We start from the raw sequence: 72,089 nt of genomic DNA on the forward strand, positions 1-72,089 counted from the left end.
ATGTTTTGGGCACAAAAATTCATCGAGACAGGTCTATGAAGACCCTAGGATCATCCCAAAAAGGATATATCGATAAAATTCTTGATTGTTTAAAATTGAGGATTATAAACTAAGTGTGGCACCAATTATAAAATGTGACAAACTTAGTCTTGAACAATGCCCGATTGATTTGGAGTTAAAAGAAATGGAGAAAATCCATTATGCATCTGCGGTGGTAGTTTGATGTATGCTCATACTGGGCATGATATTGCTTTTGCAGTGGGAGTCTTGGAAGATTCCAAAAGAATCTAGTTATGTCACACTGGACAACGGAAAGTACCTAAAATGCTTAGAGATCACATGCTAACCTATAGGCATGTGATGAATTGGAACTAACTGGATACACAGATTCAGATTAATCTAGATGTGAAAATACAAGGAGACCTACATCAGAATACATATCTTTACTGGTTGGAGGAGCAATATCCTGGAGAAGCATAAAGCAACCAAAGACCGCTTCATCTACTATGGAAGCTGAAATTGTGGCATGCTATGAGGCTATCTCTCAAGCATCATTTGTTAAGGCAATTTATCACAGATATTAAAACAATAACCTTTGTTGCAAATCTGATTTGTGTTTACTGTGATAATACAACAGCAGTTAGATTTTCTAACAATACTTGTTCAGTTAGTCGATGCAAACAAAATGAGATCAAGTATTTTTTCATAAAGAAAGATGTTAGATATCACAAGTTTTCGATTGAACATGTAGGTACCAATGGTAACATTGGTGATCCTTTTACCAAAGGGCTTGCACCTAAGGTTTTTGTAGATCATGTAAAGAACATGGGCTTAATAAAATTATTGTGTATTTAATTATAATTTTCAGATATTAAAATATAAAGTTTGATTCCAATTAAAGTATTAATAAAGTTGCTGCCAATTTGATTTTTTTGTTATTCATTATACTAATGCACATTTATTAAGAATAACAGATGCCTATAAAGTCATTAGGAAATAAATTTTGGACTAAAGTTGACCATTGAGTCAATTTAGAATTAATCATGGAATCAATTCTATAAAGTTTAAACTTCGTCACATAATGGTTCAAGTTGAGAAGGTTGACTTATCACGATACATGGAAAGAAGAAGTTAAGTATTGAGAACTTGGACCGCCATGATTTGTTGAGTTAAAATTTTCATCTTGAATGTAGGATTCTCCATCAGATTGAGTTCAGTATGGCCATACAACAAGCTTGGAACTTAATCATTTGTTTGGCATGTGCCAATTTAGGCTAAGTGGGGGAATATTGACTGATGTGGCCTTATATTGCCATATAAGTTATAATTTAAGATATTTAATTCAAATATTAAATTAAGGTGATGTAGTTGGATATAGCTACCTATTTACCATAATTAGTGGTGATAGTGTATATAAGATCCATAAGGACTCTAGTCCCTCTTTGTATTTAAATGAATTTTGTCTCGTCTCATTGAGAATACAAGATTTGAGATAAGAAATAGGAAAAAAATTGACTTAGAGTCTGAGACAATAGATTAGTATTGGCTTTGGCTTCTATATTTCTCTACAATAGTTAAAAACATTATTGCTGATACCAAATTCTTAGAAAGAGGTGTAAAACTACAAAATGATCACCATTATCCAGTAATGGCAGCCTACTACGGTCCAAGAAGAGGTAAGCCAAAATATTTAATTTCTGCATTCGATTTTGGTCATTAGGTTCTTCCCATATTCCTACAACACATTCCTGTCTAGATCCAGAATACAAATTAATCCTAAGGTTGTCTATATGAGTGTTGAATTATCTAATTCCCTTTGTTCTTTTACACAGAAATTACACGAACAATAATAAAATTCAATCTTCATACTATTCTATGACATGTGGAATATTGGGTTTCCCATTGTCTCCCTACCCAATCTAGTGGATAATAGGTGATAACATCTAACCCTTTACCCATCAGTAGGGGTGTCAATTCTAAGCCTGCACCAGTAGGCCCGACCGAGCTTGGCATGTTTACAGCCCAACCTGGACTAGCCCGATTAATAAAAGTGTCGGCTTGAGCCCGACATGTTTATTAAATGGGCGTTCACAATGCAAGTAGTTAGCCTGTCGGGCGCTCGACCGAACCGACACATTTATATGCCCGGCTTGAACCGACTTGTTGTAGCCTGACCCAGCCCGACCCTTTTAATACTACATAAATTTTCTATTTTACCACTATTAGTAAGAAACAAATTAAGCGCTTACCCTTTGTTTTTCTTTGTAAGAAAAATCATATTCTCATTTCATTTCTTTTTTTATTAAAGATTTGTCTCACATATTTCCAGACATTCAACCAACTTAAGAAGAGAATTTTAGGGTAGGCACGTTTAGAGCCCGTTTAGACTTAAATATGTCCGTAGCCCGGCTAGGACCCGTTTAAAGAAGCCCAATTAAAGCCCAACACTGATCGACCCGATTATAAACCGTACCATACCCCCCAAAGCTAGGCCCGTTTACTTAAACGGGCATTCACTGTGCAAGACTTCCAAGTGGTTCAGTCCAACTAAGGCCGATAGAGACCTACCCAGCCCAACCGGTTGACACCCCTACCCATCAGCATACCAAAGATCCCTTCTTTTTGTCACAAGGTTTTGATATCTATTGGGGTCATCGATAATGTTAATAATATTTTTGACTTAGGCTACTTCTTTTATATCCAAAGGAAAATGTCTTACTTTTTGCCAACCATACGATGACAGGAAATAATACTGAAGCATAAACTAAGGGCGAATCGTGGAGTGACGCATGGATTGACGCTGAGCAGCTATAAAATCCTCTACCAGATGATAGTGCCGAATCGTGGCCTTAGAGCGCCTTCCCCTTTTTTTGGACGTTGCTAATTTTTTATCTCAAGGGTAATAATGAATTGATATTATTTTATAAGGAATATAGCCTACATGGCTATGAACAAAAAAACTTGAGATTAGGAACAATAACCTCAATATGTCAAACTCTTATTTTTAATATATATACTTTTCTTTTTCCATAAAAAAACAATAAAAATCAATTTTACTCAAGGGTGGCATCCAAAAAACAATTTAAAAGATTCCAAGTTGGCCAACACATCCGAGATTGTGGGTGGCACCATGAAAAATCTTTCATACAACATCAAAACCATTCTCATGTATTTCTAATATTGAATCCAACAGACATTGTCTCTATGCAAGTTCTAGAATAAACTAAAGCACACCTCATTGCTCATGATGTAGCAACTTAGGTGTTGATGTATCTAGCTTCACTTAGGTGTGAATGATACTGCAAACTGCATTCATAAAGTACAGCACCATCTGTTTTGCTTCAGAAACAGAAACTAGAAAAGGTAAACCTCAGATCATGGCTGCTTTCATTTCTCGGATCATGAAACTAGAAATAAGATAAAATTGCTCACAGATCAGCGATTCACACATGGGTTTTTACGTATATATGCTCACATGAGGTTGGTCTAATCTAAAGATGATCATGGAACCAACAGTATTTTCCCAACATGGTTGCTGCTTTCCATTAGCTGATGAGCCTCTGCTGCTTCAGACAATGGAAAGGACTTGTAAACCACAGGCTTTACTTTGCCTGCAGCAATTGCTGGCCAAACATTCTTCTCCACCTCACTCACAATTATTGCTTTGTTTTCAATGCTTCTGCCCCTCAAGCCCGCAGCTGCATGAATATGACTTCCATTAGCACGTGTGCAATATACTATCTAAACACAGCTCAAAATATTTCAAATGAACTGGATACAAGGTCACACTAATGTTCATGCGCAAACAGGGAAGATGCACATATTTATTTATGGGGAAAAAGGTTCTTTGAGCAAACGGAGGATCGAATCTCCCACGCCACTCTATGCCTCCACCTTGTTGACCATTTGATCCCTATCATTACTTCCCAACCTTTCAATCTATGTGCTACAGTTAACCACTCTCTCCCCTACTATTGCACGCACACACTCTCTCCGCCTTGCACACCGCTGCAATCTCGCCGTTCTCCCCCCTTTCTGAATCTTTCTAGGCCTCTCCCTCCCTCCCTCCCCGTCTCTTCCTCAGGGTGGCTTTCTTCGCTCTGTGGTTCTGGTTGGTTTTTTGGTTCATCAACCATGTCTGCTCTCCTGCTTTGGCTTCAACCATAAGAACGCTCTCTTTGTCCCGCAGAAATACTGTTTTTGTTTTATGTTCTTTTTTTTTTTTTCCTGGCAAGAAATGGGAATACTGTTGTTGTGGTTGTTATTGGACTTAGAAGCCAGAGAAGAGTAGTACCCAAGAGAGAGAAGAGACTCATCTCTTTCGCTATCTTCCTTTTCTCGGTTTTGTTTGTCAAACCAATCTTCTCCTGGCAGTCCCAGCCTTGACTGCAACTTCTTATCCTCTAAAACCCCAAAGCTGGCTTCATCTCTTCTATCAATCCACTCTCTTTCATTAGGGATCAAATCGAGCAACTGAGAATACAGTTGTCAGTTCCTAGAAGAGCCCTCCATTTCTATTCCTGGGAAAGGAAACAAAGTGGAAGAAACCCAGATGGGAAAACCAAAATTTCACTTCCAATATTTTACACAGAGGAACTGAGTTGGACAAACAGAGCACCCTGAGAGAGAGAGAGAGAGGATGGATAATGATTCAGAAAGGGAAGACAAGATGAGAAAAATCAGGGAGAGAGGGAGAGATGCAGCGGCGTGAGTTACAGAGGCATGCATGGGGAGAGAAAGGGGGGAAAGTGTGTGCAACGGCAGGGGAGAAAGTGGTTTACTGTAGTGCATAGATTGGAAGGCTGGTAGGTAATGAAAGAGACCGAACGGTCAGTAAAGTGGTGGCATTGGATATTCCATCCTCCCCCGCTTGATCAGAGAACCTTTTTCCCTTATTTATGTGTAATGATATGGAGTAGATAGGTCGTTACTTGCCCAAAATGAGTCAGGTTTGATTGATTTAGATATACGCTACCACCAAACCACATTTAACAAGGAACAAACCCAGAAAAGTAAGATCTGAAATACCTTGCACTGTCAGGCGTCTTGCAAGCATGCCTGCAAGATTCGCTTCCGTAGCTGCTCCACCCTGAAAGCCAATGATAAAAAGTCTGCCATCAACATTTAAGCTGTTGAGGTTTCTCTGGAAATAGGGACCTCCAACATTGTCAAGAATAACATCAACACCTGCCATTAAACGTTTTGAGGCCTAAGTTCCAGTACCAGCAAGCAAGAAGACAGAAAAGACGGTCCCGAATCTTGTAATTATCCAGAAATTGCAAGGTTCTGAAGAAAAATAACTAGCAGTAACAAAAGTTTCAATTACCCTGTAACTGAAATTGAACTATGCATATAGATATCAGGCAAGAGATGGACCTTTTCCTCCTGTTTCTTCCTTCACCCTTGCAACAAAGTCTTCAGTCTTATAATTGATGCAGACATCAGCTCCAAGATCCTTGCAAAAAGCCAATTTCTCCTCACTCCCTAATAGACAGAAACACTTAACAATATGAGAATCAAGGATAATGAAAATATTCTAAACATGAGTTCCAGGGTTCAGTGCCATTAGACCTGCAGTGACAAATACCCTCACTCCCAGGTGTTTAGCTATCTGAATTGCAAATGTGCCAATTCCACTAGACCCACCGTGAACCTGAAATTTTTTTAATTGTCCTCAGGAAACATAATTTTTACTGGGTAAAATGGTTTTCATTACATGCATCAAGAATTTAATATGAAGGGGATCTTAAAGAGGTTTCATCAGAGGCATATACACATGCATTGGTAAAAATATTCTCAACTCAAACTACTTTAGTACTATTACTTCATTTACTCAATGGGGACCCTCCTTTTCAGTTTATCCTTCTGTTTAAAGGAAGAGCGGGGGGGGGAGGGGGAGGGGGAGAGATCACAAACAGGTCTTCTTAATAGCAATGCATTTATTGAAGCAGATGCTACAAGAAACAAATGAAAGTACATGTCCCTTGATACAGTGGAGTAGCAGAAATGTGCTTGAGTTTTTATATACCTCCCAATAGTTGTCTGGCGAATGTATGCTTATGCATAGGTAATACATGAGTATCTTAAAAATTCTGGCCATTTTCTGAAAACTTGGTAGCCTTCCTCAAAAAATTTTCCATCAATGTATTGGAACAAATATCACAAATATTTAACCTAGGGTCTTACACATCTGCTCTCCAGAGAGCTGCCTCACTCTCTGTGATAGTGTGATACATACAGTGCTGATATGCCACAACAGATGCATCTAATGTGTCGCCACAAGTGCATCTAATGTGTCGCTTCATGTCCTTTTTAGTTTCTATAACTGAAGAAGCAGGGGAGGTGGGGTACAAAATCTAGAATGGAATCTAAAAATACAATGAAGTGCTGGAACCACACTGGCTCCATTTGGTTGCAAAGGGAATCAAAAGGGAAGTGGAATTTCAAACTTAAAAAAGAAATTATTGTCATCATTACCCCATGTGACCATATCAGTAACTCCAAATCATTCCACATTTTTTATTAAATTTCACTTTGCTTTTCATCTAAAACCCTTCGCTATAAAATGGAAAATAAGTTTACATGTAAAATGTATCATTACTAAATATGGTAAAAACTTTTAGTTTATACAATCACTTGAGATCACATGGGTAATGACTACAATTTTTTTTTTTTTTCATTTTTTTTTTTTTTTAACTTAGAAAATTTCTCTTCCCTTGCAACCAAACATAGCCACTATGTAATTTTCGGAAACTAGAAGAGGAAGAGAACATCAAACATGGACTAGAAAAGATGGCTGTAACCTCACAAAGCAAGTCAACAGAGCTGAAACTTGGAGATTGGAATGGCACAGCTCTAGTGATTGTTCTAAAACCAAAAAATAATATTTTAAAAGGAACTTTAAATGGTGTGATAGTTCTTCTGTAGGGAATTCCTAGAAACAGAGGATAGTTTTGAACTTGCAATCTATAGAAGATCAACCTCAGTCTGAAACCGGAATTCAGTATATCTTAACAACAGAAGTTTTAGTGGCCACCCTGTGGAGTCCATAATATCCAATGGTGCCTGGTCCCCTCCCCCGTCCCCTTCAACCATTTCCATCCTCTTCTTGTCCTCCATCCCCCACCTCCTCCCCTGTTAGTGTTGACAGGGTCATCTGGTCTCATCCCCACTCTGGCTGTTTTAGCTCCTCTGCTTGGGACCTGATCCTCTCTGGAGGCCCCTATGTCCGTCCCTTGGCACAAGATTATCTGGTTTAATGGTCACATTCTGATGCAGATAAGGGGATCAATCGAACCAGCTATAGGGTCCCCTTTCAAACCTGGTTATTTGGGGCAGGCCAGCATTCGAACCAGGCCATTCCTGGCTCAGATCTGGCCCTGATTTTCCCCATCGAGCAGCAACTCTCTCAGCCCAGATTTGGGCAAATATTTGGTTACCATTTTGGCTCAGGGTCCACAGCACAACAGCAGCTTATCTTCCCATCGAGCAGCAATAATTTGGTCTCCAGTTTTGTCTTCAAAAGGAGCTTCTAGAAGTCCCTCCAGCTGTCCCTCATTGTGAAGAAAGAAGCTTCAAGAGAGTTAGTGTTTGTCGAAGCCGTAACAAGGACCAAGACAACCAGATTCTACCTCCTTCTCAACCCCTCCATTGATTCTCTTTCTTCCTTCTGTTTTTTGTTATTTAGTTGAAGATCGTAGAGTTTGTTGAAGCTGTTACAAGGACCAAGACAACCAGAAGGACTGAGGCTCCAGACAAGGCTTGCACCAACCTTACGTGAAGGATTTCTGGTTTAGTTTGACAACTGCAGAACTTCCAGGTTGTTGAGCCATTGAAGACCATATTTTGAAGGATCAAGGACCCTTTGAACTTGATCTCTTGGCCAACAGAGGTGGTTAAAACTCATTCTTGAAAGAGACTCAGAAGTTTCCTAATTTAAGACTCCCAACAAGAATCTTCAGATCTCCATATTCAACCAGCCAATCAGGCTCATATTTGGAGGGTACCTAGGGGCATTAGGAGTCTTCGATCACCAGCCTGCCCCTTTTCTCGTCCTGAATCTCTATATTGGGACTATCTCCAGCAGTTTCCTATTTTGGATCTAAATCAAGATTCATTAGATCTTCCAGCCCTGCCAGCCAAATCTCAAGCCCTTTGGAGGGTTAAGGATCATAAGAAGGCCACTCGATCCAGTACTCAAGGCCATCAGAGGCCTGGTTTGATTGCTACAGGTTTTCTCCCATTCAGTCAAAAAAACCCTAATTTCTTCCTAGGGTTTGATCTCCCTCACCTGCAGACACATAAGGCCATAAGTTTGGGGTTCTATTGAGGCCTATACTGGACATACTCAACCAACATATCAAGCTCTTTGAGCCTTGGATTGTGAGTAATTAAATTCTCTCTAGCTGAACATCCTTTTTTGGATTTGGGCTGATATGACTTTCGTTGGCAACTTTATTTGTGACATTGCGGGGAAGGCTGCCTTCGGCGCTACCATCAAACACATCTGGATAGAGCCTAACCTTCATAGATGGACTTCCAACTCCAGATCCTTTGACTCGATTTAGAATGCCATCTTCTTCAATGTTAGCTCTAAGATGGCCTTGTATCCCTTTTGCCACCGCCCTGTTATCCTGAGGTCTCCCACCCCCTAATTAGGGGTTTCGCTACTTATGCTCTTGTATTGGTTGCTTCCCCTTCGGGGCTTTTATATTCCTGCCCCCTTTTTCTTCCCTCTTTGGTAACAAATTTATTATTCACCAAAAAAAACCTTTAACCAGTGATTTTTGAGTGAGATATGAGAGTATATAATGAACTGAAAGTCGGTTCAAAGGGGTACCACCCGATTGGAAAAAAAAAAAGAAGAAGAAGAAATAAGAAGGGAAAAGGACGCCTTCCAATGGCTTGACAATTGGCACCTAGGAGGCGTCCTTCTCTTGCATGTTGGCCCTAGAGCAATTTACTCTTCTGACCTCCCTAAAGACTCTTTGGTTTCTTCAATCATCTCTAATGGCTCTTGGTCCCCTCCTATTACTTCCACCCCTATTTCAACTTTTTGGTCCTCTCTTCCTGCCATGCCCCCCATTCATAGAGAGGATAGAATCGTTTGGTCCCCTTCTCCCTCCGGAAAATTTTCTTCCTCTACTTGAGCCTTGTGTGCGCTCCTTATCCCCTTGGCACAAGGTTATCTGGTTCAAATCTCACATCCCTCGTCACAACTTCACCGTTTGACGAGCCATCTCCAATTGCCTTCCTACTCAAGCATTCCTCATCCACAACCACATCTTTGTCCCCCCCCCCACCCGCCTGTTGCCTTTTTTTCTGGTAGCCCCATATGCCCATGGTTTAACGTATCGTACCGTATCAGCCGATATGTATCGATATCAGCACGATACATGTCAATATGCTACAGGGAAATAAACTAAGTTCATATAATTTTGTAAGTATCTTATCGTATCGATACGCACGATACATGCCGATATGTACATTTGACATCTTTATTAAAAATTTTTAATCGGGTACGTATCAAAGTGTATCGGTGTGTATCGTATCGATACGTATTGATACAGCATGACACACTTTAAATGGGCATTTGGGCCTTGTGTCTTGGTTTTTTTTTTTTTTTTAAGTTTTCTTTGAAACAGAGTTTCTTTTGGCACTACCATTTCTTCTTCCAAGTGGTGTTGCCTATTAAGGAACTTTGGATATTATTGCCTTTATTTTTTCAGATTGGGACAACAATATTTCGCCTCCACTCATTAGGCATCTCTCTCCTACTCATTATCTCTTTAAACAACTTGGTTAACCAAACAACCCCACATGGTCCCAAACTCTTCCACACTTCAATTGGGACTTCATCCAAACCTGGTGTCTTTCCTACCTTTATATTTCTTAGAGCTTCCTTAACCTTGATCACTCCTATCTTACGTACATATGATGCATGTGGTCAAGCAGGATATTTGAACCTCTCTCACTAGGGCTATATCCATTAAGTCACAAAAATACCCATCCCATCTCCTCTTTATGTCATCATCCTTCACAAGCACTTTACCATCATCACTCTTAATATATCGAACTTGATCGAGATCCCTAATCTTCCTTCCCCGTATTTTAGCTATCTTATAAATAGTCTTTTCCCCTTCATTGGTATTTAGATTGTTGTACAAGTCATCATATTTCCTAACCCTTGCTTTCCCCACAATCTTCCTAGCCTCGTTTCTGGCTACCTTATATCTCTCTTTATCTTCAACCTATCTAGTACTTCGCCAAATTTTAAAATTAGCGTTATTAATCTTGACGGCTGCTTAAACTTTCACATCCCACCACCAAGTCTCTCTAGGGGCCAACTTAGTACACCCCTAGACACCCCTAGAACCTCCTTAGCAACTTTCTCGATGCAATCTGTCATCTCATTCCACATCGTGTTAGCGTCCCCTTCACAATCCCACTTCTCATGCATCACCACTTTTATCTATAAAAGTCCCCACTGACTCTCCTTTCAATCTCCACCACCTTACCTTACGGCAAACATGTTTCCTTGGTTTACTCTTTGGAAAATAGAAGCACATGGCCAAGATCAATAATCTATGTTGAGATGTAAGCTCTCCCCAGGGATAACCTTACAATCCTTACACATCCATCTATCAGACCTTCTAGTGTGGAAGAAGTCTATTTGGCCGAAAAGTTGCCCACTTTTGTAGGTAATTAAGTGTTCTTCCCTCTTAGCGAAAAAAGTGTTTGCAATGGATAGATCATAGGCTGTCGCAAACTTGCAATAGAGCTTATTCCATGGAAGGTTAATTTCAGGCACTAGGTCTGCTGAGATTTGGCTGGCTTCTACTCCAGTATATATGGACTGTAATTGACTTTGTGAAGTACAATTCCCTTCTATTTGTTTGAAGAGGAGCTTTTTCCCCTAGTCCATTAGATAAGATAAACAAGACTAGCCAAGTAAGCTTTAACCTTGTCATTAGAATCATGATTGTGTTGATTTGGATCAAGAGGACAACCATCATAACATTCGGCTTCATCTTTGTTGTCCTAATCTTCCAATTGCATCTCAACTATGTTCATAAAACAAATCTTGTGTGGATACTTATTGCTAAAGTGACCTTTCTCATAGCCATTCATTTTCCCTGGAGCTTGCTGGCCTCTTTTCTTCAACCTTCTTGTGCTCAAATTTCTTTTCTTCAGTTCTAGGTGGTGTTTTATACGCTAAATGAGCAGTCTTAACGCATTGCCTTCAGATTGTTGTCCTTTTCTTCTGCCGTCTTTGCATAAACAACCATCATATTTACTGATCTATAGACTTTATTGGCAAATTCTAATCTGATCTCTGTGCTCATACCACTGATATATCTCGATAATCTTTGATGATCCATCTCTAGGAGCCTGCAGCGAGAGGATAACTTGTGGAACTATAAGGTGTAGGTAGAAGAGCAACTTCTCATAATTAGAAGATACAATTTTTTTGGTAGGTATCTACTTCATAATCTCCCAATTGGTGATGAGCCAAGTCATTTGAGGAATCTCATCTGGAGAACATCATCCCACAATGAATAAATATATCCAGTAAATTTGGTGAGAATGAGCTCGACTTTCTTATCATTCAAAAAGGAATCGTAGGCAAAAAACCTCTCGACTTTGGTTAACCAATCATGAAAAGCCCTGGCCCCCCTTCTCTCCATCAAATTTTAGAAACTCGACCTTGATGCCGATATCTCAATCTAAGAATTGACATTGATATTGGTGCATGTTGAGTTTAGCGCCTTGCGCTAAACTCTAAAACCAATAGGGGTATTTTGGGTCCCATCGGCTCCCCTATTTCTGTGATGTGGCTTTTCTTGTAATTAAGCAATGGGGGTACTATTGTCTTTTACTTTCAACATTATTTTAATATAAGTAAAGGACTAAAACCTATGATCAACCCATTCTGGACTGATCGCAAGTCTCTCCTCTCTTTTGGGAATACCATCGATCGCACCTCTCACTCTCTTCTCTCCTCTTCTTTTCTTCTTTTCTTCTTTTCTTCTTTTCTCTTTTCTTTGGTTTGGTTACAAATCTCAGGGATTGTAACTTGGTATCAAAGCCTCTGTAATCCAATCAAAGTCGTTTTTCAGATCTCTCTGCTGATCTCAGTTTAGCGCTAAACCTTTCTGGTGCGCAGCCGCCTACTACTGCATCTACTATGTTTTAAATCATATGGAGTGATTGACTTTGTGCATGGATCGTGCCCCATTGTTTCTACACTGAAGATTTGAAGACCTTGGACCGCAGCTTACTTTCTTCTCTGCCCAACTCAATTTCTACCAGATCGCTAGCGTTGGTCTCTGTGGTTCAGGTTTGGTTGCAGGTTTTTTTTGTTATTTCTGCGACGCTATTTGCCAACTTTATTTTTGGTTCTCATGGCTAAGACCAAGTCTCCTACCTCTGTGACTACTGCATTTGCCTCGGACAATGTCAATGTCCAAATTACCTCTATCAAGCTCAAGGGAAGTTCGAATTACCTACTTTGGGCTCAATCTGTGAAGATTTATCTTATGGCCAAGGATAAACTTCAGTATACTACTTCTGATCCTCCAGCAGCATCTGACAAGGGTTATATGAATGGATGAAGGAGAATGCCTTGATTTTAATCTGGTTATGGAATAGTATGGAACCAGATGCTGCAGCCAAAGTCATGTTTCACTCTACTGCAAAAGGAGTATGGAACGATTTGAAGGAAACTTACTCTCAGGAGAAGAACATGACTCGTATCTATGATATTTATGAGAAACTATTCCAGTTTCGTCAGTCTGAAAAAACGCTTCCAGAGTATTATAGTGCTTTCAAGGGAATGGTTGAAAAACTCAATGTTTTCCAACCTTCGACCATTGACATTGACAAATTAAAAGCTCAGCGTAATGAGTTTTTTTGTTCCCAAATTCCTGGCTGATTTGAATAATGATTTGAAAGCAATGAAAGGCCATCTACTCGCAAGCGACACTGTTCCCACTCTGAATGACACTTATTCGCGACTACAGCGTATTACATCATCAACAAAACCTAATCAGTCTTCCAAAAACAAATCTGCCTTCCTTACAAACTTGGACGTAGTTGCGGTCGTGGGGGAGGACGTGGGTCGGATGTACAAGGTTCTAGTGGACAACCATCTGATCGTGCATCTCACCAGTGCACTTACTGTGGAAATCCTAACCATACTGTCGAGACTTGTTAAGCAAAGCATGGCAAGCCAGAGTGGGCCACCCAGTTAGCCAATCATGTAGTGTCAGACGATGGTACTGACATAGGGTCTCCCATTGATACTAAACCGAGCCATTCATCAAGAGATTCATCTACCAGCCTGCGCGATGGCATCAATCAGTTGCTTTAACATTTACACACTCTCGAGGCATCCTCTAATACATCCAATGGTGGGTCTACATCCGCTGCCACCTTAGCTTATGCAGGTGCCTCAGCCCTTCTTACCACTACCTCTACCCCCTGGATCATTGATTCAGGTGCTTATGCCCATATGACTGGTAAGTCATCACTTTTTAAAACATTTTCTTCTAGTATCAGTTCTACATCTGTTATTCCTGCCAACGGTGCTTCCACACCCATTCTCGGCCATGGTACTATATCACCCACATCCTCACTAAATTTATTTTCTGTGCAACATATTCCACAATTCCCATTAATTCTTTTTGTGAGCTAGTTAACTAGCTCATCAAATTGCTCAATAACCTTTTTTCCCTCTTACTGTGTTTTTTAGGATCTTCACACAAGGAAGACGATTGGTGGAGGGCGTGAAAAAGATGGTTTATATTATCTCAACTATGGTTCTCCTACCTCTTCTGCTGCTACTACTGCTGTTGAGGATGTGACTCCTTTCCAATGGCACTGTCGTTGTCACACCCCGCCTCCTTTAGGCCAAGGTATACGGCACTGGATACCCATATCCAGTCAGCCTAACCCTCTAGTACCCCAATCCGTAAATGCCCCAAAATCACAACTAAAATCAGAGTACACATATAAGATTTGTAAACTTTACTCTACTACTGGTGATTCACTAAATGATAATTACCATATACCAAAATTCATTTGAATTCCAATCTTAGGTATTACGACATTATAAATAATACATAAGGATAAATAACCGACAATAAGGAAGTGATGTCCATCAGCACGGTGTCTCGCGGACACAAGCCTTACCGTTGCCACCGAAGTCCTAAGCCTGCCTCTGCACTGGTTCTACCATCTAAAAAGGTTGCAACAAATGGGGTGAGCTTCCACAAAGCCCAGTGAGGGGTACACACCCATGCATCCACAAAAATCAATAAAATAGAAACAAGTATAAATGCTCACCCACAACAATATTACTGCAGTTAGATAAATGCAATTAGATGAATGAAATGACATAATCCGGTTTTAGCAAACAATTCTAAGCAACAATTTATAAGTCCAAAGGGGTATAAGTGCTACTACAATATAGGTGTTATCCCCAGTCATGAATGTACGTTATCAGTCCCCAGGGATACAAGCTAGTTGCGAGTCAGGAGCACGCCGGCTCCAGAACCACATCATTACCCGGCAAACCCCTATTAATAACCCTCCCATAATACTATATCGAATCCATCATCGCATGTAGGGAATACCTGTCACCGAATCAAACATCACGTGCGGGTCTATCATGACGGTGGCATCTTCGCACCTCAATCACAGGAAATCGTCCCCAACCACGGACTGTCGGACGAGAGGATTAGCCAATTCGTAAACCCCTATTGGCAAGGGTTGTAGCACTAGGGTGGTTATCCTAGCCGAATGCATTCTAATATGCCACAGCACAATTCAATCACACTCATACACCTTGAGCATGCAGTGCCGCCGGCACCAACCATTGGCCACCCTGCACCCCAGTCACACACACACACTCACCCTGAGCATGCAGTGCCGCCGGCACCAACCGTTGGCCACCCTGCACCCCAGTCACACACACACACACACCACTCACCCTGAGCATGCAGTGCCGCCGGCACCAACCGTTGGCCACCCTGCACCCGTCACACACACCCTAAGCATACAGTGCCACTGGCACCAACCGTTGGCCACCCTGCACCCCAGTCACACACACACGCACAACCATAATCCACATTCTCATGCCACATCAACACTTTTCACAAGGAATAAGATAATAATATGCAAAATGACATGATTCACCCACATATGCGATATGATGCAAGCATTCCATAAAAATATACAAAATCCCCTCACCTCGAGTTCTAGATGGAGGTAGATAGTTGATGGTTTCGTGTTGTGTGCTCCCGTCACTCATCGGTTCCACTCCTAGGACACAATGTTTTTAGGTTATTTGGTTATCTATAGGGGAGTGGGACACTAGGACTTGTGCCCCAATAAAATGATTAAAAATTAGCCTTAAAATGGTTCACCGGTGGATGCTTACCGATGGATGATCATCCGCCTGTGAGTTCACCGATGGACAAATCCGAAAGGGATGCAAATCCTGTAATATTTTCACCGGTGGATGCTCATCCGCCGGTGGGTTCACCAATGGATGCTCATCCGCCGGTGGGTTCGCCGGTGGATGGATCTGTAAGGTCTGAAAACCTCAAAATTACATCTACAGGGTTCACCGGTGGATGGTTACTTCCTTCACCGACTGGCCGGTGACCATCAGCCGGTGAAGTTAAAATTAGGGTTTCCTTGCGCAGATCAGCCCCATAGGCCCTGTGGCCCCTGTGTATGGTGGTGGGAGTGCATGTTGTTCAGTGGGGTGTCATTTCCCAACTTTATTCTTTCTCTCTTCTCTTTTACATAGTTTATAGCTTAGGTTTTTATGATTTTTAGAGTGGGTTTGTATGTGGGACACTCACACACACCACACCTAGCTTAGGTTTAGTGTAATTGGTGGGTTAATTTACATAGAGTCATAAGATAGACTCAAATCCATTATTCATGTGTTTAATTTCATTTTCCCCAACCTAATTTTGGGAATATCGGTTGGGGGGTTCATGTAGTGACCATCAATTGCTTGTGTGATCACTCAAATCCATTATTCATGTGTTTAATTTCATTTTCCCCAACCTAATTTTGGGTTTGGGATAACTAGTTGTAGAGGACTTGGCAAATTCCCAAATCCTAGGGTTTTGGGTTTCCAAATTTAGGGCTTTTCATGTAAGATGCCTTCCCACTCCATGGTGAATGATTAACTTGCTTGATTAGATCTCACACCAAAATCCCCCATTCAATTTGTAGATTGGGTATGTGGGTAGAGGGATTTTGATTAGGATTTTTCCCCAACCTAGCCTAGGTCAAGAATGGGGTATGAGAGAGAATTATCTAAATGGTAGAGAGAGGAACTTACCTTCAATGGTAGGTGCTCCCGTTGCTTCCCTCTTCCTCCTCTCTTGCCTTCCTTCTCCTCCTCCTTCTTCTTTCTCCCTTTCCTTCTTTCTATTTTGGTAGGAGAAGAAATGAATGGTAAGAGTCCTATTTATAGCCACTTAAGTCCCACTAAGGGCTGTTTGGGGAATTAATTGGTTTTTACCCAATAACGAGTTATTCCACTATTCGGCACTAACGGGCCCACCTTAGGATGTCCGGATACATTAGTCTATTCACCCAATAGGTTGTCCCAACTATTGGGGGTGGTTTGATGTGCACGGGTCCAAAGACCCAAGTCCCACGGCAAATCAACCCGTTTTCGGCCAGTATTCTCATCGGAGGGTGTTCACCGGTGGATGCTCCATCAGCCGGTGACCATCAGCCGGTGAAGGCTAAACTGGTCACCCTTGTGAGGAAATGGTTCCTTAAGTTGAGTGGGGCCTTCTCAAGGTGTTTTCGGTGTGTGGGCTCCATCTCTTGGTACATTTCACTAACAAGGTTCGGGGAAATTCTCTTCAATGGTAGAGTACATACCTTAACTCCTTCAATGGTTTGTAGTCCTTCCATGTAATAAGCCGGGCAAATCCATAAGTTACTAATGGTTCACCTGGTTGCATCACCCATGTACAAAAGTTGAAATTAGCCCGGGTTTTTGGGCATGGGTAGAACAGTCGTTTAGGACATTTATCTTTAGCTAGGTTGAAACTTTTATTTCCTAGTTTTAAATCTGTGATTAGGCTAGAATGTGAGGCCTGTGAGTTAGGAAAACATCACCGTGTGTCCTTCCCATCTCGCTCTGTGTCTCGTAGTCTGTCTTTATTTTCCTTAGTCCATTCTGATATATGGGGTCCTTGCAGAGTTAGTAATAGATTTGGTTTTCGTTATTTTGTAACTTTTGTGGATGATCATTCTCGCCTTACATGGCTTTACATGTTAAAGGACATCTGAATTTTTATGTGTTTCAACAATTCTATAATGAAATAAAAACTCAGTTTAGCATTTTGATTAAGATTTTTTGTTCTGATAATGCTTTAGAATATGCTCAAAATGATATTTCTGATTTCTATGCCAACCGTGGGATGATACACCAAGCTAGTTGCGCCTATACCCCACAGTAAAATGGGGTAGCAGAACGCAAGAACCGGCATCTACTCGAGGTAGCCCGTGCTATTATGATTCACATGCAAGTTCCTAAGCATTTTTTGTGTAATGGGGTTTTAACTGCATATCACTTGACTAATCGCATGCCATCTTCAGTGCTTTCAGATAGGTCCCCTTTTTCTATTATGTTCCCTACTTTGCCAAGTTTTCCTATTCCTCCCCGAGTCCTTGGTCGTGTGTGTTTTGTCCATAATTTGCATGTGCAAGTAGATAAACTATCTCCTAGGTCTACTAAGTGCATTTTTTTGGGTTATTCACGTACTCAGAAAGGGTACAAGTGCTATGACCCCATTGCTCACAGGAACTTTGTTAGTGCCAATCTGACCTTTTAAGGCACATCATTCTATTCTCCTCAGGTGTCCAAATCTGGTATGGAGTGGACTTCTCCATCTCCTCCACCCATTCCATCTCTCATACCCTTCCCTGATGTGCCCAGTGCCAGTGACTCACCTCCTCTACAGGTTTATCAATGCAAGAAAAAGGCTGGACAGCCGAGTGGAGAAACCAATACACCAAATGATTCACTTCCTCCATTGCCACCTTTCTCTGGTGAAGCTCCTCCTCCTTCTCCGCTTGATGACTTATCAATTGCGCAAAGGAAAGGTACACGTTCTTGCACTCAAAAATCTATGGTTGTGTATCCTATTGATAACTTTGTTTCCTTGTCTCTTCCCTCTCCCATCCATGGTCTTGCCTTGTCACTTTCTACTAACCCTATTCCCCGCACCCATAATGATGCCCTAACTTTTCCGGGATGGAAAACTGCCATGGATGTAGAAATGGATGCTCTCTTAAGTCGTGGTACCTGGAGTCTGATAGATTTACCTCCTAGTAAGGATTCAATGAAGTGTCGCTGGGTGTACACTGTTAAGTATCACTCTGATGGCTCTGTTGAGCGGTTGAAAGCCCGTCTGGTTATCAAGGGGTATACTCAGACATATGGAGTTGATTATTTTGAGACCTTTTCCTTGGTTGCTAGACTGAACTCTGTTCGTCTACTTATTTCTCTTGCTGTCAACTTTGATTGGCCCTTGTTTCAATTGGACATCAAGAATGTCTTCTTGTATGGTGATCTACAGAAAGAGGTGTATATGGAGCAACCTCCTGGTTATGTTGCTCAGGGGGAGAATAAAGGTCGAGTCTGTCGCTTACACAATGATATCTATGGACTTAAACAGTCCCCTTGGGCATGATTTGACAAGTTCAGTGCTACCATAGTTACTTGTGGATTTTCTTAGTGTTATTCTGATCATTCTGTCTTTGTTTGTCGCAAAGGTGATAAACTGGTTGTCTTAGTAGTTTATGTTGATATTATTCATATTGGTCATGATGAGGCAAGAATTTCTGAGGTGAAAGCTTATCTACAACAACACTTTCAGACCAAGGACTTAGGCCAACTTCACTATTTTCTTGGGATTAAGGCAATCCGATGTAAGAAAGGGATCAATCTGTCTCAAAAGAAATATATGTTGGACATTTTATCTGATACTGGCATACTTGCATCCAAACCTGTTGATATCCCTATGGATTCTCACCAAAAGTTTGGTGTTAATGATGGCAAACCTCTTCAAGATGTGCATCAGTACAGGACTTTGATTGGCAAGCTGATTTATCTTACTGTAACACGTCCTAACATCTCCTATTCTGTTGGAGTCCTCAGTCAGTTCATGCAGTCTCTCCTCAAAAAGCACATTGGGATGCTGCTGTCCATGTTCTTCGTTATCTAAAGGGTGCTCCTGGAAAAGGGCTGATCTATCGTCCTAATCGCCATATGGAACTAGTTGACTAATCTGATTCTGATTGGGCTGGCTCTGCTAATGATCAGAGATCTACTATTGGTTATTGTACATTTGTTGGAGGTAATCTGGTTACATGGCGTAGCAAGAAGTAGACTACCATTGCCCGATCTAGTGCAGAAGCAGAATACAGAGCTATGGCTCATACCGCTGCTGAGTTAATGTGGTTATGGTCTTTACTCATGGAGTTGGGATTTCCAGTGACCAAGCCTATGCAAATGTATTGTGACAACCAAGCTGCAGTGTACATTGCTAGTAATCCAATCTTCCATGAGAGGACCAAGCACATAGGGGTGGATTGCCACTTTGTTCGTGATGTTGTTCTGAAGAAGCTGATTGAGACTCCTTTTGTTCCTTCATCACATCAGTTGAGTGATATGTTCACTAAGTCATTGTTTGCTCTTAGTTTTCGTAATGGTTGTACCAAGCTAAGAATGGGTGATGTGTATGCTTCAACGCGCTAAACTCTAAAACCGATAGGGGCTGATAAGGGCATTTTGGGTCCCATCGGCTCCCATATTTCTGTGATGTGGCTTTTCTTATAATTGGGCAATGGGGGTACTTTTTTCTTTTACTTTCAGCATTATTTTAATATAAGTAAAGGACTAAAACCTGTGATCAACCCATTCTGGACTAATCGCAGGTCTCTCCTCTCTTTTGGGAGCACCATCGATCGCAACTCTTTCTCTCTTCTCTCTTCTCTTCTTCTTTTCTTTTCTTTTTTCTTTGGTTTGGTTACAGATCTCTGGGATTGTAACAGTGCATAACAATCAAATGATGCATATCGACCGATGGATCTGCAGGTGATGGTCCCATTAAAGGATTGGAGATAGGAGATTCTAATATCAAGACTAGATTTGGATCAGATTTGATGTGAAATCTAACAGTTAGATTTCACAAGAATAACCACTTGATATAAGTAATTAATTTCCATTTGTACAAAAAATATATATATTTATTAATTTCCCAGATAAATTAGAGATGAAATAAGGTAAATAACTAAGATCTATGAGAAGGAAGAAAGGGGAGAGAAAAAATGTGGTGGATGGTGGAAAAAGGTTGAGAAAGAGGATCTTCCTTTGCTGTCCAATAAGGAAAAGAAAATATAGGTGAGAAGTAGGGAGAAATAGATCTCAACAACAGGAGTGAGAGGATTACAACTCACAAGTGAGAGAATATTTAAAAAAATAGACAAGTAGAAGAAGAAGAAGTGGAGGAGGAGAGACTAATACCGTGGAGGAGGGGAAAACGAGAGAGAGAGAAATTTGATGTAGATCAAGTCCGTAACTGGAATTTCAAAGGTGGTTCATTACTGGCCCAAAGCCTGGGCTATCTTTTCAGCCTTTTTTATATTGAACAGTCTAATTTGGCAGCCTATTTTGATCAGCATCTCAAGAATATATCCCCAGTTTTGTATGAAATATTCAATGCCAGCTGTTTAGGTATTAGAGCACTCTGCAGATGTGAACTTCCAAGACTTCTAGTACAGCATTGCGTGGAGAATAATCAGGAGTAGATCGAGAAGATATTGAAGACTTTTGGACAGCTTACACAGAGAAAAATTCCAGATCCTTCTCAGATCTGGTGGGCCCAATTAGGATTTTTTTTTTTTTTTTGGCTGAAATGCTACCTTGCGGTAGAGGTTACTTGTGGGTCCCATTGTCCAGCTTACAAGGAGGATATTTAGGGGAAGATAAAATCTGGAAATTTAGGCTTGCATGAGAAATAAAGACCAAAGGAAAGTTTCCTTTTTATCTTAGTTTCTATTTCAGGAGTTTCCTTAACACTTAATTTCTATTTTCTCTAATACAGGAGCGATTCTTTGGACTGGGTTGAAACCATTCGAGCGCTCTGACCATGAACCGGGTCCAAGCATGGTAGTTGTTCTGATGCGAAACCCGGGTTGGAATAACCCTATTGTGTTTGCCTATGGACCCACCTGAGTAGTAGAACTCAATTAATCTCACAAATAATGGAAATTTCATAAAGTTGCAAGGGATAATGGCAGCCTAGTAAATAGTGTGAACAGTGTAGGGTCTCTTTCGTTATGAGAAAGCACAATCAAGACTCAAATGGAACAAAGTGCTCAACTATGGTGGTATTTATGGAACTAATGATAAAATAAGGACCAAGCTAAATATATAAAGAATGGAAGGGAATTTAAAGGAATCACAATAAGGGTTTAAAGGATACAACCGCCGAAGAGATTGGATAAAGTAAAAAAAAACCAAATTCTCATTCGTGACTATTTTAGATAGTTGGTATGATATACCAATGGCTTCTAGGATGAAGACGGGGAGTGACTGGGTTATAAGTAGGGCAGCAGTGTTCTCACTTCCAGGAAGACCTACATCTGGGAGTGGAGCGGCAGAGGGAAGGAGGTGGCTACCTTCCCCGTTGAAGAGATTGAGTGAGAGATCACACGATGGCAATACGCTTTAGTGGGGTTCGTGCCTGATCTACGACCACCCTCCATTTGCGGTGATTAAACATTTTGATCCGTTTCATGTCAACTCTAATTAGTTATCAAAAGGCCTACTTTACAAAGGGAACGTCGTTTCCCGGGAACCGCAAGGTTCTCGATAATCGGCCGTATCAGCCCAGGAACTGCGGATCCCGGTAATCGACCGTATTAGCCCAGTAACCTTCGTCACCGTCAGTTCCCGCAACCACTTCGCTCATGGCTTGCGTAGTGCTTATGCACTCCACTCGCAGCTTCCTCACTACTAGTCTCTGGAGGGCAATTCATCTTGTACAAGTTCTTCCTTGATTGAAGACTGTGGGGGATATTGACTGAAATGCCCCTCCCTCTTTTCATCTCTTTTCTTCAATATCCGTTCATCAGTCTTTTGGGGAGGGAAGAGAATCGAGCATGGCTCAGTCATTATCTGGGATCTGGGCGAGACGAGGAGAAGAAAGAAACGTTGGTTCAGGCAGTTAGAGTAGCGATGGAGGAATTTGATCAAGCTTCAAAGACCAATGCACCAATTGCAGTACAATAGAGTTGTAATTCACTAGTTATTCCAGATACTCGCTAAATCTAAAAAAAAAACAAAGGTTATTTGTATTCCTCCGAAACCTCCACCCACGTCACTATTCAATATTTCTTGGCCCACTATTCATCCCCAAAGATCTCGGTCAGAGCGGGCATATGCCAAACGTGAATACCCCCTGAAGCCACCGGCAGAACACTGGTAGAGGGATCCAATCTTGAGTGAAATAAATTAGGTAAGACCTTTCTCTTTCTCTCATGCCCTTTACCTTAAGCCTGACAAAGATAGAATGTTTTACTTGCCCTACTGCTTTCATTGCCCTAAAGACTATCTCTACAGCTGCCTTCTCTTTCCTTTTCATTACAAACAAAGCGATCCTTTCTTTTTCCTGAAAAAAGTAGATCCTTTCACTTTCATTACAACCGACTTCACCCCCAGATTTCTGGCGGATCGCCCGATATGTTCTGCAGTTGCTTCAGCAGCATACCGAGAAAGACAAGACCCCCCTTTGATTTCCTCCAAACAACCTGCGGAAGCCCCAGTGGGACTACCATAGGAAAGCCCGCCCCCACTAGCTAACATAAATATCTATTCCCAGATAGCAGTAGTCTCTATGTGAATCTCTTCCCGACCAGGCCAGGCCGAATCGGGCCACCACTTGGGATGGGAATGGCTTCTTTCGTGGAATTAACCATTCCATTTCTTTTAGAAAGAAATTCTATTCAACTAAGAATGTCGGACAGATATTTGAATGCTCGCTCGGGTTAGGGGGGGATCTGCTAGACAGACATTATCGAATAGCACCTTTTGATGAGAGATATGAACAAGAGGCTTCGAGAAAATTAGTGTTTTCTGAATTATATGAAGCCAGTAAGCAAACAGCGAATCCGTGGGTATTTGAACCCAAGTATCCAAGATCGGCCAGAGGCATCGATGCAAAGGTTAGATTTAGGTGGGTTGGGTAAGATTCTAACATACCTTATTAAGCTAGAAAAAGAACCCTTCTAGTTACCGTTCTTAGGGGGTCCGATTAGCCTCTTGATCTAGCTACGTTGAGGTACGCTTGTTCAGCTAGCCAACCAACCCCCACCAATAAAAAAAAATTAAAAGGGATTTAGAAAGGAATTTGAAAAGGCCTCCAAGGCCTCGTGAAAATAAGGGCTTTCAGCCCTTAAGAGACTCAAATTTGTATAGATTTCCGTCAGCAAATCAACAGAGATGGTTTCCCCGTGTGAACAATGTAGGGTCTCTTTTGTTATGAGAAAACACAATCAAGACTCAAATGGAATAAAGTGCTCAACTATGGTGGTATTTCTGAAACTAATGATAAAATAAGGACCAAGCTAAATATATAAAGAATGGAAGGGAATTTAAAGGAATCACAATAAGGATTTAAAGGATACAACCCACGAAAGGAAGTTCTCAAACCATGGTTTGGGGGCTTTGGGGTCACCCAATCGATTGGCTTTAATCCTTGATTGTATGAAATCATCGATTAAATCACAATCGAACAATATGAAATCCGCGATGAAAATTTTGTTGTTGAAGCAGTGACTTGGAAATATAAAATCAACCAATTCACATAAGAAATCAACCAATTTATTTTTTCCACAAGCTGTTGTTCAACGACCATCGGCATATCTCGTCTTCTCGCTCATCCACCCACCGCTAAACGACTGCAATTAAGTTATTGAAAGAAAAGGCTACTCGGTCCTTGATGTCCCTACAATGTCGTAGAGTCTCATCGAGCTTCTCTCGATGAATTTGTTGATGGATCAATAAGAGTAAGATATTGTAACACCCTGAATTTTGAAGCAATTGTTCCCCAATGTCAGGACCTAACTGACACATGGGAAATAGGCTGTTATATGATGGATCGCACATGTACAGCTATAGAAGGGAGAAACTGGCAGATTTAATAGTCAAGTAGGAGGGGTAAAATAGTCAAAATTTGTGGGAATGGCCCCACACAATTCAAGTAATGTAAGACAGAGGATTAGTCTGCTGGAAGGCCAAAAATAAGGCACTGGCTGGCAAAACATTGAAAAATTGGGTTTTCTTTGTGGGGCCCACTTCTCTACAGCATTGCTCCTTGCACTCCCACCATGTGTAGGGATCTATTTGAAGATTTTAACCCACTATTTACCTTAGTGGGCAATGGGGCCTACATGGGGTTATGAGATGTTAAAGTTTTAGATTAATTTAAATCAAGTTATAGGGTCCAGCCAAACACCCCTAAGGTCTCATTTGGGCTGGCCTATAAATGTTTTTTATCAGCCCTAATGCCTCATTTGTGCCATACGGTTACTGTTAGCAGCAAAAAAAAAGAAGAAGGAAAAGAGAAGAAGAAAGGAAAAGGAGAGAAGGGAAGAAGAAAGAAAGGAAGAGGGCTTCTGCACCTAGGGCTGATATTGAACAGTTCAGCCAACAGGTATGAAATTCTGCCATGTACAATTGCAGAATTTAAACTAGTTCATCTAAATTCATAATTAGGATTAGGGATTTCAGTCCAATAAGGACTGTAATCAGATTCCTGTGCTCTAATCATCTTCACACTAGAAGAATCCTCAAAATTTAACAATGTTCTAAGACCCAATTGACTTAAAAATGTTCTGAGACCCAATTGACTTGAAACTATCTCTGTAAACCCTAGAACACAGGGCTTTCAGCAATCGGGGTCAATTCCTACAAATTGATAAGGGAATTAGGCTGATTGTAGCTTGAATTCAGAATTTAAATTGACTTAAAATTGGATTTTTGAAGGTGTTGATCAGAAATTCTTTTCAAACAAATCAAGTATGGAGCTCAGTTGGAGATAACATGGGACTTTGGTGACTGTAACCTGATCATTACAGTTCTAATTTGGTGTTTAAGAGGGGGAATTGATTCAATTGTGCTAAAACACCTAAATTCCCATCTAAATCCTGGAATTTCTGAAATTGGAATGTGTAGATACCTAGGTTAGCTAATCTACTCCCAGAGGTGGGTCTATATGCTGCCCACATAAGCATATAAGACTCTCCATACAAGGGCAAACCAATTAGACTAGAAAGGGAATCAATTTCTGGGCTTACAATGTACAGCAGTAGCAGTGGAAGAATTGGATTCTGCGGAAAATGGGCTCCGGCAGGCTCGAATGGCGAACCGGTTGGGCCAAGCCATACCTGCCGATTGGAGTTTTAGAGCCCTATATGGCTGTTGGTTGGGTCTGTGTTCACCCTGTACAAGGGTGGGGCCTACAGATACGTACTTAGTGAAACTTAGCCCTGTAAAGATGATTGTGGTACAGATTCCAGAGCCTAAACCTGTCACTAAATTGGCTAAGAGGACTCTGCCCTAATCAGGGAATGTACATAGGGAGTGTAAGACCATACCCCTTTACAAAAAAAAAATTAATAATAAGGAAGAAGATTGCATTGGGAATCAGCCCAGTCAGCTAAGGTCTATAATAACCCACAAGTTGCCTCCGGTGGATGTCTGATGACCTCTGTACTATGTGGCTTGGTCTGTTTAGACAAATAGGAAACCCGAGATTGTGCGGATCAGGTTAGTGACCTACATAGGGGTTAGAGAGCCAAGTTGGTTAAGTAGGTAAGTTGTTGGGAGAAATGCTAGCCAGGAATCAGTGCCTCTGTCCGACCGTTGGTTTGGATTCCGGTAAGGGAATTCAATAGGAGTTTAGGAAACTAGGTTGTCCTTGGATAGTGAATACTAAAACTAACCTAAAATATTAATTGTTTAATTAGGCACCTAAGATACTCGGCAAAGATACGCGTGGATGGGAACTCAACGAAAAGACATCAAATTTGGGTATCAAGGTGAGTGGGTGTTTGATTTATTTTACGGATTGTTTCTATATGTTCAATTATGTGTGCCATGCGGAATATGATAATTACTGTATTATGGATTTATTTTATATAAAATTATATATCTCACATGTTGCATGATTTTACCAACTTTGATGTGATCGAGGTTTTGTGAATGTGTAATATGATAGTTGTGTGGTGATAGTTGTAATACTGATGGTCTAAGGCATGGTGGGGCCGAGGTTCTTTCCAGTACTGTGGGCTCAGAGGTCAGTATTACAGTTATGACCACAGATGTGTGATTGGATGCTATGGATGCATATAGATGCATATGGTTAGGATCACATCCCAGTGCTATAACCACTTGCCAATAGGAGGTAAGGTATTGGTTAACCCCACTCGGTGGTAGATCGCGAAGGACTACTATGCCCGAATACGACATACTGTATCCTAAGAGGGCACAGCATGGTACAACGTATGGTACACATGACTATCGGACAACATGGGAGACCGATGACGGTGTGGGATTCCGAGACCATGGTTGTCAGGGGTTACTATCTAGGGGTTGGCCAGGGGACTGAGGTTCTATCCGGGACTGGCTGACTCCTGCTTGCAGCTAGCTTGTATCTCTGAGGCCCGATGTACTCGGAAGGAGATACCACCTACGCTGCTTATAGCACTTATACCCATACATATTGAGACTTAGTAATTAGGATGGATATTTATTAATAAATGGTTCATGTGACTGTGCATCTGTGGATATTATTATGAGTGTGTATTGGCATTATGATTGTTGTGTGTGCTTACATGCTCACCCCTCACTGTGCTAGTGAAGCTCACCCCTCGTGGATTTATGTTTTTAGATGGTGGAACCTGGGCTGGAGTGTAACGAGACTCGACAATGGTTGTGAGGTTGTGTCAATGAGACATGTGGTGGAGGCATGGGGTTTCCTTTGCTTTAAGGTTTAATTATCATCCTTGTAAGATGTGATTATATTATGGTAATTGTGAGTTATAATTCAATTGTGTCTATAATTATTATTTATCATTTAGATTTGATCTCCATGGGTTATGTAAAATATAAATTTTTCCTTATATGCGTACTCTGATTGGTAGAAGATTTTGTACTTTTGCAAGTTCATCTCTACATTAGATCCTGGTGGTTCAGGCTGACTAGTACGGTAAGGTAACCAGTGCCGCATACCTTAGCCTAATTTGAGGCAGGGTGTGATAGATACATTGGTCAGGTTTGCTCTAATACCAATTGATGTGGAATCGGGGATAGAATAACCCTATTGGGTTCGCTTGTTGGCCCACCTGAATAATAGAACTCATTTAATCCCAAAAAATGACAATTTCGTCAATATATTTAGTTGCAAGGGATAATGGCAGTCTGGTAATTAGTGTGAAATGTGTAGGGTCTCTTTTGTTATTATCAAGACTCAATTGGAAAAAAGTACTCTAACTATGGGATTATTTCTGGAACTAATGATAAAATAAGGACAAAGCTAAATATATAAAGAAGGGAAGGGCATTTGACGGAATCACAACAAGGGTCTAAATAAAATAAAATAAAATAAAAAAAAAAACCCCACAGAAAGGAGGGTTGTCTTCAACCTCTCAACAAAAACCAATGGAAGAATAGAAAAGTGAATCGAGATGGGTCTCCCTCTTGGGTACTCAACCAATGTAGGATTTCAGGCAATTAATCGCAACTACCAGCCCTCTCAGCAAAGCTACATATCAAGTTGGGAACCTGAAATAAGAGAGATAGGTGGATCTCAACCAGGGTCTGGCAGCAAGGGAATTTCAGACCTGCAACTGGTTTGATCATACGATGAAAGGGAAGTTCTGGAACCATGGTTTGGGGGCTTTTGAGTCACCCAAGGAAAGGATTCATACGGTTAGAAGATGAGAGGAAAAGAAGAAGGAATGAGGGTTATCAAGGGGGAGAGAGAGAGAGGAGGTATCGCATGGAAGGAGAAGGGGGAAGGAGAGAGAAATCACACATGCATAGCCACCCGGCTTCAACAAAAAAAAATCAGTAATTCACTCTTTTCAATCTGTCTTCTCAATCCGTCACACCTCTATTTATAAATCCCAAAATTCAAAGACTCCTACTTTCTTCCTAAAACTTAAGAGTAACAAAAATAGAAACTGAATAAAACTAGAACTGAAAATTTCCCTACTTGTCTAATAGCTACCCAAAATAAAAGATACATATATTTCCAAATAAAATTAATCTCAAATTTCCTATTGAAATAAATACCAATCTTGGACCCAATTCCTGGTCAGAGCACTTGAACAGGTTCAGCCTGGTCCAATGAATTGCTCTTGTATCAATTTCCCCGATTTTGAGAAGAACTCATCCACAATTTTTTGTAAAACAAAAGAATCAACAGCAATCAATCGGCATCATTCCTTGATTGAATGAAAGCATCGACCAAATCAAGATCAAACGATATAAACACAAATTTTGTAGTTGAAGTAGTGACTTAGCTATATAAAATCAATTTGTTCACTCAAGAAATCAACCGATTTGTTTTTTCTTTTACAAGTTAATCTTTAACGACCATCGCCGCCATATCGTCCTCTATCATTAGTGGCTTGTCTTCTAGCGCATCTACCCATTGCTCAACGAATGAGATTAACTAGTCGAAGGAAGAGGCTAATTAGTCATTGATGTCCTTGCATTATTGTAGAGTGTCATCGATTTCTCTCGTATTAGCTGAATTTGTTGACAAACCTCCAATAAGAGTTAAATCCATCGGTCAGGTTTACTCTAATACCAATTGATTTGGAACCCGAGCCGGAATAACCCGATTGGGTTCGTTGGGCCCACCCAAATAACAGAACTCATTGAATCCCATAAATAATGGCAATTTCATCAATATATTTAGTTGTAAGGGATACTGGTAGTCTGGTAAATAGTGTGAACAATGTAAGGTCGCTTTTGTTATGATAAAGACTCAATTGGTAACAAGTACTCAACTATGGGGTTATTTCTGGCATAGTTTTTAAGGCGCTGCTAAGGCGTCGCCTTACCAGCGCCTTGGCGCTGATGCGATCTAGAGATGGTAAGGCAGTGCTCCGCCTTACGTGAAGTGGCAACTTATGGTTTTTTTTTTTTTAAACACATTTTAAAATTACTTGATGAAGATTCCAAATATAGATTTTTTTTATTGGTAGGTGTATGATTTTGTTAAGAAACTTTGAGAAAGGGAATCAACTTTACTCCACCAAAAATAACCAAAACAAACAAAACAAAAACACGATTCACAAACAGAGTTTGGATTTTGTCAAGGGTTTTAAGAAAGGACTTTGAGAAGGAATCAAGGAACAAGGAAGAACCACTGATCTAGGCACTCATTTTGCATCATAAAGGTAAGTATAATAAATACTTGTATTTTTTATTTCATTCTTCTTTACAGGAGTAGAAATATAGTGAATACCTTTAGGGCTTAGGCACTCATTTTGGCATCATAAAGGTAAGTATAATAAATACTTGTATTTTTTATTTCTTTTCTTTATATTTATAATTTTGTTTCATAATTATGTATTTATATTATATGTTAATATGTTATGATGATTGATGATTTGATTTGTTTTCTTGATGAATTTAGTTTATTCACTTTATTGATTTGTTTTCTTGATGAATATCTTACATTGGTATGAATATGAACCTTTAATATTTATTTAACATATGAGTAATAGGATTCAACTAGGATTTGAGCCAAATAGATTGGTTTTATAAAAAAAATTCACAAGAACGCTTTAGTCAATAAGGAGACGCTTTATGTCCGCCTTATCGCTAAGGCGCTCCAAAAGACCCTCAAACACCTCCGTTGCTTTACCGCTTTAAAAACTATGATTTCTAGAACTAATGATAAACTAGAGACAAAGTTAAATATATAAGAAAGGGAAGGGCATTTATGGGAATCATAATAAGGGTCTAAAAAAAAACCCACGATAGGAGGGTTGTCTTCAACCTCTCAACAGAAACCAGTGGAAGAAAAGGAATGTGAATCGAGATGGGACCTACCTCTTGAGGTACTCAACCGTTGTAGGATTTCAGGCAATTAATCGCAACTACCAGCCCTCTCAACAAAGCTACAAATCAAGTCGAGAAAACCTGAAATAAGAGAGATGGGTGGATCTCAACCAGGGTCCCCATTCATACGTATTTTCCATTTCTTTGTTTTTCCTTTGAAGACTTGAATCCCCACTAATTACAAAATTGCCACCTTCCTTTGAAACTTCAGTTTATTTACAGAACTGCCATTACCTTTAATATTTGGCTATTGCACTCTTGGATGTAGCCAATAAGCGAACCGATAGGATTTTCAAACTCAAGCTCCGCATCTATTAATATCAAAGCAAAACTTGACCGATGGATCTACCTCTCTTACTGGAGATCTGTCAACAAATTCAACTTTTACTAGTAAAGCTTGACAAGACTCAACAACGCTGCTAGGAGACTAAGCAGAAATATACAGAACTTGAGCACCAATTACTGGTCACAATTGATCGTACGGACCTTCCCTTCAACAACTTGATCTCAGTCATTGAGCAATGTGTGAACGAACTGGGAGATGAGCCACTAATGATGAAAGCCGAGATGGGAACAATGGTTGTTGAAGATCAACTTGTGAGTTTTGAAAAAAATAAATAAACCGGTCAAGCTCTTGAGATAACTGGTCGATTTTATATTTCCAAGTCACTACTTCTTCAACAAATCTCGCGTCGCAAATTTCATATCATTTTATTGCGGTTTGGTTTAATCAATGATTTCATATAGTCAATGGTGGATGACTATTGAGTGATGTTGATTCTCCCATTTTACAAAACTCGTGGTCAATTTTTTCTCAACACCGAGGGAATTGATACAAGAGCGATACTTTGGACTAGGGTGAACCTCTTCAAGTGCCCCGACCAAGAACAAGGTCCAAATGTGGTAGTTAGTAGGATATTTAGAAAAGAAAATATTTTATTTGGGAAAAGATATGTAATATTTTACTTTGGTGATAACTATTAGATAAGTATGGAAACATCCAATTTGAGTTTTTGTTTCATAGTCTAATTTTAGGAAGTTTTTAGGATTCTTTGTTATTTTGGGTTTATTTTGGGTTTTATAAATACATCAGTAACCCAACGATGAGAGTAGATTTGAGAATTAATTAAGTTTGGTTTTGTGTGAAGAGCCTGCATGGCAGTGTGTTGTGCAAACTCCCCCCCCCCTCTTCCTCTTCTTCCCTGCTATCTCTCTCTCCCTTCTTCCCCTCCCCAGCAAGACCTTCTTGTTCATCCAATCCTATTTGCAGAATCTGGTTCACCTCTGTTCTAGCATATACCAGTTGTATCTCTTCCACGTCCTTTCTTTTTCTCCCCTCCTGTGGTTGAAGGTCCCTCTACGTAAGGCGATTCCAACTCTAGGTTCCCATCCCTATGCCCTCTCTAACCTTAAGACTCCATTGCATCTCAGACCTACATCTCCACTGTAACCGCCAGGTACAGGTTCAGATTGAAAATTAGATTATTCAATGGCTAATTAGATTAGATAATACTTGGATTTTAGAGGCTTCATCATTGTGCATCGAGTCTCAAAACCCCAAGTTGATCAGGCTTCTCGTGTGGGAGATCTCTCCTTCGGTGTTGCTGGTTTTTGGTGTTGTGACAACTTGAGGAAGAAGACGATATCCACTCCCCATTCATATGTATTTTTCCGTTTCTTCGTTTTTCTTTTGAGGCTTTGAATCCCACTAACTACAAAATTGCCCCCTACCTTTGAAACTTCAGATTATTTACAGAATTGCAATTATTTAAAGAAACTGAGTTTGGTTTAAAACCTTGCAAATGGCTGAGAGATTCAGTTGAGGGGTGGGATGCCAATGCTATGAGATGATGTGAGGCTCAATCCTATTTATCTTCCTCTTTCTACCTTCTCCCCTTCCATCGATCCCCTTTTCTTCTCTCCCCTTTGATTTTATTTCTGTGGTAATAACAATCTTGTCCAAAGGTTATTAGAAGACTCCTTGAAGACTTAAATCTCTACTACTGTTGCTGAAATCTGGGAATACAATTACAGAGATTGCGATAGGGTATTGGAGAGTTTTTCTGGGCAGACCTTTACGAGGACACACCATTGTGGGTCATATTTTGAGGACTGATTCTAAAGGTCCAGAAGGCCAATCTACCAACCTGGTTGGATCATCTGAGGTGTGGTTGTGGGTTTACAAGAAATCTCCTTTTGGGTGCACTGATTCAATGTTCAAGGTATCTTGTGTTTCAGCCAGAAGTTAAGGCCACTCTTTTGAAGATCAATCAAGTCCCAGACAAAGGTCCTTCGACCAGTATTTCAGCCTCCACATGAGACCTGTTTGTGAGTTCTATAATTTCTTTCATTTGACCTAGTGTTTCCCAGATTCAGGTACTACTATTGTGTCCTTGTGTTCAACATATTAATTGGGGTTTGATTCAAGATATTAATGGGTTGTTCTTAGTCCCTGTTAGAGTCAGAATATTGGGGTTTATATGTTATATTTTTGCTGGATTTCTATACTTAGTCTGTCCCATCCGATAGGCAGATTTGAGAGTTATTGTCCTGGTTTGGGTAATTAATATTGTACTGTGATCAGACCTAGCAGTAAGGTGTCCGGCTTATTTGTAGGTCCTGTTTGGGATTGAATCACATGTGATTTGATCTTACATTACAATTACAAAGGAAACTAATCCATGATTCCATTCCAATGAGTCCAAATCATGGAGGGGTTGGTTACATTGTTTATTTATGTAAAAAAAAACTCCAGGATTGACTTATCTACTACTTTCCTAACTAGGACACTAGAGTCTTAGACAACCAAAGAATCTCCTAAACTAACTAATTAAGGTATAGAATATGAGATAATCCCTATCCAACTATCACCAACATGGGACTTATTGACAAGATAATAATAATTTTCATCCACCCCCTTTAAAACCAACCTTTTGGGCTTTTATATTTCAGCTTATTACAACAATTAAACACAAAAACTAAGGCCAACCAGAACTAATACAAAAGACTGACCCAAATTTAAAACAGGCCTGCATTAGATATATTGGGGAATGATTGACTCTGGTTGTTGTCTTGGAAGTGTATTAATGTAGAACTAGAATCGGCAAAACCAACCTAGTCCCAAAACAACAGGATGCTCTCGAAGAACAAACACAAGTCAAATTAGGATAATAGCACAACAGATCAGATTACAAGAGAAATCAAATCCGAAACAGTTGAAGCTATTGAACCAAATACTAGGGTTTCTCTGATCAGATTAGGATCGATAACAAGGGCTTACAAGACTTCAAATAGGTCCAAATCAACTTAATACCATCAACCAAAGTCCACGAGAACAGTAGGAACTGAACCAGATCTGTCAATTTCAGTTCTGCTTTGTCAAAGGTCACTAAAAGACAAGAAAAGGGAGAATTTTTAAATCTCTCAAACCACTGGTCAGAAAGAGCTCCCCTTTGGGTCGAGTTCTTCCCCAGGTAGGACCTATCTTTGATCCAAATTTCAGCCCAAACTGATGGCTGAAAGTGTTTCTGGCAGCAAGGGATCAAATAGGAAAATAATGAAGATTTTCTGGACAGAATTGAGAGAAAAGTGATTTAATTAAATACCTATAACAGTAGATCAGATTTGGATCACCTTGAGTATGGAAGAAAAGAGGGAGATAACTAGAAGAGAACCTCTTGTGCTTCACACCGCAGAGAGTTAATTGGATCAAACACCAATTCCATCAGCCTTGATCAAACACAAGACAAATCTCCATGTAGAAGACAATAGCAACAACCATTAATTTGTTTATTAAATCATCTAGGCCTTTAGGAGCCTCCTCTTCTTTATTTATAATGTTAATGGGGGAGGGAATTACAAAATAGAAGGTTCCTCAAAAAGGAAACCAGATATTCTCCTAATACAATAGCTACTAAAAACTGAAATTAGAAACTAACTGAAATTAGAAACTAGTTGAAAAAGGAAATTAACTACTAAGGACTTGACTCAATTAATAACTTGACTCATAAGGAAACAAATATAACTCAAATCAAGCCCAACTAGAAAGGAAACTAATGAAAATGGAAACTAACTAGTAATCCCGTACTCAATCTTAGAGCCCCCTTTTAGACCCATAAAAGTGGTCTATTACACTCAAAACACATGGGATCAAAAGCCTAACATGTATGGAACCCAACCCTAGGCTTATTCCTAATAAAATAAGCCTATTTTGGTAATTAATCTGCATCATGTATCCAAGATTTAAGAATAGCTAATCGGGGAACTAGTGTAGAAGGTCCGTTTGGTCTTTTCTGTTACTGGTACTTAAGCTCTCTAAATATAACCACCTTGGCACTGAGAGCTGCTGTGCTGTTGAACTCTCCTGAAATTAGGTTTCAAATAAGCCATGGTATGGTCAAGTTTTGCTTCAACCTTTAAGGATTCTCATAGAATTCCGTCCATAGCTTGTGAAGTATACTAATATGATAGGATCCTACTATGGTCATAGTTGTCATAGTAGGAGACTTTATCGCCTTGTTGCACTGTATGCTAGCTTATATTTTTTGCCCTTATTTATGCCTGTTATTTCATTTTTATATTTTGTTATTTCATTTACTTAAGATATTATTTATAAATAAGCAAATATCCCCTATTTGAATCAAATAAAAATAGCGTAAAAATAAAATTCCAAAATGATAAAAAGTCAACCCCTCGGTCCAAGAACAAAAATTGGATTTTTGGTTGTAGGGCAATTTTCAATTTTCGAATGCTAAGGTTTTTCTCAATTCTAAAAATTTTATAAATCTTATCATAGTAGAACATTGCTAAAAACCAAAAGTCCGGTAAAATAATCTTTTGTTTTGATGTCAATAAAATTATTTCCATTCTGGCAATTTAACAGCATTCGTACACTTTAAAATAAGTTTGACCGGAACATAACTTTGTCATACCAACTCAGATTTAAGTAATCTTAGACTTGTTGGAAAGCTAGTTTTGTATTATACCTAATACAAAAAGTCTCATCTAAAAATAAAATCATTTGACCAATAAAAAATATTATAGAAGAAGAGCATTTCTCTAAATGTCAATAAGTCATGTTGATTTTTTATGACTTGATGTGAGTGTGACTATGTTGATTTTCATGACTTGATGTTGTTTAATGTTGATTGGTTTTTTATATCATAGGGTATATAGTCTAAGATACAAAATAACTTTAGAAAATATGGGAAATAAAAAATAACACAATTTGATCGCCATGGCAACGCCATAGCGGGCGATTCACCGCCAAATCGATTAGCCACCCCTCCACCGCCTTGGGTCGCCATGATGCCGTGACAACTATGATTATGGTAAGGATAAGAGGGGCAAAGATCTGATACCAAATTGGTGGGGTCCACAATCTAGAATGGAATAAAGAAACACAATGAAGCGCCGGAACCACACTATTTACTGGGATGAATAGGGAAGAATGAAGACTAAGAAATTATATAAATTCCAGAAATTTGATGTAGTTTTTCAGAAAAATGGATTTCTGGATTTACCAATCACTACCTAGAGCATTTTCTAAGTAAATAGTTTACTGGTTTCAAAAATTAGAAGAGGAAGATGATGATAAACATGGACTAGAAAAGATGGTTGTAAATTCCCAAAAGCAAGTCAAACAGAGCTGTAACTCTTAAGATTGGAATCGCCCACAGCTCTGGTGGTTGTTCTAAAACCAGAAATTAAATGGTCCGATAGTTCTGCTGGAGAGAATTCCCAGAAATAGAGCATAGTTTTGATATTGCAAAATTGAAGATCAACCTCAGGTCTGAAACAGGAATTCAGTAGATTTTAACAACAGAACTTTAACTACCAAGTTAGGATGCAAGCCAGTGAAGACAAATCCTGATGGAGGGCCTTAGGGTTGATAGGGAGGATCAGAGTAGCAGGGGGGAAAAGGGGAAGCACACACTCTCATAGAGCATAAGATGTAACCAATTCTCATTCAAAATTAATTCACTCTAACTTGTACATCGGTTACATCCAATATATAGAAAAGAAAAGACATGAAACTAGAAACTCAACTGAAATAGTATCTAGCCTAAACTAAGAAACAACAATAAAAGGAAACTAATGCAAAGAAAGAAATCCTAACTCCTACGGTCAAATCTGGAAAATAAAGGGAATGAAATAAAAGACAAGTAACTACAAATTTTATTTCCAATCCTTGTTAAACCAAAATCCTGGGCTAAATCGGTTCTTCTTGGCTCTTGGCTTCCAAAGCCGGTCATTCTGGTCCAACCAAGCAAGTGCAACCGTGTCTGCATCAACTCTCCTCCTCTGAAAAGAACTCAACTTCGTCGAGTTAGGAAAAGGACCAAAGAGACCATCTAAAAGAATACGGTTGAACGAGGAATGATCCCATCATCTTCTTGAGCTTAATTTCAAGGAGATCTTTGGAAAGATGAAACTTCATAGTCATGTTGTCATGCTTGGAAGGATAGGTGTTAGCATAGCCACAATGCTGAACTTTCTTGTCAAATAAACAAGGCCGACCAAGAAGGATATGGCTCAAAGGGAGGACGTCACATTGGACTGTATCCTTAAATCCACCAATAGTATGTGACCAAACACTTATCTGTGATCTTGAGATTAGTGGATTAGTTGAGTGACTAGACTTACTCTCTTTGATATCAATCACTAAACTAAACAAAGTAGCAAAAATCATAAGAGAAGACATGTGAAGGAGTACGCCCGGTTCACCAGGTTCTACCACTGCAGGGCCCAATCATACTCAAAAGAAGAGTTTGATCCTGGCTCAGAAGGAAAGCTAGCTATATGCTTAACACATGCAAATCGAATGTCACCCAAGCAACCTTGTAAGGATTTGGATGTGGCTCAGTCTTCAGCCTTGCCTTACGACAACGTCTTTAGAGACAGCATTAGTGCAACTGCCTCCATCAATGCCAAGGTTAACAGTTGGTCATTGCACTTCACACAGGAGTAGATAATGGTGCCAGTCTTCATCGTCAGCAACATTCTAAGTGGTCAACACATGACGAATGACATAAAAAGGATGTAGGTCCTCATTACTGGGAGTGTCATGGACTTCACCTGACTCACGCCCTTCCCTTAATCAACTGTGTCAGAACCAAATTGCTCTTTGATTCGTAAGGTATAGGAGAATCCTTATCAATAAAAGCAAGCAAACGGTTTGGACACTGAGCACTAAAATGTCCATACCCTTTGCACATGAAGCACTGATGGAGAAATTTTGAATACCCAAAAGGTTTATTAGAACCACGCCAAGGTGGAGAGTATGGACAATTAGGCCGTTAAGATGACATGTCTGAATCACGTTGAGGTGGAGAATGAGGTCAGCTAGGTCGTGAAGATGTTATAGACGAAGCACTAGCTTGTGGACTGTTAAATGATGTTTCCTGAGTAAAAGGTTGTTGGTGAACGGATCCAGTACCTCGAGAAAAAGTATGTAAAGATTTTCCGATTGTACAGGCGTTTCAGATTTTCTTCAACCTAATATGCTACTTGTACGGCATCTTCTATGGTAGGTAGTCGACTAGATGCAAGGGCAATACTAATTTGAGGGTACAAACCATTGTGGAATTGTGGCACCAATATGGCTTCATCTCACTCAAAATCAAAACGAGTGGCAAGATAATAGAATCTAACAACATACTCTTCAACTATCAAGTTTTCCTGTTTCAACTATGCAAACCTAAGATCATGGATTAAAGTATCTCCGATACCGATATGATACCCTCCAATACGTATCTTAAGTTTAGCCCACCGATACGATACATGGAATTTTTAAAATCCTTTCGTATCCATATATATCCCACGATACATACCTATATGCATCAATATACCACTGATACACATCGATACAATACAATATGCACCGATACAACTCTATGGAAAATATAAAATCGAGGTGAAATGTATGTTTCGTTATGTATTGGTATGTATCAGTGAGTATCGGTATGTATCGATCGGTACGTATCAGTGAGTATCGGTATGTACCGATATAGTGCGTTACGATCATATAATGGCTAAGATGGGTAATTTTTCAGAAAAAACGCGATATTTTTAGGGGTTTTTGTTCCAAAGTTGTTGTCAGCCATATTTTTATCTAACTAAAGTGGAAATCAAGGTTGGGAACAAGGATTTTACATTTATGGGACAACTACAAACCTTGAATTCTTAGTACGATACCCTCAATTTAGTGTTTATGTATAATACATGTTATCAATAGCTTTTTTTTAACAAATTCTTTATGCAAAAGTGTTTAAAAAAATGTTTTCTATCCATTTATGTGTGTATCTTTAGCGTATCTTAGCGTATCTCTGATACGATACGGTATGATACCCTCCGATAAGTATCTTAATTTTGGCCGACCGATACGGCGACCGATACTGATACTTTAATCCTTGTCTGAGATGCATCTGTTGCTTGTAATCAGGAGGCAAGAATCTTCAGTTCATGACTTCATGCATTTCAGCCCAAGTAGTGACTAATCCAATGCCTCGGGTTCGGTTCTGTTGTTGTTTCTTGACCCACCAGACTACGATCGTGCCTTTCAGTTTAGCCTCTGCAGATAAGATCTTTCTGCCTCAGTCACCCCATACCATCTAAAGAATGCCTCTAAGCTGTGAATCCAGTCAATGTACAGTTCTGAATTGTTATCTCCATAAAAATCAAAGACAACCAATCTTACTGCTCTTTCCGCTCCATCATCATATCGACCAGCTTCATATGGTGGTGGAGTTGGTGGTGATGGTGTATGATGTGGTGGTGGTGGTGGTAATGACGGAACCCGTGGTGTGGTGTTAGAAGAATATCCAGATTGAATGGGACTCTTTCCTCTATCTGTGGCCACAATCGATCAATGATAGTTTGCATAGATTCCATCATTATTTGAAGAGAAGTGAGCGCAATAGTGAGGGCATCAAATTTTGCATCCGTTTCACCCTTGTAGGAGTTGAGTTGTTGGAGGACTTCAGTGTTGGCCACCATGATGGCAAATGATAAAAGAGCACTAATGGTATCCCTGGGTTGGATCGTTTTTTCTTGGCTCTAGGCTTCCAGGCCAGCCATACTGGTCCAACCAATCAAATGCAGCCGTGTCTACATCAAATCCTTGACTCAATTTGGCTCCTAGAAGATCCTTTAGTTTCCTTCTCAGTTTCAGCACCTTTGTTTCCTTTTTAGTTCTTAGTCTAGGCCAAGGAAAGTTAGTTACTTAAGTCTCAATTGTTCTGGAGGGTTTTACTTTCTGTTTTCATACTCTCTATTTTGGCTCTACACTAGAGCCTACAAATTGTAATGGACCCAAGGGGTCTCCCAAAGATTTGAATGAAGAAGAAAACTTTGCTTTTGTGCAATTATGTCCTGAGAGAGGCTGTGAAGTGACTCAAGTGAGAGACCTTAGGGGCGAGATTCCCTAGACTGAGCCCTTTCCCATATCATCCACTCGATCCCCTTTCTTAATTTTTGTGTTTCATTCATGTAAATCAGCCAAGAAGAAAAGAGAGAGAGAGAGAGAGAGAGAGAGAGAGAGACCTGTGATTGTTGACCAAAGAGAATCCCAATCAATGAGATGGGGCTGCCCTCCTTCATTTATTAAATAGAACAGTCATTACACATCTCCTACTAGGAATAGGAAAGAATAAGACATAAACAAAGTAGGAAACTAAACTACCAACTACTAACTTCTATTCAATCCTATCGCAACTCCTCCCTCTCGCGATAGACTTCTAGCAATTCTCAACTGAGATTGGGAGCAGGACAGTGTAACTACTTCTTACTTAGAAGTGGTAAGCGAAGCATGGACAGAGGAGGGTGCACCGCAGCATAGCGTAGATCGATGGGTGTTTGGGAGAAATCAGCAGGAACCTGTCCAGGCTCATTCTCCACCCCCCCCCCAAAAAAAAAAAAATCAAATCAACATACTTGGGGGTTTTTCTTCCAAATTGGTGTGTCCCATGGCCAGCTTGCATGAGGAGATATTTCAGGATTTAGTCGCAGCCTTGTGTGGGGAATAAAGTGGAGTTTTTATCAAATTCCTGTGGGACCCTGCCAGGCTGTTGCATGGAATATTTTCTGGAGCAATTTCATCATTGCAGTAGAAGGCTTCTAGAAGATCTTGTGGGGCCAGGGACAGATTACGTGGAGATTTTCAGGAGATCATTTTCCTAATTGCGAGGAGCTTATTTCAGGGGGGCCAGGATCCTGAGTGCGTGGAGTATCTATCTACAAGAGGATTTGAGCAGTCAATAATGTAAGGCTAGGTAGGAACTACCCAACCCCAGTCGGATCCTCAAACAATGCTCAAATAATCTTTAATTGATGATATAAATACCACTCAACAGTTCAGTAAGTACAGGAAAGCAATACCCTAGCTGCAGGTCACCAAGTAGGTCAAATAGGTAGATTTCAAAAGTTATCCTTACGCAACTCAGGTGGACAAGCTCTTCTGGTCGAGTGGCTCTCTTGTACGGTACCAACAAAACCCCCCAAAATTCAGCTCTTTTAACTGGTTGGCTGAGAAATTATGACCCCAACAGGATTAGGGCAGTTTAGGGCTGAAAAGGGAGATTTTCACTTACAGCAGCTACAGGCCTCTGTAGGCCTCAAGACCTGGGTCGAGTTCCCCTCTTGGTGCTCCTAATCAACCAAAAAGGACCTGAAGCTGATCTCTGGTCTGGGAGATAGGAGGTCTCGATTCGCACATCAAAACCCTAACAGATCTGAGTCGATTCTAGCTGTAGATTGATCTCTGTTCTTCAATCTTGCAGGATGGTTTTGTAATTCTGATGACGATGTTCAGCACTCAAAAATAAAGGAAAAACAAAGGAGAAAAGGAATTCAATGGAGGGGTTGAGAAGGCGGAAGAAGAAAGATAGGTTTTGGGCATCTCACCCCTCAAGTTTAGGCCTCTCACCCAACTGCATCTCACAGCAAACAGCAAAAGCCATCTTTCATAAACAAATATTCATTAACTTCTCAAACTGATTACAGCAACTCCTTATAAAGGAGTGAGTTCAGCTTACAATTAGAAAGTAATTAAAATAGGAAACTAACATAAGAAGATTCTAACAGCTTGAAAACAAAATAGAGACTCAAACTCAAATCAGTAGAGATTTTCTTGAAGATTCTAACAGTTGTTGCTGCCCCCATCAATGGTTGAACTGACTGGGCTTCTAGAAGTTCACTTGAAGACAAATATAGGCTTGATCTTCTGGATCGATGGAAGGGGGAAGGCTGTCAAACCAGGACCAAACTTGGGACAGAACTGAACCAAGAATTGATCAGGTTGTGCCCTCCTTTTGACACCCTATCTACATCAGTCAATGAACAACAACAACAACAACAAAGCCTTTTTCCCAACTAAATGGGGTCAGCTACATGGATCCGTGATAGTACAAGATAAAATGCAAAAGAAAGAAAAGGGGACAAAAAAAGAAACATCGCGAATCAACACCTCCGGGACACCCACCTAAATGTGATCGGAGACATGGGGTTTCATTACTTGTAAATTTGTAAGTGGATTCGCTTCCATGCAAGAAGGGGTTTTGAAGGCTATTAATACAAGAGAAGGGGCTGTTATAGCTCCAACTATTTTAGGAATGAAAGAATGGCTATAAGCTGGTTTGCTGTGTGATTCAGCATCTGTGAGAGAGGGCCTGGGTGAGATGCCCTGATGGAGATAGGTGGGATCGCTTCTCTACAGTAGTTGAGATACCTACATGCCTTCTTTTCTTCTCCTTGTTTCTATCTTATATTTCTTCAACCCTAGACCCATTGAATCTGTCTGAGACTTATTCCTACGGAACATATCACTACCCTGATATGTTATTGTGGTGAGGTTGCTGTTGGTGATATCAAGCTCTGTTGAAACCATTCCTGCCATCCTTAGACCCAGCAATTCAATGTTTTGTTGATTTCCTGCTGCTGTTGTAGACCTACAACTTAGGAGTCCTTCTCAGACCTGTCTCAAACCTGAAGAACATCTTCAGTCCACAGGATATGACCATCGACCCCATCATCCACCATTTCTGTTGGCAGTACCCCTACTGGTTCTAATTTGTGACCCAGTTGTAGCCTTGTAGGATAGGTTAACAGTGACCTATTTCTACATTACAACTGCAACCACTTTTGGTCTGCTACTTCTCCAATTGAAGCTTCCTTTTGAAGGACAATACTGTTGTAGCTGATCTATCAAGGAGTACTACCTGTGTATTCCAGATTCAGGGTTTTCTTCCAAAACTTTAACTGAGGTCGATCACCCCAACCTGTGAGAACTAGCTGCTGATCTTTGGAGGGTCAACTCATCCCATCAAGACCTCCACTCGATCCTACTTGCAGCCTGATCCAAGGCCAGGTATGTGAGATCTGAGAAATCCCCCAATTTTGACCTACTTCAAGAACTCAGGTAATTTATAATTAGTTCAGTAGTTTTTTCTGATATTTGGGGTTCTGTTTCATCCTATTAAAACCCCGATTGGGATTTGAGTCCTATCTGTTGGCTGTTATTGGTGTTCTGTCTATATTCAGTTTTTCTGGTCTGTCCCTATTCTGAGTATAGCCGATTGTGAGTTTGGGTGTTACTGTTGTGCCTATTTAGGCAGGTTATAAGCTATCGTTTTAAGGTGTTATTGGGGATATAAGAGGGTAGTTTAGTTTAACTACAGGTATTGGCTGGTTCCACATACTGTTATCAGTACATGAAGTCAGTACCTTGTTTGAGATTGATTAGTGATCCTAACTGGGGTTGTGTAGTTCCTACCAAGCCTCAATTAATAAAATGAACTGGAAAAAAAATTAAAAAAAAAAAGTATACTGCAGAAGAAGAAGAAAAAAAATAAGAGGGAACAGGAAAGGAGAATAGGGAGAGAAGTTGGGAACAACATACATGAGAGAAGAAAACCAGATCTGTCGACAGAGGGTGAAGAAGAAGAAGAGAACCAACCAGCAGTCGTGCAACAGCAGCAACATGAAATAAAATTCAATACTATTCATTCATTTCTGTTGGATTGATAGGGTTACATGCACCTATATATAGATTGTAAAGGCCAACTAAAACTAAAATTCCTAATCACAATCTAAAACTGAAGCTGAGTTGGAACTAAATTAGACTCAAAAACCTATTGAAAGACACTAAAGACCCCACTATAATTAAGTTCTGATAAATAAATAAATAAAAGAATATATTACCCTACTGGAACTGGAGGCCAAATTCTGGCCTGAGCTTCCAAGCCAGTCATCTGCATCAAGGGGGTGTACGTGGGAGATGGGGCAGTTATTTCTTTCTTTCAGTTACTACAGCGACTAATATCTGAGACCAGATGTAGCCAAGAAGGAATTGAAGTTGTTTCTCATGGTTAATTGGAGGTGGGTTTCCTCGAAGAACCCTGCAGATCTTTTAAGTTTCCCTCAGTTTCTTTTAATTTCTCTCTTTTCTCTCAGTTAATTCAACAGTATGGCAAGTAGGCAAAAGAGAGGGAGAGGCTGAGAGCAAGAAGAGCTTGGATGAGAATTGCCTCCTTTTAGATCTTCCATCTGGTAAAGGATCCCTATATTCAGCTCTTTTAAGTTTCCCTCACTTTCTGTTAATTTCTCTCTTTACTCTTGGTTCAATACTAAGGAGAGGGAGAGGCCGAGAGCAAGAAGACCTCTCTCCCTTGGATGAGTATTGCCTCTTTTTAGATCATCTATCGGATAAATGACCCCTATATTCACATGTTCAGTGCGCATGAATACATCAAGCAACACATAGTATTCTTCCCTTCAGAGTACAAGCTGTTGAACACATGAAGATAAAACTGCATTTTTTTTTCCCCTGGCCATGTTGGCATGGGAAGTGGAAGTGTGGAACTCTATCAGACCACCATCTTAGTTACCCACATGTAAAGCAATAAGAATATACATATCATCAAAGAAGAAGGGGGGGAAGGGAAAGTAAAGAAGGATGTTGGTAAAAGGATGTACCAGGAAAGATTCCCCTGCGGACAACCGACTCATCATAAAAACAGTTGACCAGACAGTGCATGCCACCTCAGGAAAGGCAGCAGCATCCTTCAAAGAAATACCATGTGGGACAGGAAGAACTTGCACAGAAGGTACAGCTACTTTTTCCGAATAGCCTCCTCCACTAAGAAGAGCACATACCTGAGCAATATATATATTTCATGAATCACCATAAGGCCAATATTATGAACGCAATCAACATTGTAATATAAGTTAAAAGTACCATAGATGATCGGAACATAAGATGAGGCAAGACTGAGGACTTCAAAATTAATTTGGTTTACTGCCCAGGAAAAACCCATGGTTCCTTTCTATCATGAATTATCCCCTGGGGACAGCACATTCAATTCTAATGAAAACTCACTATATAATTTGTGCAATACTGGAAATCATTAGCAGTAATCCAACAACTAAGCAACGTAGCTTCTCCAATGAACAAAACTAAGATAGACCAACAAGAGACTTGAAGCTGTAAACTAATACTAATCAAATACCATTTACAATGACATGGAATTTCCATTTCTAAAAATCAAATGAGAAACAGAGAACAAAAACCAAATATGTTGAACGAATTCAAAAACCTGATCACCGATTTTCCACCGGGAGACGTTCTTCCCGACAGCTTCGACGAATCCGGAACACTCAAGGCCTGGATAAGGACTTGCTCCTTTGGGAGGAGGATAAGATCCTTTCCTTTGAACGGTATCAGCTCTGTTCAGTGCGGTGGCCTCAATCTTTATCAACACTTCGTCGTCTCCGATTTTAGGGGTTTCAACTTCTTGAAGCTGAAGAACTTCTGGACCGCCAAAGCTCGTTATTACCACGGCTTTCATTGTTACCAGAAATATAACCGGAGAACAGTACAAGACTTAACAATATTTCCGCCTGAAAATTTTCCGGCGTTTATCAGCTTGGAAGTGGTTTCCTTCCCTGGATAGTGGGATTATCGATCAAGTTTAGTAATTGAAGGAGGCAGTGATTCAGTAAGAATTCGACCATCACATCAGTAAGATAAGGATCATGAGTTCATTTACGTCATTCAACTATGAGATGTAAATGGAACAGAGTTCACGCTAAGGCTGCAACAACAGGGTTGGGTTTGGGCCGGCTTTTTAAACCTAAACCAACCTGGGTCCCCTAGCTCGGTCTGGAGTCTGGACAGGCTCTGACTCAAGGTCTGAAAAATCCAACTTTGACCCCTCAGGGCAAGGGTAGGTGGGAACACCCTCACTGATTCCAACCATGGGGAGTGGGAAGGGAGATGCAGGAGCTACACAAGTTCAAGAAGAAGAAGACAAGCTCAGATTGGGGCTAGGGCCAACTTGAAGCCACAACCATGGCCCAGCCCCGGCCTTGGCTCAGGGCCAAAAATTCTCAGCCATGACCTGCCCTCAGGGCCGAGGTATCTCACCTCTATCCCTGTTCGGGCTCAAGGTAGGTTAGGGTGGGCTCAGGTTGATATAATGAGAATTGCACCCATAGTTCAGGCCCACTATTGTGACGAGCTGTTTTAAATTGTCCCAAGGAATATGGATGGTATTTTCAAATCATTAGTCATTATAAAGAGGAAAGGGGTGACCTTTACGCAATTATAAAAGTTGCTCCATTATCACCTAGTGATTGTGGGTTTGAGTTAAGAAACAGCCCTCGCAAAGTGAGGTAAACTAATACAAACAAATCACATTTGTTGCTTAGGTGTTAAATGAGGGCTGGTTTCCTGCACGGCCCATATAGGACAGTATATTTTAGAGTCCCCAAATATCTGAAGGTGAGTTGTTTCTGTGGACAAGTAAATCCTCTTAACCACAACCATTACATTTCTTGCCCTTCCATGCAAAATATCGTTCCCAAAACCTACAAGGCAAAAGAAGAAACTGCTCAGTCTTTTGCACAACTGCCCAACTTTTTGTTGGTTATCACTATCTTTGACCTTCAGGGAAAGCTGACCCTTCAGATTTCCAATGTTAAAAGAGAGAAAAACTGAATTCTATACATGTTCATACAAATACTGAGATTTTTTTCCCCATAATTTGTCATGACAACGATGTTTTTCTAATTTAATACCAGTTATTTCTTACTAAATAACTCATGTACTTTTTCTCTTGTTGTAAATGGCATTGATACGTAGAGGTTATATTTGGCTGGATTGGTATCTTAAGGGAATGCACCTGCACTTTAGTCTCTTAGTTGTGGCATAGTCTGTAGAATCTATGAAATTCCACATTAACTAAACAAATCTATGAAATTTTTTGGTGTATTTTATACCACAGATATACCTTTTGAAGACTATCAAATTTTATTTTATTTAATGTTTTCTCAGTTTTGCAGACTTGAGCCCCTTTTTTCACTTCCAAATTATATAACAAATATATTGAAATTTCTGTAATACAATTGATATCACTCTTTTTTAAAGCTCATGCCGTAGAAGCGGCTATTAGCATTTTATCTGCATCATCCCTACCAGTAATGGTTTCGTTTTGTTTGGGATGAACTCGCAATGACTCAACCTGAGGACTTTCCTCATAGAGTGGCTTAACTTTAGCCACTCAGGGTGGCGATCCGCATGTGTCCCAAAGTGATGTCCATTTTTTTTTTTTTATCTTAGTTTCCAATGAATTGCTGAAAGTATTCGATATTGTATTTTCCTATATCCAATTTTACTGTGGCGTGAAGCTGTGAAGTTGTAGATTTAGACAGCAAGTCCATTGGCAGGAATTTCCACAACTAATCAAGTTCAGATAGTTTTTCCTTCAGCATGTTGAAGCTGTTTTTCAAGACCATTGGAAGGATTTTCACCATTGGTCAAGTTCAGATAGTTTCCCTTCAGCATGTCAATCGCGGCCTTGACATGAAACTCAACTGGGAAGAAATATTTCAAACCATCCAATTTGTACTGATCCAGATGCTTAAAAAGTAGGGGGGGGGGGCTTAGTGAAGCAGGAACATCATCATTGTACAGGGTAATTTTTGTCTTCTGCTGAATGGAACATCTAGATTTAGTACGAAAATCAAATCCCCCCCACCACCAGCTGGAGATTTTGCTTAGTATTAGTGCACAAGAGTGATGAAATATCTTTATTCATTCTGTTTGAAAATGAAGAATACAGAAGAATTGATCTTCATATTGTTGAATTTCTTTTTGATTGATCAATGAATGAAATTCCAAATCTCATCACAAACTAATTTGGTATTAATTTTTCTTCATCATAAGTTCCTTTTTAGTTTTCTAGATTTAGTTACTTGGATAGCTTGAGTGGAAATAGACACTATGCAATCATACATGGTATCTGAAATACATTCTGTGCCTTCTGAAACTGTTCCTAGTGGCTCTAGGCTACCCCAGTTTTGAAAAGTAAACGGAAAAAACCAATGTGGGAGAGGGATGGGGGAGCATAGGGCAGACATGAAATCAGGTGTATTAAGTTGGCACGAGGTTTCTCGAGGAGGAAGAGAAGGATGCATGCTAATGATCTAATTCAGAGAATGGTCCTTTGAGTTCGTCCAAGACTGATTAAGAAATCTTCAAGCCCTCTCACAAACATTCCAAATAATCATTGCTAATGGAATTGAAGAAATCTGTGGATTGATCATAAGATCCTTTCAATCAACTAGAACTCATTGATTGAATAGGAGTAGACATCATTAGATTATGCCCCTCGTGTTGACTTCACAACTTCTTCCACTGCTTAGCTAATAATGGTATTCTGCTACGTTCGGATGTCCTAAGTTTTGACTCCCACTAGGCGTACCTTGGGCCACTCACACGGGGGTGTTTAGTGCTCTTCACTGCTTTCAGTGAAAGTTGAATGGTTCTCATTCAACCCTGGTATGACCTGGTCCATGCAGTTGTGGGGCCCGTATGGGCCCACGGGACTAGTCAGGCCGAAGGCCTAGATACCCGTCCTTAGCAAAAAAAAAAAAAAAATGGTATTCTCCTTTTCTCGTCTCCTCTGATTTCTGAAGTCTCCTACTTCCTCTAAAAAGTCCTTGGCTAGAACAATAGCTGCTACAATTTTTTTTACTCAGTAATGGTTTTGTTTTACGTTAGGATACAACTTAGTTAACCTCTCCCCATTTCCACTCCAAAAGTCTCTTCCATGAAATTGTGTATAAAACCCTGTATTTGGAAGTATTTAGTCAGGGTTAGTCATGGCACACTTGTAATCACCATCACATTGACAAAAAAGAGTGACTACCAAAAGCACCACCATCTCTCCCATACTGCTCATATGGTAATGCTACCAATACAACCTCCTCCATTGCTGCTAGTCACTACTACAAAAGTACAACTACCACTATATCATAGATATGTAGGTCTAGTTCTGTTAAACTGATCATAATGAAATTTGCTTTCTGTGGTACTCAGACAATTGGCTTCTATTTCACGCTGGGCTTGAGGCATTCTCATCTGAAGAAATAAAAAATGGAAGATTGGGTTCTGTTCATTACACAGTTAACCCAGTAATGGGAAACAAAGCGTTGTATAATCAATAACGCATGCACAAGTTATTCCTGGAATAGGCCATTCAAGTGTTAACCCAAAAGATGGACAGTCCAGATTAATAGGCAGAAGCATAATTGCAAGGTGTGAGATGGTCATCAAGGTGCATATTTTGTCATAAAAATGCTAAAAGAAAAACATTTCATAGATGAGCTTACTGTAACAAGGTCACTGAATAACCAGACCTACCAAGCCTGAATTGAACAGCTCGAAAACACATAACACATATCAGAAAGTAGAAACCAGCTAAAAAAAAGAGTGGACATTACAATGAAGCAAAAGGATAACAAAGATCGTCGCCTTATTTTTATAATGAATGGATAAAAATGCATTCCTAGATCGAAAAACTTAATATGGAGCACTCACATTCTGAGGATGTTTTTCTATGAAGGTATTACTTTTTAAGTCAGTATCTTTCAATGAAACCTTTTTATCATAACAATCTTCATATTTCCTCCTGTTAAAATTCATTTTTGATGGGCAAGTCCATGCCCGCCATGTGGAAAGAGCTCACATCCATGGTTAATGGTTACCCAAAAAACACACATCGTTAGCTTTAGAGTTTTCTAGTTTTATTTCTTTCTCCTATGGGGAATTCTTAGCATCACAAAGGTTTGTGACATGCCTCTTGTAACAAGGTCACACTTTCTTGCCACATGGCAAAATTTGAATAGGTGCAAGTGGGTTCATGTGATAGGTGACTCACAAGCCCATCCCATAAATTTCAGTGTAAAATAAGCATTGGAAAGACTCAAGAAGTTTCACAAACTACAAGAATGTCATTGCACTACAGAGGAATCTAGTGGCATTTTTTTTATTTTAATTTACATTTTGAACTTAATTTTAACACACTTCCTCCATGGATGAAATTTGATCAATGAGATGTGTAAGGGGTACTCTATCACTTGCTTTCAATATCTTTCAACATAAGTTCTTTACATTTCAATTTATTTTCTCTATAAATTAGTAAACTAGTTCTATTGCCTTTTTTGAATGAAATTGCAAGGCAACATTTCAGCCCTCCCATATTTCTTTCTCTGCGTGTGTTTTCTCTGTGTGATTGCTCACAGATCAATTCTCTAGTTTTAATGTTCACAAAATCTAGCCATTTGCTTTTGGTTAATAAAGCTGGAGGCTGACACCCTTCCCCCTCCCTCAATTTTTTTTAAATAAGCTCTTGGATTATATCTAAAGATGAAGATGAGAATAAATATAAGTTTTTCTAGTCTAGCAAATCTAGAGGGGGTTTCGAGCAAAAAAAAACCTAGAGGGTATCCTTACTGGCACAAATATCTGCCACATGATTGGATAGAGGGTTTCCCTAGACCAGCAGAGACGGAGTTAGCCAAGTGGTAGAATAAAGCTTTGAAAATCTAACGAAGAAATGAAACTTTTCTAAGAAGAAATGGATGGCTGAAATACATGGGAAGGTATATGATTGAATCTAAGTTTGAAATTTAATATATATGGCCAATCTAGATCATTTCCTATATATCCATACAATCAGAATTGCAGCACTACCCTTCCATGGCAAAACTTGGTGCAAGAGATACCCAGGCCTAGAAAAAAAATCTGAAATAAATATCCAATTTTCACACAACCATGTTTCTTATGGTAGAACATATGTACTTCTTGACCCAAGGGTTGTTTTCCCCCTATCTAACCCATGAGTTTGGTTTTTATCATTTGATCAATTTTTCAGTGCACTTATCTTCATTACTACCCATAGAGTGGTGGAATCCTCTATTTTGTTATCATCAGTGTGCAGGGATTGATCAAGTTGCAGGGTACCTATTAAAAAAAATAAAAAAGGGTTGCAGGGTAACCAAAGTGTTTCCCTCGATAAAGACAGAAAATGTTTCCTTGATAAAAACAGAGAGATGGTAACTATTCTTTTTCCTAGACAGAAACAAGAAAAACTTGAAAAAGGAGTAACAACAAAATATATTGTGCAGGATAGAGGCAAAGCAAAACAAGCTCACATAGATCCCTTACACTACTCAACCACTGCATCAGTAAAATTTAATACAAGAGCCTGTATCTGGTCAATGGCTCTTGGGTTTGGAAGGTGCCATGGTTGAAATTGCTGTTACAAGAACTTTGTTTTCTAGTTCAAGGTCCAGTTGATTTATGTTGTGAGAACAAAGTCACTGTCCGAGAAGCCCCTAATCCAATTAAAATTAATTGGGCAGAATTCAGGCTGAGTATAATTTTATTGAGAAAGAGTAACTCCAAAAAGAAATTCCATTTGTTTCTGAAGGCCGTAGCAGCTTGCATATGCTGTTGAAGCCTGCTAGGAGAACTTGGCAACATGACAAATGCTGGATAAGCTGGGCATGTTTAATGTCTCGATACAGATTGAGAAGGGGGGGGGGGGGGGGAGCCTGTGAAGACTGATTAGGCTTTCCTTATTTTATCCATCATATATCACTAGTTCCTTTTTTTGTTGTTGGATGGAAATTATTTCTGTTATTGTAAACCCTTCTCTTACTAAGCGCGAGAAGGGAATGTGACATTCAAACTTCAAATTCCCTTCCGAATAAAGCACACATTGAGAGGATAGTCTATATTTATCATTATGTTCAGGGGATATTTAACTTTTAGGCGGTCAAAGATTTGACTTGGAGCTTATGCATTCGATATGATTTAGACATAAATGTCAATGTTGTTGTACCCACATTCCCACAAGCTGATTAAATAAGGATTTAACTGTGAGCTTGTCAAGAACTGAAGAGTCCAACGACTAGATACAAAAAAAGGACATAAGAGAAAGTTGACTTTAAATGATCCTCAAAATTTAGTCTCTCATGCTAACAATGCCAAGAGCTTCATTACCTTTGATCATATTTAATTTGAATCTTAAAACTGTCATTTGATTTCTTGAATTTCAAAACAATATCCAAATACAAAATGGGCACGATATAGAGGTCACCAATCTGCTAAAATCACTAAAAGTAACCATTTCTGAACAATTCTAATTAAGCAATCATGAACCTATTTGGAAGGCAAAACAGCAACAATGTATTTTGTACAACTAGGATAGGAAAGAGGGAAACTGAGGTATATGTGAGGTAAAACAAAAAGGGAAAAATTACCAAAAAAGGGGAGGCGTTAGAAAAGACAATATTCATTATGTACTTTTGAGATGTTTATGACACACGTCTGTAGTTTTCAGAAAGAATTTCCCATCTAATTAAATCAAACTTTAGCATAGGCAACTCCAAGATGCATGCATCTCAACTCCCATGTGTATCACATAGTTGTCACAGCGTCTAGGCAACTCCAGGCGTTGGAGGAGGGGGAAAATCAAGGTGATACCTAGGCGACGCTTGGACAACCAAGTCGCCATTCCAGTAAAGGACTACTGGATGCCTAGGTGACGCCTTGAAAACTATGGTGTATCAACTGTATAACTCTATACTGTATCTAGGCTCTCTGCTGTGGGTAAAACTGTCATCGAACAAAAACACAAAATTCCTCACAAATAAGCCAAGATACATAGGAAAATGAATATTAGGTACTTCACCTTTGCCCTTGAACTTCCACTTTCAAGTACGCTATTCTTCATTGTACATAGGAACTCTCTAAGACTCCTATAAGGTCATCAGTCCAGTCACTAGTAGTATTAGATACTTCATATCTCCCTATAGACAAATGAAGAAGCCATAGCATGAGTTGGTTGCCTGACATAGACTCTAGTTTGTGCCATAAAAAGTGACTAGTTTATGTCTATAATTAGTTTTGATTCTTGACAACGGAGAGAGAAGAGGTACAAAGTTAGAATTCCAACTGAAGCCCAGTTTGGTACTCAATATGTTTTGGGGATTCAGTCTCTCTTTGACCAGCCAATGAAACCACCCCATCCATCTGAAAATGGGAGCTTTCAGAAAAAGACAGCCGACCAGGTTAGAGGGTTGATCTGCCTGTTCACATGATTGGTTCACTAGGTCCACCGGGCTGGAGATTGAAGAGAATGTTTTACACATAATCAGAATGAGAAAATGGAGTAAGTATTGCTTCCAGATTGATGTTCAATCAGAACAGAACATTAAAGATGGAAATTCATACAAAGAATCCATGCTTTATGGGGCAGAATGTTTGGCAACCAAGAAACAAAGGGTCATACCAAGAGAAATGAGTGTGGCTGAAATGTAGATGTTGAGATGAATAAGCGGAAAGATACCTGGTTGCATGAGTGAGGACAGAGAGTGAGACAGTGCACGTTGAAGTGTTAAAAGGACAATTAATAAGGCCAAGAATACCTTCAGTTGACACAGTGCAATGAGAAAAGTGTTTGTGGTTAAACATGAAAAGACCCAAGATAATGTGATATTGTAGAACTGGACTCATGTGGCCAATCTAAGCAGATAACTCTGATTGAGTCGAGATTTAAAAACTCTGAAAGTGCAGGCCAGAGAATACACCTAACTGCACTCTATGTATGAAGGCATGGGACTTGAGGCCAACTTTCAAGCTTTTCCTGTCCTCATGGTTAAATTTGATGCACCTCTAATCCTCAACCAAACCCAAAACCTTGGAAAAGCATCCGTACCATCCAATCTATCACAACGAACACAAATACTTGGTCATGATGGAGAAAGCAAAAGACACGTTGAACAAAGAATGAATACTAGATTCATTTGCAATGAGAAAGATGCAGAAAATTATTAGATTGTGGGAGAACAAGTAGTATCTAAGCAGGAAGAAAAAGAAGAACATTGTAAAAGGCATGCCCTGTTTCACTTTTCAGGCCATATATAGACACGGTTGGACAGGGTTTGTAAATTTTCTGAGCATGTATTCTTGTTCGAAGAGAAAAAGAGAGAGAGGGAAAGAGAGCGTCCACATTCTCTGTCTGTTAATATAGAAGAGAGACCGAATTGGGTATTACAATGTTATTGTGCAAGACATCTTGAGAGGAATAATGCACTAGTTTGCTACCAAGAATATTTGATAATGATAGAACAACAACATGGACATAATAAAGAGAATTGTCAGAAACTATTGCATTAAACAGAAAAAGATCAAGTGTTTGTGTACATGTATAAACACCACCATCTGAATTCCTGTATCCATCTTATCCAAGATTTACAATTTCCCCAACCCAATGCAACCACCCTAAAGAATCTAAATAATATCCATCCCTACAGACAAGTTACCCTTGAAAAGTCAAAAAATGAATTGTCAATGATCAGTTCCTCCTACAGTTAACTAGAATACCAAAGATATGGCACTTCAATGTCAAGAAGCTGCAGCAAATTTTCTAATTGAACAGCAATCCTGCTGCCTTGTAGTAATTAAAGCCTTGGATACTGGTTCGAATCCATCAGATAAAGAAGAAGATTGATCAGAATCACTGATCCTCTTTCTCTTTCGACCTCCTGATGCAAGTTCTTCCACAAAACTACCCACCAATTGAACCTTTGAATCGTTTGGAAATTCTGGATCCTCTGATACAAACGGGTGATGCAAAAGCATGTCAGCAGTCCATCTAAACATGCTAGTCCTCACAAAACATCTCTTCAAGAAATCCTTCCCTTCTTTGGACAACTCACTCGGGGTTTCAGGCAATTCCTTGCCGGAGACAATCCGGGCCAGAAGTTCATCAACATCCATATCAGGCTCGCAATTCCAGGCAGGCTTGCCACTAATCATCTCCACCACGACACACCCAAGAGCCCATATATCGGAGGGGGCGTCCTGTTCCTTCCCTGCAACGGATTCAGGCGACATATAGAGAGGGGTTCCTCTCAAAGACAAAGAATGGAAGCCCTTCCTCTTCCTCTGTTCCTGTACGGTATTCTTGGCCGAACCAAAGTCAGCAATCTTGGCTACATAATCTTTATGATTTGTGCCCAAAGAAGAAGACGAGCTTGGCACGAGCAGAATATTCTGAGGCTTGATATCGCAATGAACGTAACCATGACGGTGGATATGATGAAGACCCTGAAGAATCGAACGGGTGTAGCGCCTAACATTGGCTTCCGGCAATCCACCGCTGGAGTCCTTAATCCGAGAAGACAGGGTTCCTCCGGAGGCATACTCCAGTAAGACATTATAGGTTAACTCACCATTCCCAGTAGTGATCTCATCACCATAGCAGTGCAGAATGTGAGGGCATCCTTGAAGCCTACTGAGTATCTCTCTCTCCTTCTGAAGCGTTCCAGAGCGAGAAACCTCAGCCCATTTCACAGCCATCAATAGCGGAAAAAGTCCCCGACGCTTCTTGGACTTGTGTTTTGCTTTGGCCAAAGAAACAGTACCGAAACTCCCTTTGCCAATGGTTTCTCCTCTCATCCACATTCCTCCGTGACTCTGAAACTCCATTTTTTGCAGTGATCAGAGTCTTTACAATTAGGGTTTTATTTCTTCCTAATTGATTTCAACAGAGAAGTAACAATGAAGCAAGATTGTAAGAGGGTTTCTGGCTCCCAAGAAGAGAGCTTAAACGAGCGAAGAAAGAAGGGTTACGTCTGCTACAAAGAAAGAATTACTCATCTTATTAAACAAGGGCAGCCGAAAGCGTTCCCGGAATGCTTATTTATGCTCCGGAAGTAACAGAAGGGGAAGAAGTAGGGGGAAGCTATAGCGTGGTCTGTAGAGCAAGTCATCGACCGCGTACGTATTCGAATCAAGGCTTCTTGAATCTTTATTTTTTATTTATTTTAAACAAATTTCAGCACGTTGCAATTAAGGGTATCAAACGGTCGGTTGTGGTCTGTTTTGGTCCGACCTTAATCTGTTCTACACCTTGAGGGGTTAGGAACATGGTATTAAAAATCGGATCAGAACGGATCGGTGAGGATTGTCTGGATCGATCTCCACCAATATTGGTATTGGCCAAGATCTATCCCATGATCCTGATCATTCTGATATCAATCCACTGGTAAAATATAAGGGTAAAAATGGTCCTAAACAGTAATTTCTTAAAAAATAGGGATAAATTTGTTCAATCTTGAGTTTTTAAACCTTGGTTGAGATTGAAATTGGTTAACAATTGGTTGACTAGTTATCAATCCTTAATTTGAAATTGAATTTGTTAAGAGATAGACAGGTAAACGATCATTACATAATTATGATTTTTATCTTTTTATGTCTTTTATTTTATTTTTTTATTTTATTTTTTTGAGTTTTTATTTGATTATCTCTTAACAAATTCAATTTATTTATTTATTTTTTCTTGACTTCTAAACACAGCCTTAATGAGTTGGTTGGCTGCCTAACCTTAGTTATAATCGTTATATATATATATATATATATATATTTTTCTCATAAGTTCTAAATATGAGACTAAAATGCCCAACCTTCTGTTTACGATAAAGGAGAGGATAAAATGCTGATTTTGATATATATATATATATATATATGTATATTTTCTTTTTATTTCAAGAATGATACTAGAATACTATTATCAGACTATCAGACGTTAATTTTATTTTTAAAAATCATAAAATTATGAAAAATCAATTCCACCTAGAATCGATGGATATCCAATAGGATCTAAAAGAATACACATTTTTAGTCAAACATTGGATAATTAAAAAGAAGGAAAGGGAAGGAGAGTCTATAAATGATAGGTAGGGAGAAATATTGGAAAGTTTCAAACTAGGCTATTAATGAGGTAACCGGTTTCACACTTGGTTTGGGTCATCAGTTCAGCCAAGTTTTGAGTCTTTTGACACCCTAATTGGTCCTTAATTCATCAGTTTAGCAGTTGGATCGGTTATTAATCAACTCACTTAATTAGTTAGTTATGGATTAGTCCATCAAATTAATTGGTTTACATGAGACTAATAGATTAAATAAAAAAGGGGAGAAGGTTCCTTAAAAGGCAATTTGGCTCTTGCACCAACATGGGGAGCACAAGCGGAATCACCAACAACGACAAAAATTTTATATTTTTCATGGGGTGGGGTATTTATTTTGCCCCTTTTTTTGTCTAGGTATACAGGCCATGTTGCCTTCTAGACTTTTTTTTTTTTTCTCATAAAAAGATATATATATATATATATATATTAAAATTGTAATCTAACCGTTCACTAAATAGTCAATTCAGTACTTTCTCTGTCAGCTAAATTCAATTATGTGCTAGTCAAGGATTGGCTTGATACCCCTGGTTGGTATCACAAAGTCTATTGTAACTTGCATGGTGTCTTTCTACCGAAAAAAAAAAAAAAAAAAACCTGCATGATGACAATAAGAATTTGCTATTAAAATCAGGATCAAGTTTTCAACAATAAGAATTTGCTATTAAAATTAGAATCAAATTTGTCTAAAGGTACATAATCGTTCACCACGCACCATCATGGTCATTCGAAGGGTTGGGGAGGGGTGTGCAGGATTTCCAACCCTTGGGTCGCACTGTAAATCTCCCTGCATGATCAAGGGAAACTTTGTCTTTAAAATTATATCTTAATTCTTAAAACCGCTTATAGAACAGATTAGTGTTAAAAACTCCTTCAAAGCTTGGGTAGTGGGAGTGAAACGTAGGAATCATTGTGGGATTAAGAGTCCGGTTGGTGGGTAATGGGGGGACATCATATTTGGCAATTAAAATATTCCCTTGGAGGGTTCAATGATAGGAAACCTCTTATTAGTCATCAGAAAAAAAAAATTATCACGTGGCATTTCTATTAGTGGCCAAGTTTCATGAACCCCGGTGGCCCATTTTTGGAGTGGAAATCGGTTTGATAGGACGCATAAGAGAGTGGGCTTTTAGAGTGGGAATCTGAGGTTAGAATCACTTAGCCGCCTCCAGGGTGGAAAAGGGTTCCGCAGCCAAAAGCTTATTATACTCATCAGCATCCACTTTTTTTTTTTTTTAAGCGGGGATTAGATACAGATAACATCGGATTTGGATATTCTCTAATCAGATTTAGATATCTTTAAATAGATATGGATGAAAATCAAATTCAAATTTTCAATCATCTATTTATATTTTTTATTTGTGTGACCCAAATCTTTCTCTTTTTGAAGGATACGGTTCATTTAAAATCCATTTCTCTCAGTTATCTTAGCTTTTTTTTTTTAATTCTCTAAAAGTTATTGAATCTTCAAGAACCTCAACAAGATCACTAACTACTTAATATTTATACGATTAGTTGGATATCTCTTTGAATCGGATAATTATATTTTGAGTAATTCGAATTCAGATACCCTTTGACTGGATACGAATGTGAATCGATTTCGGATTTTTAACTATCTCTTTAAACCCTTAACAATATTCCATAGGATTTTGTCGACAGTGAATTGAGGGGGGAAGTGAAAGTTGGGGGAAGGTTGTCATAAGGCATATGATGAACATAGAAGAATCAAACATGTGAGCTCCTGAAACACATGCAATCTACTAGTGAGATACCGACTATAACCTCGTTCTTCATTTTTACCTAATTATGATGGTCATAAAAATACACACAAACTTCGTGTAAACTTGAAAGAGTCCAAAATATGGTATAGATCAAACACCTTTATTAATTGTGAATACTAGTGAGAATATTAGTTTCATAACTTTTTGTCTTATATGTAATATTTTTCCATCATTTATATTCCATGTAGGATGGTGACATCTCCTACTTGAGTACACAAAAAAAGGGGTACATAATGCAGGTTTAAATCACCTCCCCCTAAGGTACGTCCCTTTGGGTGACCTAGCTATCCATTGGGGGGGGGGTGCTTCTGACACCTCTGACTCGTGGTTAGTTAGTCAGGTCACCTCATGGATCGTTGGATCATCGATGGGACGTCTCCTCAAGGCGAGGTAATCCAAATTCCCTAGTTCATGAGGCTCCCCCCACTGGGGAGGTTCATATGTACATAGCGTTACCCCCTTCTTTGCATGAATGCATAAAGATTAATAGAAAATAAAAAAAGAGAAGAAGAAGAAGAAGAAGAAAGAAGAAAAAGAAAGAAGAAGAAAGAGAGGCAGTATGGGTCTATGGGAAAATCCTTTGCCCACAATAAGTGGAAAATCCCTTGCCTATATATGGGTTTGTGTGGTATGAGTATCGAAAACAATTGGGAGAGCATTATCAACTTCGTATAGTAAGGGTAAAGAAATGATAGGTTTAAACGAAAGCCGTATTATTAGGAATGGATGCAATTTTGTTATTTCATGTCTGATTTGTATGGTGCTCATATCATGTTAATTTTGCTTGATCAACCTATCTAAATATATAAGTGTTTAGTAATAAGAATTCCTTATTTCTTTCCATGAAAAGAACATAGCTAACCAATAACCAAGCTACATGACATGCAACCTAAACCTTACAAAACATATGATGTTACAGATTGATCACATGTTAAATTGATGTTCTAAGTTCTAACGCAACTCTATATGTTTCTTGTATCGCACTTTTATTCTTTTCTAGATTTGGCTATTAAATTGTCGTGTCCATGTTTATGCTTTTAGCTCTCTCTATATTTTTCTTTAGACTGTGTTTGTGTTTGATATCCAAAAGAAGAAAAGAAAAGAAAAGAAAAAGTACAAAAAATGTACAATTTTCTTAGTTTAAGAAATTCTCATTGTGTTTGGAATGTCTTAAATCAAGAGAATAGTCGTTTCTTGAGTTTCAAAATTCACCTTGGGAATGGTGAAGTTTTCTTCTGTTACTTGAAAAAAAAAAAAAAAAAAAGGTCTTGCCTAAAACACAAGAAAATAGGAAAACTTTTCTTTTTTTTTTTCTATTGGTAGACAAACAAACATATTTTTTTATTTTCGTATCATTTCATTTCTTTTCTATTCCTCTCTTTTCTAGATTCTTTTTTCTTTTCATTTCTTCTCTTGGCTACTAAACACAGCCCAAGAAAAGAAAAAAAATACAATTTTTTGTTCTTTTTTCTTGGTTTAAGAATTTTTCTTTGTGCTTGGCATGTCATGATCCAAGAGAAGATTCAGTTTTTTAATTTTAAAAATTTCCCTGGGAATTGTGAATTTTTTTTTTTTTTTCGCTCAAAAAAGAAAAAAAAAATTATTGCCAAAAACATGAGAAAATATTAAAAAAAAATTATTTTCTTTTCTTTTCCTCTCTTTTGATGGTAACCAAACACATACTTTTTATTATTTTCTCACCATTTCATTTCTTTTCTCCTATTTTCTTTTCCTTTCTTTTCTAGAGTTTTTTTTTTCTTTTCAATTCTTCTCTTGGCTACCAAACATGGCCTTAGAGAACGTTTTCCTTCTCGTGGAAGAAAGAAATATTCACGAATCTGTTGTCCTTATTGCTCTTTCTTGTAGGATGAATATCCAAAATACCTCTAAATGATACAAGTTATCTGACCAACACAGAATCCACCCATGTACAATATTTGGAGAAGCTTCTCCTTTTTATCTTGAGATGTCCCAAGTACTTTCACATAAAAAAAATCAAGATATAGAATATCATACTGTTGTTATAACCACATTGGGACATACCAATTGAAAAACATATGAAATTGTGCCTTCCGACTAAATTCCCAACTACTTACATGGAAGTGCATGACTTGCTGATCGACAACACTAAATCCATGAATGCAACAAATTAAGCAACTGACCACATTACCTGACATGGTCTACAAACTTGAGTTTGGATTAGCTCCCATTATAATAACGCCTCTTCATGTATGATTTCATAATGACATGTGTCTTTTTTCTTCCACAAATATCCCTCTTAACATTTTTTTTCCTATGATTCCCTCTTAACACTCTTAATTGTAGCATAGAGGTGTGTTTATTGAAACAAAAAGACACACATCATCACAAAATTATATGTGAAACCTTCATGTATGGGAAGTTAATCTGGACTTGATCAAAATAAGCCACTAGTCTTTCTATTCCTCTCCCCCCGCCCCCCCATTTGTAATGTACCCAAGGCATCAAGCCATCAACCTAAATCTTGTATGAAGATGGGAGTAAGGTTTCCTCATGGTTCAAGACTGGTATTGAGATTGGAATTAGTTGCCTTCAATATAGAATCAAGTTGAATATTGAAACGAAAGGAAAAAAAAATTTCCCTGCCAGGCTACATGCTCCCTGTGCCCAGCCACGGGCGAAATGACTGCCCGTCATCTGTGAAATGCAAAAGTTCACTATCTTTAGATAGGTTCTAGGCCAATGCCTAGAGTACATTATAAAAGGAACAGAAGGCATGGAAGTTTGTAGAGCATGTCCCCGCAAGCAAGTAAACTGCTTGCATTCATGGATGATGCCTATAAAATTGAAGATAAGAGCTAGAACAAACCCAATCTAATAGCCTACATTTCTTAGTGCCACTGTGGCAAGGGAAGGTACAAGACAAGGGCAGTCAAAACAAATTTACTGTTTGATTGGTATAGGATGATCTGTATTATAAATAAAATCTTTTATAATCATAATTACAATTACCTTATACTTTTATTATATATGGTGATGATATTTTTTTCCATAGAATCTTTTTTTTTCTTCTTAAAACTAAATTTTTATCGTAAATGTAAGAAAATAAGGCTCTGTTTGATTGCAAGGGAAATCGAAGGGATGTGGAGTAACATTTTTGAACTTAAAATAGAAAAAATTTGTTTACCCTATGTGATTACATCATAAAATTATCATGTCACATTTGATAATTAAATTTTACTTTACTTTGCATCTAAAATCTTTTTCTAAAAAATGTAAACTAAAAGTTACATCGTTACTAAAAAAAAATTTACAAGTAAAATATATCATTACTAAATAAGGTAAAATTTTTTATTATTTAATAATAATCATACGGGGTGGTGATGATTACAAAAGTTTCATTTTCAAGTTTGAAAATTTCACTTCACTTCCTTTAAACTTCCCTTTCAATCAAACACAACCTAAGGAAAAATGATGGATAAACAGCTTGCATAGTCATTCGTCTCACATCCTCTCTCATCTTTGACATTCTTTCCTCCCATTCTCTCTTTCCCTCTTTTGATAAATAGTGTGGTACTCCCTCTAGATCCCCATTGATGAGTGTGGTCTATCCAAAATTTAGTAATTAATTTTAGAATGTTTTGAAGTGTTGGGGATATGATGTCTTGTATTCCATTGCTTGTATTTGTCAGTTGATTTGAAAAGCCGTTAAGAGGTCGTAGACTTTGAGTGCAAATTCTATCATCATTTCACAATGTTAATATAACACTCTCTTTTATTTTTCCCAATGAAGATAAATTATATAATTCCATGTGTGTACTTGAACAATATGTAAAATAGTGACAATTTTTTATAAAGACATGACGATGTCATTTTCAAATAATTTTTTGCAATCCCTTTTATAAATGACTTAAAAGACTTTTGAAAATAAGACAAGGGGCACTAAAGAGAAAATATTGAATTCCATATACATATATAAACATGTTATTTGAACAATCCTAATAGATTTTGACTTCAAGCTAGAAGAAATTAATATATGTTGGTAACAACATTACATTATCTAATCGTCTACTACATAGACCTTATACATAAGAACAAAGTCCTAAAACCACGTACAAATATCTTCCCACCATGTTACAACTAACTAAAGGTAACTATGGTAGTAGTACTTAGGGTTTATAAAATGGGAAACGGGATCTAATTTGGTTTAGAATCGGAATTGATCAATTTCGGTTAAAAATATCAATGAAAATTTACTAAAAAAAATACATGAACCCTTGTTTGTGTACAAAATCAAGATCAACCTCTATCATCTCCAAATCAAAATCAACCCAAAGTGATTGATCCAGTCAGATTTTTCAAACTCTGGTGGTACCCATCCAAAATTTCCTCCTTATTATATGGTAGATTTCAAGATGCCATAGTGATCTAGATGATTCTTAGGTTCATATGGTGAGGTGTGTAGCAAACTAAACATGCTCCAAGTTGGATCTGAAATAATTTAAAACACCCTCACCCCCCCAGCCAACCCACCCCCCCAAAAAAAAAGTATCTGAAAAACATTTTTTTTTGCAATAGAACATTATTTAAAAGAAACTGATATATATATATATATATTTATTTATATATTGGATAGAACACTTATTATAATCCGCACCATTAAGAAAATTAATAACAACTTCTGCATCTGACTTCTTTAAGATCACCTTCAGCTTCCCACACCACCTTGCCTATGTCATAGTCTTCTTCATAGCAATGCATTCAAGATGTGGAACTTCATGGACAACTCTGTTAGGGTTGAAAATTAATATATGACATTTTTGAAGTAATTTTTTTCTTTCAGGTCCATTGCACTATTTTTTTTTTTTTTTGGGTAGAAAGGTCCATTATATTTACCGTATGTGAGATTAGACTATATTTATAAATTCCATAGTGGAAGGCCATCTCTAAAAAAGCCACTACCTTATTAAATATCCAATTGTTTTTGCTTTTGTTTATTTATTTATTTTAAAAAAGAAGCTTTATTTGAAATGACCATTCATAGAAGGCTAATTACTAGCATTTGCAATGTGAGGCCCAAATATTCATGGGTAGATGGTTTCAAAATAGAACGAAATGGAATGGAAGTAAAATTGATTGTTTACAATCAAATTGAAATGCATCACAGAAAAATGATCCGGTTCTGATTTCATGGGTTCTTTTTTTTTTGAAAGAAAAATGACGATTCTAAATTGAATAATAATTGAAAAAATAGAATAAAAACCAATATCTCTCACTTGAATACTGAATTTTTGGATGTTGTACATATTGATGTCTGTTCATTAAATCAAATTTAATTGAATTAATTGTATTTTAAATTATGTACTTGTTATAATTGTTATACTTAGTGCAATTGTTCATTTGTGCCATTACTTATTCACAAATACGGACAAACTTGAGCAATCTATTCTAGGGTTTTCGTATTATATGTTCGTTCAATAGAGATTTAACAAACATATAAATACAGGGACTTATTGTGTAAAACATTGATCCACTGAGATTCCTAAATTATTCACCATCGGTTTGTTGTTAGCAATGGGAATCTAGAGACACTTATTGTTGTATTTGTATTTTGTGTACTTGTGAAAACTCAATTGCTGATGTCAACCGAAAAGATAAACTACATACCTACCGCTTATTATACATGATATAGATAACACTGGGGGAGATGCTCAATAGGATTCTAGTGTTTGTGTAGGGTAACATCCAAGATAGAGTTGTCAAATTATGATTGAGCCAAATCCAAGGCCTTGGTAATTGTTTGTAAAGAGTTTGTAAAATTATTTTATTTTACATCACTCTGTTCTACGATCGAGTGCCATTGTTCATTCAAAAGACTAGTATTGCATAGAATGACACACAAACAATGTGCATAAAATTGCATAGACAATGGTGTATACAGAGTGATGCATTTGAAAATAATGATGCACATAAAATCATACATGCAATGCGAATGCATAAGGTGAAGAATTAGGTGACTAAACTGTTTACAGAGGCAAAAGACCCATGTTGTAGATCCAACACAATGTGGAGAACATTCCTACAATGTGAGAAATTTGGTATCTATCATAATGGAAAGCCTATGTTGTAGGATATAGAGAAGTTAACATGGCCGATTTATGAGATTGCTCCTCATGAGTCAAAAGGGAAGTTTGTTGGGTTTCCTCTTCATGTCATGAAGGGGAACCATTCACTTTATGTGGAAGACAATGAAAAATGGAACCATATTCCACTTTCTCACGTCTTCTTTTAGGTCGTTATATATTATATAAATAAGGCGGAGAAGGGGAAAATTGATTGGGTTTTGTGTCAAAACAATCAATCTCACATTGGATATGTGTATCCCAATATGAAGACTTATAAGGACTTGAGCACCCTTTCCCTTCTCCCCCTATTTATATAATATAGAAATATATATATATATATATATATGTGAGAAAGTGATTTGGGAAAGTGATATACACTTTCACTTCTCATCGCGTTCCAAATAAAAAGAGTGGGCTCCTCTCCATCATGAGGAGAAAACCCAACACAATCAAAAAGAGAAAGAAAGAGAGAAAAAACATTATCCAAATTGAAATGAGTTTTTTTTTTTTTTTTTTTTGACACCTCTCAAGGTATCAATTTTTTTGTCATAATTTTATTTTTCAATAAGGATAATAGTGTTATTTTACACGTACATTTGCATGATGATGACAACTTTTGAACATGACATAGTGATGCCACTTTCAATTTATATTTTAAACATTTTTTATACTATATCTTATAAATCTTTTGAGAATAAGACAAGAAACAACTAAAAGATATTGTCAGGTTTTATACAACCATAGAGGTGTTAGTATGACGCTTCCTATAAAAATAGATGTCCCTTATAACTAAAACTCTATCTTAAATAGTTAGAGTATGTGTTTCATATTATTGAGACTCCATTCAATATAAAATATAAGTTTTATTCATAAAAGATTCTATCCGATTCTTGGCAACCAAGGAAATAACATCACTAAATGAAGTGAAACACTCTAACTAAACTAATAAATAACTCCCATGTTCTTATCTCTTACCTATAATTTGGGCCATTAAAATGTTCCATTACCTAGAAATACATCTATGACACAGTCGGAGGCTTAATTGTACTAAAACAATCCTAATTATGTGTTTTATCTACATAAACATGCATGCTATAAAGAAAACCTCTGTAAGATTAAGAAAAGCTTGAAGTAGATTAAAATTTTGGATTTTATTGTATTGATCAAAAAATTAAGTTCTATTGGATGAAACATTGAGGATTCTTTTGTTGTTCATCATCCTTTAACCTTCTTCTAACTCAATGAAGCTAGAGTTCTTGGGATATGAAGTCTTGTATACACATGGCTTCTCTTTGAAGTCACTCTTGTTTTAGCTTATATATAATCTTGACGATGACACATTCACTCCCACACCATGTTCTGGCTCTAGCTCTATGTGTGGTAACTGTTAATGACATAACTGGAATCATAAATCACATGCATAGCTAGTGTAGTGGACGAAATTGTAAAACCATATTTGATTTGATATAATTTACAATAACCACTGATTTACATTAAGGATGTCAATTCGGAACCAAATCCAAAAACCGAATCCAGATCCGGACCGAATACCCTAAACCAAATCCAATCCATTATAATATGGTTAAATCCTGGATCTGAAATAAGTATTTATAATTCGGTTGGGTCCAGATCTGGATTTATGCCAAGAACCGGCTGTTCTAACCGAAACTGGACTGGACTGGACCGGATAACTTAATGTCCACTTTTTCCTCTTTAACTAAAAACTTGATGGATATGGTTAATGACCGTATATTAGAAGTTCAATAGATGATCCATAGCTCATGATTTTTTTTTTCATTCTTTTGTTGGGGAAGACCAATAACATAGCGAATGAACATTTACATTTTGTTTTCTGAATAACAACTGCATAACAAAACCGAATTTGAAACTAGATACTGGAACCAAATAAGAACCGAATACAAAATCCAAATAGGAACCAGAACCGGACCGGAAATGGATAGGTCAGGTACGAGTACCGATTTTCAGAACCGAGACGGGATTTGGTCTGGTTCTGGATCACACTAACACTCCTTGGAACTAAAACCGAAACCAGACCGAATACCTGGTTCCGGACCGATTGACACCCTTAATTTATATATACCCTGATTAGGGGTGTCAATCGGTCGGTCCGGCTCGGTTTTGATCTGGGTTGAGTCGGTTTCGGTGTGGGAAAGCTGAAACCGAAACCGAAACCGAACCAATAAGGAAATCCCAATTTTGGTTTGGTTTCGATTTCGGTGCGGTTTGGTTTCGGTTTGTCTTCGGTTTCTTAAATCAATTTGTAACCGGGTTGATTTTGGTTTTTGGTCTACTTTGGATTCGACTTTCCATACAAATGTTTACAAAACTATGCAAATTTTGATTTTTTTAATAAATTTTGGAGTGTTTCGGTTTCTTACCGGTTTGGTTTCAGTTTCGGTCTGGGTTTTGAGCCGGTTTCGGTTTGGTTTCGGGTTCATCCGGTTTTCGGTGAAGTTCGGTTTGGTTTTGGGGTTGCAATACTCCAAACCAAACCGAACCAATAAGGCTTCGGTTCGGTTCGGTCCGTGTTGTTATCGGTTTGGTCCGGCCGGTTTTACCGGTTCGGTGTAGGAATTGACACCCCTAACCCTGATGTAATCCACACTGAGTATCTTCTATAGCCAGATTAATATGGACTTTCTTACCAAAAATAAATTACTATGGACTAGTAGCCACAAATTTAAGATTTGGGAATTGGATCGATGAATCAGCCGATTCAGATTGAAATCGGCATTGATCCAGTTGGTTCTGGCCGATCATTGCCCATTGATTCTATTCCGTTGTGAACTGATTCTGGTTGATTTAGGCCATTTTAAATTGGAATTGGCATTGATCGATTTTTTGTGACCTTGCTTGTTGCAGACTGTTAGGAAAGTTTGATGAATTGGTTTGTATACAAGGAAGAATCAAATGCAAATAACTTGTAAATCATGGTTTAATATAAAAAGAGAGGAAAAGAAGGGTATTTGGTTGCTTTCCCTACGTGTAGATACAGTCATTTCATCACCACCTTACAAAATGAATACCCCTCTTTGTTTAAGCCTCTTATCTCTCCCCCTAGCACAGCCATGTGACTAGGTAGTGTTCTCGGTTCACCCCCTCAAAAGAAAAAAAAAAAAGTTATGGAAAATTGATAGACTAAGGATGTCAACCGATATGATATTCGGTATGGTATAACATGCCAAGAGTCAATAATAAAACAGTACCATACAGAGAAAAATGACTACATTTCAACATCAATACCATATTGACTTGATACAGTTTTTGTTCGATACATATAAAGTTTTAATTCAATATGAATACGGCTTTGGTATAATATTTTTTCCAATTTTTTTTAGGCCTTTTATGTTTTTATGTATTCGGTAATTTGATAACACTTTACGATATCATTAGGTATGATTTCAGTATTTCAGTTTATATGGAAAGGTTTTGTCTTAAATACCAATATGGTATCATTCCCAAAAATTTCCATTTTGTCATATCAAATCTCTTTTGATGATTTTGATATGATAATTCAGTATGATTTTGATATCGATATCGATATCGATAGATAGCATAAGAAACAGAAGCAAAGGTATTTATGAGTGGATTAGCATCAGCCTTCTGTCTGGTATACATCCTCTATCTACCATTAACAAATTTTACAAAGTCCATGCATCTGGACGACTACATCTCTCTCTCTCTCTCTCTCTACACTCTGTGTTAATCTGCCGGAAAATCGGCCAAGAGTTGGGCCTTTTACCATTAAAGAGTAAAGAATAGATCAGAAGACTTAAAAAACCGAACTCCCATCACTCCAACACTAGCAAATATTTGTTTTCTTAAAATCAACAACACTAAATCTTCAATAAACTCCCGCGGTTTTCGCCGATTAAGAAAGGGATTAATGATAATAATATATGGGTTCTCATCATAAAGACTAGTCTGAGAAAGAAAAATGGGAATTGCCACTTGCTTGTCCCGAAGCTTTGACCAAGATTAAATAGCCCGCAAAGCATTAAAGACCAACAAAGCCCATGTTCCCTCTTCAAATTTCAAAGTTGACTTAAATTGATTCTTAAATGCTAATTAACCAGATTATCAAAGAAAATTAGATATGAACGCACAGTTCTCAAAGATTATATAAGAATAGCAAGAGATGGGTGGTGGTGTAGTACTTAAGTCTTCTGTATCAAAGGTTCTATCCTTTGGGTAGAGAGAAGAAGTCCAAAGAAGTTCAAGAGAATAAGGTATTATCACTATGAAGGTTTTCAGGTCCCACTGGGTTGTGATATCTTTGCTATTCTTTCTATCAAAGGTGACAGAAATCCAAGCAGATAACGTTAAACCACAAACCGTCACCTGTACCAACCGGAAGAGCAAATGCTTTCTCAAGAAGGTGAGCTGCCCAGCTCAGTGCCCCAGGGTTAAACCAACTGACTCTAAAGCTAAAGCTTGCTTCCTCGACTGTAACTCCCGCAAGTGCGAGGCTGTTTGCAGACGTAAGACATTCTCCAACTGATTCTCTATTTCTAATACTCTTTAGTTTTCTTTCTGTTCTTGGCATCTCTGGTTCTGATGGTTGGAGGTGGGGAAGTCAATCAATCGGTTTTGATCGATTTTGGTTCGGTTTCACTGGTTTTGGTGTGAGAATGAATGAAACCATAACATGATCCAATAAGGGTGCATTGGCTTCGGTTTAGTTTTGGTTTACCATGTAAATATAATCATAAGTAGGGTATGAATTTCAGGCTGATTGGTTTTGACGCGATAAGATTTGGTTGCAATTTCACAAATCCCAATCTGAAACATGATCCAACAAACTCATATTGGTTTTGATTCGGTTTGGTTTCGTTGACCCAGGTTGGGTTTTCACACCCTTGGTTTTTCTTCTTTTTTTTTTTGGGGGGGGGGGTGTTACGATGTCTTGCATTCTGTAGCTTGCATGATGGCCTAAACTCAGGCCCAAAGGAATCAGCCCACCTTGCACATTTTCTTTTTGTTCTGTGCCGCGACGAGATATCAACTCTATGGTGGGGTTCAGAGGTGGTAACTTACCTGTATAGGGTTTTGCTATGAAATTATAGCGAGGGTTATTTCTCAAAAATCAATCAAAAAAATGTGAAGACAAGCGGTTGTAACCTTATTCTCCATTTATAGTGAATCAAGTCTCATCTTACCATGGATATAAGTAATCTTGTTGAACCACTTAAATCTTTGTGTGTGCATTGTTGCTTGTTTGTGATTTCCATTCTTTTATCTATCATTTTAAGATTCTTGTTTTCTACATTGATCTACATTTGGATAGATTTGTTTAGGAGCCTCAACATATGTTCTTGCTGGTTAAAATCACATCTAATAAGTATTTGAATCCTCACAGATCGCAAGCCTAACTGCAATGGCCTTGGTGCTGCATGTTTTGATCCTCGGTTCATCGGTGGAGATGGTATAGTTTTCTATTTTCATGGCAAAAGCAATGAGCAATTTGCCTTGATCTCAGATCCCAACCTCCAAATTAATGCTCGCTTCATTGGCCACCGACCAGCTGGTCGAACCAGAGATTACACATGGATTCAAGCCTTAGGAGTCATGTTCGACTCTCACACTTTCACTCTCGAAGCCACAAGGGCAACAAAATGGGATGAAGGTGTTGATCACCTTCAATTCACTTATGATGGAAAGCCACTCATAGTACCTGAAGGACACCTCTCTGAATGGAAGTCTATACAGGAAGATCTTAAAGTAGAGAGAACATCAAGCAAGAACAGTGTCACAGTTACCCTCCAAGATGTTGCAGAGATTTCAGTTAATGTGGTCCCTATCACTGAACAGGATAACAAAATCCACAATTACCAGATACCTTCGGATGATTGTTTTGCCCACTTGGAAGTACAGTTTAGATTCTTTGGCCTCTCCCCAGAAGTTGAAGGTGTTCTTGGAAGGACCTATAGGCTGGATTTCGAAAATCCAGCGAAACCAGGGGTGGCTATGCCTGTTGTTGGAGGTGAAGACAAGTATAGGACTTCAGCTCTACTTTCATCAGACTGTTCCCATTGTGTGTTCCCTCCAGCTGGTGTTGAGGCCAGACAGAACACATTAGTGATGGATTATGGCACATTGGATTGCAACCGCGGCACCAGTGGCAGAAATGGTATAGTTTGCAGGAAATGAACAACAAATTTTCGCATGGTTAATGAATAAACACAGTATAACTGTCGTAGCAAGAGGATATGGTTTGAGATAGGTCGTCCGAGATTTCAAATCTCCGTAGTGTTTTTTGTTTCTGCCTAGTTTCCTTTGTTGGCTTCATTGTCCTAATGGCAATGCCGAAGGTGGGAGTAGGTAGTCAAGGTGTTCGAGTTTCTAGTATGAATAGTTTGTACCTATATTATATTTTTTTCTTCTTTTAATACAAATGATCTTTAAAAAAATATATATATTTTTACTCTATGCTAGGAAATTTATGTAATTTCAACTTTATTCAAAGTAATTGTTTAAAGTTGTTTTAACGACATCAAAACCACAAGATGGTCAAAGACCAACATTTCATTGAATCCTTGCGATTTTGGCACTCCCGCGTATTTTCCCATTCCGCCTTGTATACGTTGCCAATTTTTTAGCAAACACTTTCACCTTCTCTAGTCCAATGCCTCGTTATGCTTCTGTTTTCCTTGATTGGGTTGGTCTTCTCATCTCTGCTTTCCTTGGTTGTGTTAGTCTTCGTCTCTCTAAGTCGGTGACCTTTCATTCTCTACTAATAAAATTGCTATTGGAAGATGATTCTTAAAGACATGTTTACAAGTAGAGTCATTCCACAGCTCAAAGGTGTTTAGATGTAGTCTCATTCAACAACTCCATATAAAAAGAGAACACAGAACAGGAAAAATTTAACCAACATAGACCTCTGAAATCTGTCAACCTCGACAAATAAGGAAGAAAGAAGAAAAAGAAGAAAGCTCACCAAATTAAATTGGTCCAAAGGTATCGATAACGGTAGAAGGAATCCATCCTCTGTGAACATGGCTTCACAGCCAATTCGTTGGCATCGAAGCTTCATGCCTTTCTTCGTACTCACTCCTTCATGCCCTCTTCTCCCTGTGTCGATGTGAAAACATAATCTACAGTAACGGAATGGAGCGGATTTATATCTTCTCTGACATCCTATTTGCAGAGACACAGAGGGAGAACAGAGACGAGGAGGAGTGCGAGGGGCAGAGGGAGAGAGAGTTTGGGTCACGGGAAAGGAAGTGGAGTGTCTTACACATGCTGCCATCCTTTGTTTGTGGTGGGGGGGGGGGGGGGGGGAACTAAAAGAGCATACTTTGATAGTGCAAGGTCAATTTGGTAAGAATTGCTGCAGTGGCAGACTAAGCCGTTCCTTATTTCCCATTATCATTGTGAAATAAAATTTACAATCAAAATCTAGGAAATGGTTTAAGGCCACATTGGAAACTGAAACCAGGCTTAGTTAAAACCAAAACCAAAACAATGTAAACTTCCAAACGAGAGTAACTTTGGCAGAATTTCTACTCAACTCTTGGCTACTACAACTGAATTACATTACATTACAAACCAAAACAGGAGCACCAGTTCCATTTTTTTACCAGTCCCACGGCCAAGAACAAGATTGGAGCCTTCTCTCCATTCTCATCTTCCCCGAGGATTTACTAGTTGGGAAAAGACAGCACTGGTGGCAGTATCTTCCGGATCATCATTAGTGCCTGCGTTGACCCCATCAATCATACTTGCACTGTGATCAAAGGGATCAAGTGGTGTCATTGGAATACCAGGGATGTGGTTTGTGCTATTATCTTCTGGCTCTGTAAGTGCTAATGAAGTTTCCTCAAGCTGGAGAGCATACTCAAGATTCCACAATACATCTCCCATTGAAGGCCTGTCAACCCCATACTCTGCTAA

The 72,089-nt window shown here is 38.8% G+C and overlaps 4 protein-coding genes across 4 annotated transcripts in view; 1 reads left to right on the forward strand and 3 right to left on the reverse strand.

The window, feature by feature from the left end:
* Positions 1-3,145: 3,145 nt before the first annotated feature.
* Positions 3,146-45,369, reverse strand: LOC122076642 (quinone oxidoreductase PIG3-like). Its single transcript, XM_042642053.1, has 6 exons — positions 44,782-45,369; positions 44,162-44,341; positions 5,572-5,653; positions 5,377-5,484; positions 5,029-5,187; positions 3,146-3,698 (listed from the first exon to the last, which is right to left on the reverse strand). Exons 1-6 carry the CDS (start codon positions 45,031-45,033, stop codon positions 3,502-3,504), a joined length of 978 nt encoding a protein of 325 aa, XP_042497987.1. The 5' UTR covers positions 45,034-45,369; the 3' UTR covers positions 3,146-3,501.
* Positions 45,370-53,942: 8,573 nt separating this feature from the next.
* LOC122076412 (mitogen-activated protein kinase kinase kinase 20-like) lies at positions 53,943-55,028 on the reverse strand. The gene has a single exon (XM_042641710.1). The coding sequence runs from the start codon at positions 55,026-55,028 to the stop codon at positions 53,943-53,945; it is 1,086 nt and encodes a 361-aa protein (XP_042497644.1).
* A 13,344-nt stretch (positions 55,029-68,372) lies between these two features.
* LOC122075344 lies at positions 68,373-70,549 on the forward strand. Its single transcript, XM_042640338.1, has 2 exons — positions 68,373-68,674; positions 69,553-70,549. The coding sequence occupies exons 1-2, from the start codon at positions 68,434-68,436 to the stop codon at positions 70,341-70,343; spliced, it is 1,032 nt and encodes a 343-aa protein (XP_042496272.1). The 5' UTR covers positions 68,373-68,433; the 3' UTR covers positions 70,344-70,549.
* Positions 70,550-71,512: 963 nt separating this feature from the next.
* Positions 71,513-72,089, reverse strand: part of LOC122077044 (receptor-like protein kinase THESEUS 1) — a 3,618-nt gene continuing 3,041 nt past the window's right edge. Inside the window, exon 1 of the mRNA XM_042642797.1 lies at positions 71,513-72,089. This exon is cut by the window's right edge and continues 3,041 nt beyond it. Within this exon, the coding sequence (XP_042498731.1) occupies positions 71,820-72,089 (270 nt within the window). The 3' untranslated portion in view covers positions 71,513-71,819.

Source organism: Macadamia integrifolia, chromosome 4 (genome assembly GCF_013358625.1).
Source record: "Macadamia integrifolia cultivar HAES 741 chromosome 4, SCU_Mint_v3, whole genome shotgun sequence".
NCBI classification, from domain to species: Eukaryota; Viridiplantae; Streptophyta; class Magnoliopsida; order Proteales; family Proteaceae; genus Macadamia; species Macadamia integrifolia.

Bases quoted from the DNA above. Each gene is read 5' to 3' on its own strand.
- LOC122076642 (XM_042642053.1), bottom strand. From the start codon at position 45,033: ATGAAAGCCGTGGTAATAACGAGCTTTGGCGGTCCAGAAGTTCTTCAG. The intron at 5,654-44,161 runs GTACATCCTTTT...AAAAAATTTCAG, and splicing joins CCGCAGGGGAATCTTTCCTG to GTTCACGGTGGGTCTAGTGG. The intron at 3,699-5,028 runs GTATTTCAGATC...ATATTCATGCAG, and splicing joins AAGACGCCTGACAGTGCAAG to CTGCGGGCTTGAGGGGCAGA.
- LOC122076412 (XM_042641710.1), bottom strand. From the start codon at position 55,028: ATGGAGTTTCAGAGTCACGGAGGAATGTGGATGAGAGGAGAAACCATT.
- LOC122075344 (XM_042640338.1), top strand. From the start codon at position 68,434: ATGAAGGTTTTCAGGTCCCACTGGGTTGTGATATCTTTGCTATTCTTT. The intron at 68,675-69,552 runs GTAAGACATTCT...GAATCCTCACAG, and splicing joins GTGCGAGGCTGTTTGCAGAC to ATCGCAAGCCTAACTGCAAT.